The sequence below is a fragment of the Pristis pectinata genome, chromosome 29, assembly GCF_009764475.1.
Source record: "Pristis pectinata isolate sPriPec2 chromosome 29, sPriPec2.1.pri, whole genome shotgun sequence".
Lineage (NCBI taxonomy): Eukaryota > Metazoa > Chordata > Chondrichthyes > Rhinopristiformes > Pristidae > Pristis > Pristis pectinata.
In genome coordinates, this window is record NC_067433.1 from 2,049,201 (window position 1) to 2,120,503 (window position 71,303).

The following is a 71,303-nucleotide window of genomic DNA, read 5'->3' on the forward strand; positions in this document are numbered from 1 at the left end:
AAGGCAGATGTGGCCGAACTCTCGACCATTCCCATTACTACTTCCAGTTCCCCCTCCAACATCCGCTTCTGACTGTGTACAAATGCTCCGTGATGTTTTTCACAGCAAAGGTTGGAGCCTTGAGGCCATGCAAAGTGCAGCGCCAATGCAAGACCTTGTTGCTGCTCCCTATATCTTCATGCCTAATGTAGCCGCACATTGATCCACAATTCCACCAATCTACAAATCTTTCACCATTTACCCTGGGGTGCTGGCCATGGGATATTTTGTACAGTCCGGTATAGCAAACTCTTATGCCTCTGTACAGCACAATGAGCAGTAGCCCTCCAGCAAACACTGTGAACGAGGATCCGATGGTGCCCCACCACATGTCCTGGCTCACGACACGGCAGCTGTGACTTGGTTTCTGTATTTCTCCAGAATCTATAATCCGTCTTGTGACAGGATCTAACGCTTGCCCATCGAACTTTAACTTCAATGCAGTAAAAAATAAATTCCCCATTATAGATGCTCCTCTCGGTCCTTCTATCAATACTGGGCTCGTTGGGTCACCCTCCAGCCAATGACGTAAGCCCACCCAGCATTGTGAGTCACCCTCCAGCCAATGATGTAAGCCCACCCAGCATTGTGTGTCACCCTCTGTCCAATGATGTAAGCCCACCCAGCATTGTGTGTCACCCTCTGTCCAATGACGTAAGCCCACCCAGCATTGTGTGTCACCCTCTGTCCAATGACGTAAGCCCACCCAGCATTGTGAGTCACCCTCCAGCCAATGATTTAAGCCCACCCAGCATTGTGTGTCTCCCTCTGTCCATTGATGCAGGTTCATTGCCCCTTGTGTCAGTCTTCCAGCCATTGATGGAGGCTCGTGCCCCCACTGTGTCACTCTCCAATCCGTGGATGCAGGGTCACCCTATCCCCAGCCAGAACCAGCACACCCACACTGTGAGTCCATTCATGCACTCACCTTCCCCTGCAAATCACCCTTCACCCTCATTGTCCTTATTCAGAAAACCAAGCGTCCCACACACCTTCTCAACTTGGCCTGTCACCTTCAAGGATATGTGAACTATCCAAACCTACGCTCTCTGCCCTTGTACATGCCATAAAGCCTCCCCCCCTCAGAATACATACCCCGATGACATCATTTCCCCCTCACATGCTTTAAGTTACATGTGATTGGTCTGTCCATTTCACCAGCTCTCTATTCATATCTCCCTCATTTTCTGATACATCAACCACTAATTTGAAAACTGTCCCTGTACCCATCAGGGTCATTCATATAGAAAGTACAAAAAAAGAAAAACAGGTCCACTCATCACACCTGGGAGAAACCTCTCGTGTACGAGGTTGGGGAAACACTCACTGACCATAACTCCTGGCCTCGATCTCCCCCGGTCAACCATGCATCCAATACCACCATCTGTCAACATCATCTTCCAATTTCAGAATGGACTTTTATCGAAAACAGAAAATGCTGGAAACAGCAGGTCAGGCTGCATCTGTGAAAAGAGAAACAGAGTTAACTTTTCACATCAAAACGAGATTTAAATGATACACAACTTCCACTAAAAGAACTCTCTGCTTCACCAAAGAGATCAATCCCCAGAGTCAGACTTGACTGGTCTTTAAGTAATCCGTACTGTCTGTCTTTTCTTTATGTTATCATTGATCCCTTTCAGAGCCAGACCCAACTTTCACTGAGGCGCATTCAATGGGCCAGAACCTGCTGTTGAACTGTCTCTAACAGTTCTCTAACTGTCTGAACTCAGCGCTGAGAAATTAAACAAATAATTTGTGTCTGTCTTCGCAGTACAAGAAAACCTTCTTGGAAATAGTGGAGAACAACAGTTCCAGATTGAAGAGCCAAAAGTAATTGACGTTCATTGTAAAAAGTGTATTAAAGAAATTCATGAGACGGAGAGCTGATAAATCCCCAGGAACTGGTGACCAGCATCCACTTCAGTCACTGATTTCCTCCAGCAGTTTGTTGCTCCAGGTTCCAGCATATGCATTCTCCTGTGTTTTCATCTCAGTGACGGTGGATACGCCCAGCCTTATCTTCCAAAATGAGCCTGAAGACCCACACTCAATGATTGAGGAGCAGCTTCTTCCCCTCCGCCATCAGATCTCTGAACAGTCCGTGAACCCGTGAACACTACCTCGTTATCCCCTTTTGTTGCACTATTTATTTATGTTTGCAATGTACGTCGCTGCACTGTGCTGCTGCCACAAAACAACATGTTTCACGACAAATAGGTCAGTGATGATAAATGTGATGCTGATAATGTGGAACAGCTCCCACAGATTGGAAGCTGACTGCACTACTTCAGAAAGGTGTAGAGAGGACAGGAAGTAACAAACCAGTTATTCGGACATCAGTCGCAGGGAAAACGTCATGATCTATCATGAAGGAAATGGCAACATGACACCCAGAAGACAGAGCAGAGGCGGTGCAGATTGATGATAGGAACTCATGGGTGACAAGTTGGCTCGAGTCTCCGAGACTGTAACCAAAGGAAAAGGGCAAGCGGTGCATGTGGTGTGTGGATTCTCGGGAGTGCTACACAAGAGGTTATTAAACAAGCTTAGAGCAGATGGCAAGGGGGTAACACCCTGCATGGATCGAAGCCTTAGGTGTTCAGAGGGGTCTGGGTGACCTTGCACACAATTCAGTGAAGCTTAACAACAAACAATCTGCTGCAGGAACTCAGCAGGTTGAGCAGCATCTGTGGCGAGTGGGGAGTGGAGGGGGGAGAAAATGTGGATGTTTTGGGTTGAAACCCTGCATCAGGACTGAGGGTGAATAGAGGAGATGGCCGGTATAAGGAGCAGGAGGGGTGAGAAAGGAGCCAGTGGGTGATTGGTGGATCGCGGAGAAGTGAAGGATGACAGTCAGCTTGTGCCAGGTAGGGGAGGGGGAAGGGGAGGGGCAGGGTGACGGTGGACAGAGATTAGCGGGGACACAAAGTGCTGGAATCTGATAGGTAAGGAAGGTGATAAGAGGAGCCATCTGGGAGAGGCGTAGGGCGGGTGGAACCTGAAGCCGATGGGGAGACGTGGAGGAGTCAGTGAGTGAAGCACGTTGGTCGTATGTGGATGGAAGCAGGACGGGGATGGAGACAAAAATGGGTGCTGGTGGTGCTGGAGGGGGGTATGGGAGAGGGGGCAAAGATGGGAGGAACGGAGGTGGATCAGAAGGTGGGGGGGTGGAAATAGACACCTCAGGTGGGGGTTACCTATTCATAACCATTGGGTTGTAGACTACCCACTACCCAGGCAGGACATGAGGGGCTGTTCCTCTGGTTTGTGTTGGACCTCACCCTGGCAGTGGAGAAGGCCAATGTGGGAGTGGGAAGGGGACCTGAAATGGTATAAAACCAGGAGCTTGGAACGGCCATTGAACGATCCATATAGGTTCACCAAGCCATTAAGAAGGCACACAATCCTTGGTTTTATTGCAAGATTATTTGAGTACAGGAGTAATGTCTTACTGCATTACATAGGATCCTGGTGACACTGCATCGGGAATGTTGTGGACAGGTCTGGTCTCTCTAACTAAGGGTGCAGCAAAGGTTCAACGATTGATTCCTGGGATGATAGGTTGTCCTCTCAGGAAGGATGACCAACACTGCCTAGAGACTGAAAGAGATCTCACTGAAATGTACAAAGTTCTAATGAAGCTTGACAGGGGTGTCTAGAACCAAAACTCAAAGTCTTAAAATTCAGGACAGAAATGTCTTTCCTCAAAGGATGATGAAACTTTGGAATTCTCCAGCAGGATGGTTGAGCAGGCTCAGGTCACGAAGTATATTCAAGATAAACATCACACCACGGCCAAGAAAGCTCACCAGCGCCTCTACTTTTTCAGGAGGCTAAAGAAATTTGGTATGTTGCCTTTGACACTCACCAACTTTTATCGATGCGCCATAGAAAGCATCCTACCTTGATGCATCACAGCTTGGTATGCGAACTGCTCTGCCCGTGACCGCAAGAAACTGCAGAGAGTTCTGGACACAGCTCAGCACATCACAGAAACCAGCCTCCCCTCCATGGACTCTGTCTACACTTCTCACTGCCTCAGTAAAGCAGCCAATATAATCAAAGACCCCTCCCACCCCGGACATTCTCTCTTCTCCCATTGGGCTGAAGATACAAAAGCCTGAAAGCACGTACCACTAGGCTCAAAGACAGCTTCTATTCCCGCTGTTATAAGACAATGGAACAGTTCCCTAGTACGATAAGATGGACTCTTGACCTCACAATCTACCTTTTTATGACCTTGCACCTTATTGTCAGCCTGCACTGCACTTTCTCTGCAGCTGTTACACTTTATTCTGCATTCTGTTATTGTTTTCCCTTGTACTACCTCGATGCACTGTGTATTGAATTGATCTGTATGAACAGTATGCAAGACAAGTTTTTCACTGTACAAGTGACAATAATAAACCAATTCCAATTCCAATGTTTCGATACAAAGGGAATCAAAGATCAGTGCAGGGGAACAGGGCTGTAGTAAAAGATCAACCTTGAACTTGTTGAATGGTGTAGCAGACACAAGGGGCCAAATGTCCTCCTCCTGCTCCTATTTTTCATTTCCTTGCCCTCTGCAGGTAGACTCAAAGGAGCGCATTTGGGGAATTGCCAACAAGGAAGGCAGCCAGTACATTTTGGGGCCTGCACATTTTCTTGAGAATCCTGAAGTTGCTGATAACTCCAGTAGGTTCTGGCCAGTTGTGTTGTGCTTCACTGTGTTCTCTCTTTTGACAACTTTCTGCCTCACAGCTAAGTCTCGGTCCTACACTGAAAGCTCAGAATTAAATAGATACTTGACTGGGAGGTGAACGTCAAAGCCACCTGGATTCCATCAGCAGAGGGACTTGGATAGAGAGCCCACTGGACAATGCAGCCTGAAGCAGGAGCCTCAAGGAATTCCAGGTCAATCTCCAGGAGTACGAGCAAATATTGGGATTAAAGTTTTGAAAAAGGTGGATTTTTTCCCCATTTCTTTTCAAGAATTTTGATTTGAAAAGAATTGGAGAAGACGAATAAAGATTGTCCATTGATTTATCCAAATGGGTTAGAGAGCCACTGGATTTTTGACCGGTGTCTGCCTCAGCTGAGAGATGGCTCCGGGAAATGGGAAGTGGAGCAAGTTTTCCAGGGTCTTCTTGTCAACCTTTATTGTCAGAGGGTGGTGTACAGCAGGGGCAGCTGGGCACAGGACCTTTATTTGGTGGATGTTGAGTGCAAAACCTGTCCTCTCCTGTGCTTTGGTGAGTCAATGTCGTGGAGATCAGGCCCTCAACCTGTCCGTGTACAGCAGCTCGACCAGTGAAGGTGGGGTGACCTTGGTCTAGAGTGGGGGTGACGTGGGTTGAACATTAGTCTTGTAGCTTAGCTTCTCTGAGTTGTTGGCAGTGAAGTGAGCACAGCACAAACTACTACAACCCATCAGACACTCCTACTCTGTCTCCATCAGAGGCAGCGGGTCCCATGTTGACCAAAGCAGAGTAGAAGCAAGTCACTGTCAATGCCAAGGGACAGCCTGTGAAAGGCAGGGAGGTGACCACCGGGTGGGGGCAGGTCTTGCAGCCAATGTACCAAACCTGTGATGGCAGCTCGGTCACGCTGGCTGTGGACAGTGGGTGGAGGGAGACATCTCACAGCACACACACAGGAAATGCTTTCATTAATAAAGTCAGGAGCCCGACCAATCCAACCACGTGTGGCCACTACATCAGCCTCGTGATTAGTTATTAACTGGAGTCGGAGGGGGATGGGGTCAAAGTGCGGAACCCAAGCGCCTGGAATCCAGCTGCTCGTTGTGTGAGAGACCACAGCTGCGCTTCCACTGCGGAGGTTTGTACTGGGCTTGGATTTGTGCTGTGAGTCCATTTGCTGTCAGGGATCGGTCTGTACACGACTTGTCTTTCTTCGATAGCTGCAGTCACTGGAAATCCCACAGTGAGGAGTTTGGGAAGTGCAGTCACTGCCGTCCTTTGGGAAGTGCGACCGCCAATGTGTGCACAGCAAGCTCCCACAAACAGCAATGTGACACTGGCCCGATTACTTGCCCCAGTAGTGTTGAATGAGGGATGAACATTGACCCCAGGACACTGGAGAGAACTCCCAGTTCTCCTTCCAAACATGGTCTTGGAACCTCTGTCACCTACCAGAGACAGTAGCCGGGGTCAAGGCTGAATGCCTCGTGGATGGACGGCGGTGAGTGTGTGAGTGGCTCCTCTTGCACACGTCATTGACTGCACAGGGCTTTCCTCCATTCTGAGGCTGCTCCCCCCCCTCCCCCCCGAGGCTGTTCCCCCCCTCCACTCCCCCTGAGACTGGTCCCCACTCCACCCCCCAAGGCTGTTCCCCCCCCACACCCCGAGGCTGTCCCCCCCCAACCCCCCCACCGAGGCCATTTCCCCCCGTCCCCCCCAAGGCTGTTCTCCCCCTCCACTCCCCCTGAGACTGGTCCCCACTCCACCCCCCAAGGCTGTTCCCCCCTCCCCACACCCCAAGGCCATTCCCCCCTCCAACCCCCCCCAAGGCTGTTCTCCCCTCCAACCCACCCGAGGCTGTTCCCCCCTCCCCACACCTTGAGGCCGTTTCCCCCCTCCAACCCCCCCCCCCCAACCCTGAGCCCTACAACGGGCCTGACCTGCCAGTACAAGAGCAATCAGTGGTCGTTCTAATGACAAGGCCATGTCCCCATGGGCTGAGGCCTGTCACGCTCCTTGAGGTCTTGTTTTGTGTGGGACGTATATCTAATGGTGCCCAGGGTAGGCACCGCCCTCTCCCTCCTCAATGAGAAGGATGAGAAAAGCCCTCAGTCCTACCCCAACAGGAGCAGAAAACGTTGGGTCCAAGTGACCACCATGTGGAGCCCCCAGTACGGAGAGTCCCCCTCACCCTGCCCAGCGAGGTACAGCTGAGGGGAAGGAGTGACATGAGGCTTGGGGTTCAGAACCCACACCCCCGGCGTTGCTCGACCCAAACACCTTCTCCAGCTGTTTGCCTGTGCCTTGCAGGGGCCGAAGGAGCAGCACCAGCAGGGAGGCTGCCATGGCTGGAGAGGGGAAGCCCCGGAGAATTGGGATCATCGGCTTCGGACACTTAGGTAGGTTGAAGGAGAGAGGAGGCATTTCTCTGGAATGTCCTACACCTTGAGGGCGTGTTCTGAAGTGCAGTCACAGTTGTAATGGAGGAAACACAGCAGACATTTTGTGCACAGCATTGTGAGGGGGGAATATTGGTCCCAGTGCACCGGGTGGAAGTGAGTGAGGTGGGGGTCGGGGTGGAGATGAAGGCGAGGGAGCTCCCGTTTCGTTTCAAATATTACAAGACCAGGAGAAAGCAACCTGGTCCTCACATACAGACCTCCTCTGAGCCCTCGGTACTGGAGTGTTGTCAATGGGCCCCAAGGCTGCGGCTGCAGATCAGGAGGTGAAGATCAGTGCTAAACATACAACAGAGCAGTGGCCGTTTGTGGACCACTTGGTCCGGAGAGCAAGAACGCTCCGACTGTGATGTGTGATTAGTGGGGAAGGTTCCCGCTCAGGTGACGTGCCCAAGATATGATGACCCATAGGATTACATATAACACCTCATGAAGTAACACATCAAAATACACACTTTACTCAGGGTATTTATCATGTTTATCATTGTGTAAAGAATTATTGGATTATTTACACTATAAAAGATTTAGTTCATTGTATATAGGATTATTTACACTTTATAAGGATTAGTGCATTGTATATTGAGTTATTTATACTGTATAGGTTGAGGGCATTGTATGTGGGGTTATTTGCACTATGTCTAATGCATTGTGTGCAGGGTCACACACTGTGTATTCAGGGTTATTTACACTGTATATCACACTATGTACTACTGTCCTTTCCCGAGGGGCTACTGTGCTGAGGCTCACGTGTCTCCCTGTCCTCGTCTGCAGGCAGGTACCTGACCAGGAAGGTCCAGGTGGAAGGGCAGCTGCACGGCCTGCAACTGGCCTTCGTGTGGAACAGCAACCAGGAAAAGATGGAAGGGAAGGTCCAAAAGGAGCTTCAGCTGGAATCTCTCAGCGAGTTGGCACAGAGGTGACGGTCTCACCTGGATGCGGAAGGGCTGTGGCAGACTGGGGAGGGTGAAGAGGTGGTGTTCAGGGGGTGTGGAAGTGGCAAAGGGGCAGAAGGATGAGACCCAGAGGCCAGTGGGTGCTCAGGGGATGACGATGGGAAAGTGGAGAGAGGTAAAGATATTCTGTTGGTTGGGAGCAGAGGGTAAACAGGGGAAAGGGCGAAAAGAGGGTCAGAGGTCAGCCAGCAGCTGACCAGATCTTCTGATTCTGCATAGCAGAAGTGGCGGATAAAATGTAACAGGGAAGTGTGCTGATACACTTGGCAGAGGAAGGAGAGAGCAAATACACAGATCGGAGGGTGTGCGGGAGTAGACACAAGCAGCCTGGAGAGTGGAGGAGATATTGAGAGTGGGGAGCGCTGTGGTTCAGAGAGCCGGTGTGTTCAGCCATTAAACCTGCACAGGACACTGTTTGACCACGTGGGGTACAGTAAACTTCCAACGATCCGCTATCGGATGGTTCAGAAATCTGGCTCACCGGCTGTTGTTCCCCGCACTCCCTTTAGATTTACCGGGTTCATTGGAAAATTTATTACATTACTTCATTACATCCAAAGGCGAATGAAAAGTTTGTTGGTGTATTAACAGGAGGAACATCCGAAGTCCAGAGGGAATTCACAGTGTCATGGTCACCGTACTGCAGGAAAGTGGTGGTTGTCTTGCAAAGGCTGCAGAAATATTTCTTGCACTGGTTGCAGGGGCTGGGACTTCAGCTGCAGGCTGGAGAAGCTTGGCCATCCTCCTTGGAGCAAAGGTTGAGGGAAGGTTCGGTAGAGGTGGGCCAGGTCACAACGGATGCAACTGATCTCGTCTTAGCTAACGGAGTCTAGTATAATTACAATGGTGAGCCCAGACACGATGGGCCGAAGGGCTCATTTCTGGCTCTACAACACTACGACACAATGGTTCAGGGACCAGGGAACACTGAGCTAATATTCTGGACAAAGGTACACGTGCAGTGTGAGGAACTGTTTTACTGACAGAGTGTGGTCTGGATCTGGAAGGACGGAAACAGAACGAGCGTACACCTTCGAAAGGGAATAGGTCAGGCACACAAGATGGGCCTAGGTCAGACTAAATGGGCTGAACAGTCTCCTCCAATGCCATAGAACCATAGAACAATACAGCACAATACAGGCCCTTCAGCCCACCATGTTGTGCCTACCTTTAAACCACGCCTAAGACTATCTAACCCCTTCCTCCCACATATCCCCCTATTTTAAATTCCTCCATATGCTTATCTAACAATCTCTTGAACTTGACCAACGTATCAGCCTCCACCACCACCCCAGGCAGCACATTCCATGCCCCAACCACTCTCTGGGTGAAAAAACTCCCTCTGATATCTCCCTTGAACTTCCCACCCACTATTTTAAAGCCATGTCCTCTTGTATTGAGCATTGGTGCCCTGGGAAAGAGGGAAAGAGCCATAGTAATGTTATGATCCTAGGGGGTGAAGGACGGATCCCTGCAGGGTCAGTGTGGTCACCAGTACCTGTTTCTTCCTCCTCCTCCTACCTCAATGGGCCTTGTCAGCCTCGGGATCCAGACTCAGGCAGCAGCCAGGGGTGGTAACGGAATAGCAGAGGGTGTTGGCTGCTGGATGAACCTCAGCAGTTGTCCAGACCAGCTTCCCATCGGCTCTTTTTTTCTTCCAGACGCGCGGACCTGGTTGTAGAAGTGGCCCATCCTCAGATAGCAAAGGAGTACGGGGAAGAGATTCTCAAACACGCCGATTTCATGGTAAGATTGAGGTTGTTCAGTGGAACACAACAAGAGCTCTGGGTTGGGGGGAGGTTACTGGTGAAGGACCGTGGTCTCTCTTTGACCCCACTGACAATAGAGTATCCATCGCTGGAGGATGCCCCGTGTGTGACACCTCCGGCGCCCCATCACTGGGGAATGCCCCAAGGAGCTTCTCCAAGGAGGAGAGGAGGGCAGAGGCCAACAGTAGGGCCACTGAGGTGGGCATGAGGGAGGCAAAAGCAGCAGTGGAGCCCAATCGCATGAAGATATGTTGAAAGAAGTTAAAACCCCATTCAACCTCGGACAATCTGAACCCACCCTGACCACGGCCAATCCAAACCCACCCTGACCACGGCCAATCCAAACCCAGCCTGACCGCGGCCAATCCAAACCCACCCTGACCACGGCCAATCCAAACCCACCCTGACCGCAGCCAACCCAAACCCACCCTGACTGCGGCCAATCCAAACCCAGCCTGACCGCGGCCAACCCAAACCCACCCTGACCACAGCCAATCCAAACCCACCCTGACTGCGGCCAATCCAAACCCAGCCTGACCGCGGCCAATCCAAACCCACCCTGACCACGGCCAACCCAAACCCACCCTGACTGCAGCCAATCCAAACCCAGCCTGACCGCGGCCAATCCAAACCCAGCCTGACCGCGGCCAATCCAAACCTGACCTGACTGCGGCCAATCCAAATCTGATCCAACCCGAGTGCAGCCAGTCCAAACCCAAGCTGAGTACACACCAAAACTGAACATCACCCCCCCCCCCACCCTCCCACGCACACGTCAGGTGTCATTGGGTTCAGGTCAGGTGGCCGGTCTCTGGGACAGAGTGCCCGAGAGCCCGCAGTGTCTGAGAGTGCTTGACCACCAGCCTGGCCACATGGGCAACGTTCAAATCACAGCCCTGGGGGCAACAGGTCGAAGGCAGGGCCCGTTCTGGGGAGGGTATTCCCCGTGACTGTGAGCTGCTAGTGAGTGGAGGCCAGAGGAGTGAGCGGTGAAGTTGGTGCTCCCGACCGAAGGGTTGTCAGGGACAGCGAGGCAGGGACTGAACGGGAGCAGCTGAAAGGTTTAGAGAAAAGGTACAAGAACGGGTAGAGGATCAAGAGACTGGACGAGCTTCCTCTGTATCACTGCTTCCATGAATCAAAGAGGGCAGAGGTCTGAGGTAAGAGGAAGGAGTTTTAAAGGGGACCGAAGGGATAAGTTTTATTTACACAGAGGGTGGTTGACGTCTGGAACTTGCTGCCAGAGGAGGTGGTGGGATCAGATACATTTAAGAGGCATTCAGACAGACACTTGAATAGACAAGGTGTAGAGGGATACGGACCTAATGCGGGCAACTGGGACTGGTGTAGATGGGCAGAAAGGCCAACATGGATACGATGGGTCGAAGGGCCTGTTTCCGTGCCATATGACTCCATGACCAAGGATGTGTGCCTTTCACACCCCGAGACCACGCGCGGACACAAACCTCCAGCGGTGCCAACACAAGAGGCTGGGGGTGGGGAAACCACTCAGGGAGGTCGGAGTTCAGTGAGTTTGGCTGTGATTGCCGTTTCCCCCAGGTCGGATCTCCCACCGCGTTTGCCGAGCAGGGAGTTGATGCCAAGTGCCGAGAGGCAGCGAGGAGGCATGGACACACCCTCTACGTACCCAGCGGAGCGCTCTGGGGGGCAGAGGACATCCAGAAGATGGCCGATAGAGGAACCCTGAAGGTGAGGAATGGGCAGAGTGCATGGGGAGAGGGGAGGGGAGGGGAGGGGTGAGGAACCGCCATTGAAACGATCCTAGCCGGACACATAGACTCATTGAGGGCACAAGGTGCACTGCCCCTCCCACAGAAAGAACAGAAATGACAGAGAGCGGGAACGAACCATAGTGGGGATGGAGTGAGGGAGGGCAAGGCTGTGTGGCCATGGTGGGTGTGGGGTTAGGGGTGGGGTGCTGATGACCCGCTTCTGATTTGGAGAAACTGTGAACCGGATGTGTGGTCAAGGGGCTGGGTGAGAAGGAAGGTGAAAAGACCCACCTGGTTTAACCTCGTTCCACCCCTGACCCTCCACCCCCAACATCAACTCAAAAACTCACCCCAGACCCCGCACCACCATTTCTTCCCTCTGACCCCTGACCTTTGCCCTTTCACACAGGCTCTGAAGGTCACGATGAGCAAGCACCCAGACAGCTTCAAGCTGGAGGGCTACCTCCAGGAGCTGAAGGAGAGGCGGAGGGGGGAGCGGACGGTGCTGTACGAGGGCCCAGTCAGGAGCCTGTGTCCGCTGGCACCCAACAATGTCAACACCATGGCTGCCGCAGCCGTGGCCGCTCACAGCCTGGGCTTCGATCGGGTGCAGTGCTGCCTAGTAGCTGATCCCAGGTGAGTACGTTCGACAGCGAGGACACGGGCAGCACTGTGGCACAGCGGGTACAGCCACTGCCTCACAGCTCCGGAGACCTGGGTTCAATCCCGACCTCCGGTGCTGTTTGTGTGGAGTTTGCACATTCTCCATTTCCCCCGGGTGCTCCGGTTTCCTCCCACATCTCAAAGGCGTGCGGGTTGGTGGGTTAGTTGGCCGCTGTAAACTGCCCCCAGTGTGTGGGTCAGTGGTGGAATTTTGGGGGAGTTGATGGGAAGGTGGGGAGAATGGGCTGGATAGAATTGGTATAAAGTGGGTGCTCGATTGGCGGTGTGGACTTGGTGAGCTGAAGACCCGTTTCTGTGCTATGTTGATGATCCCATAACATTGACCAACAAAATGGGTCAGCTGGTGTCAAATGACACTTAATAAGAACTGTGGAATGATGCATTCTGTGAGAAGGAACACAGACAGTCAATGTGGTGTGAGGGGATCACACTGAGAGGGTGTTCAGGACCAGAGGGATCAGGTTAGGACTTGTGAAGATGGTTAGATATGTGGAGAGGGTCCATGAGATCCTGGACTTCATGAAGTGAAGCACAGACTGCATTACCCAGATCTGGCCACAAATGGGGTATTGCTTCCAACGCTGGTCACGTCCCCAGAAAGCCCAGAAAGGTTGTCGAAAAGATTTACCAGAATGTTCCAAGGGTGAAGGATTTCCAAGGTTGGAGTGGAGAGGGTGGGCTTGTTCTCCAGGGGGCTCTGCAGGTCGAGAGATTTGATAGTGGACAAGATCACAACTGGATTGGACAGGGTCCAGAGAGGGGAGAAGGGTCAGGTCCAGGACACACAGGTTTATGGGTAAAACTACAGAAAGAATGTGTCAATGCGCAGAGAGCAGTGGTGAGTCGCAGCTCGCTGCCCGTACCTGGTGCAGACACACAGTGAGAGTTTCAAAAGGAAACCAGATAAACACTGGAAAGAAAATTTGCAGGACTGGGGGTAAGAATGGGACCTAGCAGGCTTGGGGTACAGGGACTAACATGGAATTGTTGCTGTACTGATTCTATGAGACACTGGGACAGACAACTATTACAGAGACACAAGAGACTCTGCTGATGCTGGAATCTGGAGCAACACACACAAGCTGCTGGAGGAACTCAGCAGGTCAGGCAGCATCTATGGAGGGAAATAAACAGTCGACGTTTCGGGCCGAGACCCTTCATCAGGACTGGAAAGGAAGAGGGCAGAAGCCAGAATATAAAAGGTCAGGGGAGGGGGAGGAGCACAGGCTGGCAGGTGACAGGTGAGTCCAGGTGAGAGAGGGAAGGTAGGTGGGTGGGGGAGGGGATGAAAGGGAGTGATGCAAGAAGCTGGGAGGTGATGCGTAGAAGAGGTGAAGGGCTAGAGAAGGAATCCGGTAGGAATAGAGGTGTGAAATAGGAGGGAGGTAGCGGGCAGGTCATGAGGGCGGGGTAGGGGAAAGATAAGGGGTGAGGGGGCCACAGGAATGAGAGAAGACAAGGGGGAGATGTGGGGGTAACAGGGGGGAGGGGTTCCCAGCAGCTAGGGAAATCCATGTTGATGTCGTCAGGTTGGAGACGACCAAGACAGAATATGAGGTGTTGTTCCTCCAGCCTGCGTCTGGCCTCAGTGTGGCAGTAGAGGAGGCCGTGGGCAGACATGTCAGTGTGGGAGTGGGATGTGGAATTTAAGTGGGCGGCCACCGGGAGGTCCTGGCTGTTGCGGCGGATGGAGCGAAGGTGCTCAGCGAAGCGGTCACCCGATCTGCGTCGGGTCTCTCTGATGTAGAGGAGGCTGCAGCGGGAGCACCGGATGCAATAAATGACACCCTGGGGTCCACAGGTGAAGCGGTGCCTCACCTGGAAGGACTGTCTGGGGCCTGAATGGTGGTGAGGGAGACAACTATTAGCTCACCCAAAGGGACTAATTTCAAGGAGTGACTTAAGCAGAGACAGGGAAGTGAAAAGGTTCAGGGAGGGAGTTCCAGAGCTCGGCGCCAGGAAGCTGAAGCTCCACCTGTGTTGGAGCGATTAAACTCGGCGAGAGGTCAGAGATCTCAGACGGCAGTGGAGCCAGAGGAGGTTACAGAGATCCAAAGGGCGGGAATTTAAAACTCAAGCAGTGCTTAAGCTGCAGCCAGTGTGGACCAGCGAGCAGGGTGTGTGGTGGTTCAGTGAGACAGGCAGCAGACTCTTGGAGGAGCTCATGGAGGGTGGAGCAGGAGAAATCATCGCAGTTAATGCTTTTCCCTCCCCTCTTCTACCCTCCTGCACAAAGGTGGAGCTTGTACTGAAGTCCTTCACCCTTGGAACAATTCTGGTGTGTCTTTTCTGGACCCTCTCTTGGCCTTCCTGGGGAGACGTCAACAGGACACACCATCAAAAGTGGCAGATAGCCAGGGTTGCTTTTGGTGATCCAGACCGGGATGGGAGAGGTTTCACAACCCCTCCGAAACTAGTATTTTGCTCTTCGATCCCACAGTTTATTGGACTGGCATGTGGTGGACATTGAGGTGAGTGGTCCAGTTGACGAAGCTTCAGGCCACCAGTTCACAGTGAAGAGCACACGGAGGAACCCCTCCACCCCGGGGGCAGTGACAGGGGCAGCCACCTACGCCTCGTTCTGGAGCAGCGTGCTGAGTAAGTGCCAGTCTCTACCTCACCCTCACTAGGCCAAGGCTCAACAGTCCAGACCGCTGGTCAAACCTGCCGAGCAGCACGATGTTCACATTACATCCTTGTGCACTGGAACCACACAAGCTAAAGTAAGAACTAGGTTTATGTGGTACTCAATCACACCTCTGAAACACAGTGAAATGTTTCATATCAACAGAAATGGTCCCAGTACATGTGATACAACAACTACATGGCCCTATAGTGCACGGTCAGGCACTCACTGACACTACCTTGCACTTGGATTCCAGACACTGATGAGCCACTTGTGTTGGAAGGGAATAATTTGCAGTGCTCTGAGGAAAGAGCTGGGTGTTGGAGGATCAATTAACAAGCTGATTCAAGAAGGCAGAGGGTGAAGCAGCCTCCCTGGACATTGTGACATAATTCGGATAGGGGATTTGCAGAGCATTATCAAAAAAATAATTGACATCAGGTCACTTAAAACAAGCTAAAGTTTTCCACCCAAAGACCTCACCTTGGGCATCGCTGCTGCCTGACCCACTGAGTTGCTCCAGCATTTTGTGTGTGGCTCCAGGTTTCCAGCATCCACAGTCTCTCTGTGTCCTGACCTCACCTTGGGTACTTCTAACAACCCTGACTCCCACCATCGTCACGTTCCTAAATCAAAGCAGGAAATGCTGGAAACACTCAGCAGGTCAGGCAGCATCTGTAGAAAGAGTAACAGAGCTAACAGAGAACAGTTCTGACTGTTCAAGGGTCCCAGACCTGAAACATTAATTCTGTTTCTCACTCCACAGATGCTGCCTGACCTGCTGAGTGTTTCCAGCAATTTCTGTATCCATGGAGACCTCCCAGGATCCGAGTTCTACTCCCCATTCCTGCTGTGTCATCAGTCCTGTCCCTTCAGCAGCAGAATTCCCACTCCACTGGAAAACAAGTAAAACTGCAGACGATGGAATCTGAAACAGAAATGCTGGAAACACTCAGCCGGACAGGCAGCATCTGTGGAGAGAGAGAGAAACCAGTTAACGTTTGGAAATGGGGGGGCAGTGGAGGGTGTCCCTTTTCAAAGAAGAGTTGTGGGGTGCAAGACAAGAGACCACACGGAGGAAGGCTGAGCGGCTCAGGTGATAGGGAGCGTGAGTGCTGACTGTGTGTGGGGCATTTGGAGGAACGGTTGAGGGAGGCAGGATAATGGGGACTGATGAGATTACCTGCAGTTGGAGAACAGTTGACCTGCTCTCCAGCAGTTCCTCCCGGCCCTCTCCCGCAATAACACAGCTTCCCCCGCATATCCCCAATAGGAACATAAGACAAGGGCAGCAACAGGCCACTCAGCCCCTCAAACCTGCCCTACCATTCACCATAGCAGATCTATGCCGAGCTCCTGCGCCAGTTCCCCAGAGCCCTCAGTTCCTCAATCTGCCAAATATTTATCTGTTTCCACCTTAAGTATTCCCCGGGGCGCTGCCTCTGTGGGTTTTACCCAGAGTCTCCCCTCACTGGCTCTGGGACCCAGGTGAGTCCCCAGCCCCGACCCCACCCTGGTCCCAGGCCTCTCCTCACTAGGACCCGGAGCCTGGCCTGGCCTGACCCGCCCCGCCCCACAAGGGGTCCCGGCCACTCGGACCCTCCTGTCCCTGCAGGGCAGATGCCGGCTGCTGTGTTAGTGACCTAACCCGCCCCTCAGCGCGGCCATGAATGGAAACATGAGCCCACCTCACACCTGAACGGTCCCGTGAAATTAAACAGTAAAAGAAACATTTTCTAACAGATTCTAATTTCAATGAGATCCGCCCTCAACCTACTAAACTCCAGTGAGTACAGGCCCAGAGCCATCAAATGCTCCTCATACCCTCTCATTCCCGGGATCATTCTTGTAAACCTCCTCTGGACCCTCTCCAACGCCAGCACATCATTCCTTAGAAATGGGGCCCAAAACTGCTCACAGTACTCCAGATGTCTGACCAACACCTTATAAAACCTCAGCATTATATCCTTGCTTTTATATTCTAGTCCTCTTGAAGTGAATGCTATCATTGTATTTGCCTTCCTTACTACCGACTCAACCTGCAAGTTAACCTTTAGGGAATCCTGCACTGGGACTCCCAAGTCCCTTTGTACCTCCGATTTCTGAATACGATCCCCATTTAGAAAATGGTCTACAGCTTTATTCCTTCTACCAAAGTGCATGACCGTACACTTCCCGACGCTGTATTCCATCTGCCACTTCTTTGCCCATTCTCTCAATCTGTCCAAGTCCTTCTGCAGACTCCCTGCTTCCTCAGCACTACCTGCCCCTCCACCTATCTTTGTATCATCTGCAAACTTGGCCACAAAGCCATCAATTCCGTCATCCAGATCATTAACATATAACATGAAAAATAGCCAACCCAACAACAACCCCTGGGGAACACCACTAGTCATCGGCAGCCAACCAGAAAAGGCCCCCTTTATTCCCACTCTTTGCCTCTGCCAGTCAGCCAATCTTCTATCCACGCTGGTACCTTTCCTGTAATACCATGGGCTCTGATCTTGTTTAGCAGCCTCATGTGCGGCATGATGTGAAAGGCCTTCTGAAATCCAAGTAAATAACATCCACTGACTCTCCTTTGTCTATCCTGCCTGTTACTTCCTCAAAGAATTCCAACAGGTTTGTCAGGCAAAATTTCCCCTTAAGGAAACCATGCTGACTTCAGCCTATTTTATCATGTGCTTCCAAGTAGCCTGAAATCTCATCCTTAATAATGGGCTGTAACATCTCACCAACCACTGAGGTCAGGCCAACCGGCCTATAAGTTCCTGTCTTTTGCCTCCCTCCCTTCTTGAAGAGCGGACTGACAATTTTGGAGGATTTTCCAGTCCTCCGGAACCATTCCCGACTCTAGTGATTCTTGAAAGATCACTACTAACGCCTCCACAATCTCTTCAGAACCCTGGGGTGTGGTCCATCCAGTCCAGGTGACTAGTCCACCTTCAGACCTTTCAGTTTCCCAAGCACCTTCTCCTTAGTAATAGCGACGGCACTCACTTCTGCCCCCTGACTCTCTCAAATTTCTGGCATGTTGTTGGTGTCTCCCACAGTGAAGGCTGACCTTGCAACTTACTGTCTACCTGCAATGCACTTCCCTGTAGCTGTTTCACTTTACTCTGTATTCTGTTATTGTTTTTAACCTGTACTACCTCAATGCACTGTGTAATGAATTGATCTGTATGTACGGTATGAAAGACAAGTTTCCACTGCTCCTCGGTACAAGTGACAATAATAAACCAATACCAATACCAAAGTATTTATTCAGTTCGTCCGCCATTTCTTTGTTCCCCATTACTGCCTCTCCAGCATCATTTTCCAGTGGTCCCATGTCCAGCTGTGCCTCTTTTTCACTCTTTAAATATCTGAAGAAACTTTTGGTATCCTCTTTTATGTTATCGGCTAGCTTACCTTCATATTTCATCTTTTCTCACCTTTATTGTTTTTTAGTTGCCTTCTGTTGGTTTTTAAAAGCTTCCCAATCCTCTAGCTTCCCACTAATTTTTGCAATATTGTATGCCCTCTTTTCTGCTTTTATGCTGTCTGTGACTTCCCTCGTCAGCCTCATCCTCCCTGGACGGTCTCATCAAGCAGGGAAGTCCCAGTAAATTTCAATTCCTTTCAACTCATGCAACTATTTAATTGCTAACACATCCTTTTTCATTTTTCTTCCCCAGACTGCAAAGGTCACGGAGGGAAACTCTTTCTGTGCTGATGAACCGTCCTGACAGCACATTATGGAAGACTGCGTCAGCATTTAGAACTTAAGAGGAGATAGAACATTGCGGGAAATGCAGCATTTGTGACGCAAACAGTAAAGCACGATCTCCAGTATTTGTGTCTCTTTCTGGGTGTGGGCAGCGATCGCCTCAGGGAACCAAGGATCATAGGGCACTGAATTAGAATTGGTTTAGAATCGGGTCACTAGTTCACCTCCACAAAAAACTCAGCCACAGGTGAGGTCACAGAGGACTGGAGAATGGCCAGTGCCACTCTGCTTTTTATGAAGGGCAACAGAGACAAACCAGGAAATTACAGGCAGGTGAACCTTACATCAGTGGTAGGGAAATGATTGTTAGGGAAATGATTGTTAGGGATCGGATCTACTCAAGTCTGGAAAAGAATAAGCTTATTAGGGACAGTCAGCATGGCTTTGTGCGGGGGAGGTCCAGTTTTACAAACTTGGTTGAGTTTCTTTGAGGTGGTGACGAAGATGATTGACGTGGGTAGGGCAGTGGATGTTGTCTACATAGACTTTGGTAAAGCTTTCGACAAGGTCCCTCGTGGTAGGCTGGTCCAGAAGTTTAAGGCATATGGCATCCATGGAGACTTGGTAGATTGGATTCAAAGTTGGCTTGTCCATAAAAGAGTGTAGTGGTGGGAGGGTGTTTCTCTGACTGGAGGTCTGTTCCACAGGGACCTGTCCTGGGACCTCTGTTGTTTAAGATTTTTATGTGATTTGGATGAAAGTGTAGCTGGTCTGATCAGTAAGTCTTCAGACGACACAGAAATTGGCAGAGCTGTGGATCGTGAGGAAGGCTGTCAAAGGAGCCAGCAGGATACAGATCAGTTGAAAATGTGGGCAGAGAAATGGCAGATGGAGTTTAATCCTGACGAGTGTGAGGTGTTGCACTTTGGGAGGTCAAATGTAAGAGGAAAGTGGACAGTGAATGGTAGGGTACGGAGGGGTCTTGGGCCCATAGCTCCCAGAAGGTACAGCATAAGTAGACACAGTGGTAAAGAAGGTGTACAGGGTGGTCGGGGTGTTGGGTTGGGATGTCCTATTGCAGCTGTATAAAACTTCAGTTAGGTAACGTGTGGAGTAGTGTGTGCACTAACATTATGCGGCATAGATAGGGTAGGCAGTCAGAGTCAAATAGTAGAGGTTTAAGGTGAGGGGGGAAAGTTTGAAGGAGGTTTACGAGGCGATGTTTCACACAGAGAGCGGTGGGTGCGTGGGACGGGCTGCCAGGGGAGGTGGTGGAGGGAGATACGACAGTGGTGTTTAGACAGACACATGAACAGGCAAGAAGTGGAGTGGTTCAGGCCACGTTCAGGTGGATGTGCAGTTTAAATTGGCATGGTGGTTAGCACAGACATTGTGGGCTGAAGGGCCTGGTCCTGCGCTGTACTATGTAATGTTCTAACCTGTATCCTCCGGCCACGGTCTGTAAAAACCGGTACAGGCCCACCGCATGGTGTGAATGTTTCGCGCACAGTTAGTGCACGGAGCTCGGTGACCATGTGCAGGCATTGTCCAAACCAACGACCCAGGCATTGAAACAGGGCAAGGCCCACGCGTCGGGTGAGGGTGTGAGGAGTGTGCGAGGAATCGCGGCACTGAACTTGGGAATTGGAAACGGTGCTGAAGGGAGAATAAAGAGGTTGCTCGGCTGCGGTTGCACGGAAACACCAGCAGGGTGTGCCCTTGGCCACGGCTCTGATCCAGGCGCTGACCATGGGACATCATTCAGGGTAAAGTCCCCCCGCCAAATTGTTCCTGTTCTGGTGCGTGGGTGGGTGGAGATAGATCCCTCGACCCCCCTCTCCCCCTACCCCACACACGGCGTCAAATCATCTCCCCCCCTGTCTACACGAGTGTCAGGGAGAACTCGGTCTCAGCTGGTTATTATGACGCTCTGTACCTGTCATGTTGCTGCGAGTTTTTCACTGTACTTGCGCGCACACACGCACCTGTGCACACACGCACCTGCGCGCACACACGTACCTGTGCACACACGCACCTGCGCGCACACACGCACCTGTGCACACACGCACCTGCGCGCACACACGTACCTGTGCACACACGTACCTGCGCGCACACACGTACCTGTGCACACACGCACCTGCGCGCACACACGTACCTGTGCACACACGCACCTGTGCACACACGCACCTGCGCGCACACACGTACCTGTGCACACACGCACCTGCGCGCACACACGCACCTGTGCACACACACACCTGCGCGCACACACGTACCTGTGCACACACGCACCTGTGCACACACGCACCTGCGCGCACACACGCACCTGTGCGCACACGCACCTGCGCGCACACACGCACCTGTGCACACACGCACCTGCGCGCACACACGTACCTGTGCACACACGCACCTGTGCACACACGCACCTGCGCGCACACACGTACCTGTGCACACACGCACCTGCGCGCACACACGCACCTGTGCACACACGCACCTGCGCGCACACACGTACCTGTGCACACACGCACCTGCGCGCACACACGTACCTGTGCACACACGCACCTGCGCGCACACACGCACCTGCGCGCACACACGTACCTGTGCACACACGCACCTGCGCGCACACATGTACCTGTGCACACACGCACCTGCGACAGTAAACTCGGAGACATCTCGACCCGAAACGTCGACTGTCCATCTCCCTGCACAGACGCTGCCCGACCCGCTGAGTTCCTCCAGCAGATTGTGTGCGTAAACTCGACTTTGACTTATCAGTGTTGCTGGCACCTGGTGGTCAAGCTCTTCCCTCCCTGAACCACCATGGACTTGGCTCTGATTTTGTGACGTCTCTGCCGTTGTGTGTTGTCTGTACCCGCACCTCACCGTCCTCAATAAACTCGACTTGACTGCCTCGGTGTCCCCAGCCAGGCAGGAGGAGCTCCGGTACTATCGGAGGTATCTAACTGATCTGAGTGTAGCGTCGCCGACACTCCTTCACCGACCTGCCGTCTCCCAGAATAAACCTTCGTGTCCCAATCCCAGGGACAGCGCGCCGCGGGCAGATAGAGCGGTTTCGGCAGCCCAGAGGATTGTGGGTGTCATGGTCGCCATTATCAAGAGGACCATTGCGCCACGCAAAAGCGAAGGGGAGTAAATATGGATCAAAACGGTCAACCAGAGATATCAGATCAATCTCAAGAGCTGGCTAAACTATGGGCACAGATCACTAAAATATAGTTTACCGGGATAACAAGAAATGAACCAAGGTCTGGTGGAATGTTGGTCCTTTATCACCCAAGAGCAAGAATACAAACCAAACGTTGCGGTTCATTTAGTCACAGTAAATAAACGCCTCTTTCAGAGGTGATACAGACACCAGTTGTGCTTCAATACTCCAGATCTTGATAGAGACACCTCTGCTCACTCACCCGAGGGAGAGAGAGAGACAGTAAATACGACGCACTGCACCGTTCACGGTCTCAGAATGTTCTACAGGCAATGAGATAGTCCAGAGGTGTGCTCCACGTTAGAACCTGGTTAACGCGACCTGCTGATTTCGGCACAGCAAGATCCCTCTTACAGCAGATGTCAATGACGAGATGGTGTTTTATGCCGTTAATCCGAGGGGGAGGGGTCAATGCGACAGGAGATACCGATTAAACTGACTGAAAAGCAAACCGAGCCGAGGTGGACCGGCGTCTTGCGGTTCCCGACTTCCAGATGTTTGACCATCAATACAGCTGTGTGCGCGCATGCGTTAAATGAGTTGTGTCTTCTTTTGTGCGGGAAACAAGTTTAGGAGCAGGTGACCGGCCCCCGTTCACACAGCCGGAATTTTCCCTCAGCTCCTCCCTGCACGAACCCACGTCCCTCGATTCACTTTAAGGCCCAAAACTCGGAGCATGGTGAATGCCAAAGGTTCGCTCTCTCGGGGGGAAGAAATCTCTTCTGTCCTGAAGGACTAACCCCTTGGTTTAAGAGTCTGACCTGGGACCCCAGCCGGGACAACCGTCATCTCTGCGCCTGACCCAGCGAGCCCGGCAGAATGAGAGACCACAAGGCAACACATTATGGACCAAATCTCATTCCCTCCCCCCGAACCCATTCCCCCAACCTTCCTTGGGAAGGGAGACCGCGGGATCCGGACGTGGTCACACCAGGGCGCTATATAAATTCCGTAAGACGTTTTAACTCTTGATTTCGAATCCTCTTCCAATAAAGACCAACACACGCATTCTCTAGGGCCCCGCGTCCCTTCTGAACACCAAGACTTCTCCATCTCTCACCGGTCAGACTTCGCCTCTCGGCTTTGCTTCCCCCCCGGAGCAGAAAAAAGTCCACGTTTGGTCAACAGTTCATCGTCTTCTCCTGGGGATGGGGAGGCGCCAACTCCCTCCTGGGCGACCACCACGTCCTGGGGAAGGTCCTGCCTGCAGAGGCCGAGCCCCCGCGTTTGCTTCAACTATTTACACAGAAGATGGATCCGGGCCGCTTCCGTAAGACCACCGCGTTCCTTCTGCTCGACCCGGGCCATTGACCAAGCGAGAGCCATGGGAGCGAGGCGGCCTGTGAGGTCGGGTCCACACACTCCCTGGATCCGGGCCAGAGGGAAGGGCCCAGCTCGGTGCTATAGCTGGGGTCGGACGTGGAAGGCGGGGAGGTACGGAGCGGGGCAGCAGGCGGCCAGCGGATAGAGTCTGTGCCGGAGGAAGTTCTCGTAGGAGGAGCCGGCGGCCAGATGTTTGTAGAGGTCGAGGGGATGCCCCGGAGCCCCAACACCGTCCCCGGGCACGGCGGGCACCATGAAGGAGTTGAGGGCCAGCGAGGGGATGAGGGAGGAGTAGAGGGTCTGCTCCTTGACCGGGAGCAGGTAGCTGGCCGGGAAGCGGTCGCTCAGGGCGGGGTTCGGGGCGCTGGGCGCCGCCAGCAGCCAGGCGGGCACGGGGGGCAGAGGGGGCTTCAAGCCCTTGCCCTCCCCCTCCACCTCCCCCCTGTCCTTCCCCAGGTGGAGGGGCGAGACGACGCGGAGCTTCCTGCCGGAGGGAGCCTCGCCCTCCCTCGGCCGGCCGTCCGGCCCCGGCCGCGGGTGACCCACGCCCCCGTCCACCTTGGGCCGCTTGGCCGGCACCTTCCGCGGCAGGGCCACGCTGAGCGGGGGCACCCAGCACGCCTTGGGGTGGGGGGTCTCCAGGGAGGGGGCGGCCGACGGCCCCATCCTCGGCGCCTCGCCCTTGCAGTCGGGGGTCCAGGGCGCCTGTCCGGCGGCCCGGGGCAGGCGGAGGTCGGCGCCGCGCTCCCCCGCCCTGCTGAGGCGTCTCGCCCCCTTGTCCGGGGGGAGGCCGAAGCCCCCCGGGTCCCTGAAGCCCCGGCAGCAGGAGTAGGGGCTACCCTTGGCGGGGAGGTGCAGGAGGGGCTTCACCACGTTCTGGAGGCCGGTGAGGCAGCGAGGGGCGGGCGGCAGGTCGCAGCCCCGGCTCCGGACCTCTCCGGCAGCTGCCGCCTCCTCCTCCCGGCCCGCGTAGAGGTGGGGCGGGGGGGCGGAGGGCGCCGGCCGGATGACCGACGGTCTGGCCGGGCTGGGGGCCGCCTCGGCCACGAACCTCTTCTTCTTGGCCAGGGGCGATATGATGTCCTGCTCCCTCCTGGAGGCGGGGAGAGGCCGGCCCTCCTCCCCCAGGCCGCCCGCTCCCCACCCCTCCTCACCGGCTCGGCCCGGCGACCTGCCCCCGCCCTTCTCCGCCGGCGGCGCTCCATCCGCGCCCGGGCACTTGCGCTCTTCGGGGAGCTCCCGGGGCGCTCCCTCGCTCTGCCCCCTCCCCGCATCTTCGGCGTCCGCTGGGGGGGATACCTGGGGGGGGGGGAAAGACAAGAGTGGAACTCAGACAGAGCACAGGAGCAACCACATACCAGCAAAGGATGGTCGGAGATAGCAGCACCCTCGATGGGCCGAATAGAACGCAAGGAAATAGGAGCACGAGAGGGCCAATCGGCCCCTCCAGCCTGTCCTACGACCACTGCCCCAGGCCCACAGCCCTCACCTCACTGATCCATGCCCCTCCTGTTACCTTACAATGCACAAAAAGGCCATTTGGCCCATCAGGTCTATGCCAGTCCCAGGAGAAATCCCATCAGTTCCACCCGCAATTACTTCCCTCCCCACAATCCCATCACCCCCACCCCCCAGACCCTACCCCCCACCCACACACTAATTGGCGGCTGTAAATTGCCCCCAATTAACCCTCCAACCCGCACGTCTCTGGGACATGGGAGGGAACCGGAGCCCCCGGGGGAAACCCCCGCGGTCACAGGGGGAACGTGCAAACTCCACACGGAGAGCGGCGGAGGTGGGGATTGAACCCAGGGCAGCGGAACTGGCCGCTGTGTCCGCCAGCCCCCCTCAGTGGCCCGGAATGAGTGGGTTACTGTACCCCGTGGCTCCTGCCGCCTCGCTGCACGCCGTCCCTCGCTGCCTTCCGCTTACTGCTCTGTTCTTTCACCTCGGCACCAGCTCCCCTCCCGTCCTTGGCCTTGATCACCTTGTACTGTTTCCGAGGCTGGCAGACCGGCAGCGGTTTGTCGTCCTCCCCCTTGAGGTGACGCTCGTAAGGCAACACTAGCCTGTGGGGCAAGGAGAGAGATCAGAACACAGGGGAACCTGTAGTCACCTCGGGTCTCCCTCCCCCTCCCACACAGGGCCGGGGGGGGGGGGGGGCGGGGGGAGGGGTGGAAGAGTGAGTCCTGGCCTGTCCGGCCGTGCAGGGAGATCCTGATGTACGAGACAGCAATCGCCCCCTCGCCAGGAGCAGGGAACACAAGGGCGGCCCTGCCTGCATTCTGACATCTTACTGTGCACAGAAACAGTAGCTGGGTGGTGGGACAGTGCAGAGGGACCTTCCCCCTGGATCCATCCCATACTGTCCTTGCCCTGGGAGTGTGTGGTGGGACTGAGAGCGTGTGTGAGCATTCAGGGGAACTGCTGCTCGCAGCTTCTGTGCAGATGCTGGGTGACCTGTCAGCTTGGCACTGTGCTAACCGTGAGCTGCTTCTTGTGAAGTTGGCAGAAAATGAAGGGCAAAGATAACAAGGATTGGAGAGGCAGAGGAAAGCTCCCCCTGCACACTGTCCCCCCCCCCCGCACACTGTCCCCCCCGCACACTCCCAGGGATGGGATAACAGGGATCAGATATGGAGTAAAGCTCCCTCCACATTTCTCAGTTCTAGACTGCAGATATTTTCACTGAGAGAATGTAGGAGCCCAGGTGTTCCATGGGTGAACCCTAACCCGTTACACCTTCCGTGTATATCGTCCCTCAGTGTAGTGGAATATAAAGATACTTGGCAAGAGTGTTGTCCATCAGAACTGGACACGGGTCCAGACGTGGGGTCGGGGAGATTGCAGAATTGGGGGTGGGGGTGGGGTGATGGGGGGGTGGTAAGAGATCACAGAGTGACAGTCATACAGCATGGAAACAGGCCCTTCAGCCCAACTCATTCATGTCGACCAAGGTGTCCACCAAGATGTGCCCAGATCCCTCCAAACCCCTCCTATCTAAATGTCTTTTGAATGTTGTTGAGGTACCTGCCTCACGAAGACACGAGAGAGACTGCAGGCACCGGAGATCTGCAGCCACGCAGAGTGCTGCAGGAACTGACCCACTGAGTCCCTCCAGCTTTCTGTCCAGTGCTCAGGGTACCTGCCTCAAATTCTCGATCTGCAGCTCATTCCATATAGGCATCACCCTCTGCATGAAGAGTCGGCGCTGGGGGAGGTGACAGATGTGGAGTTGGGGGGGGGGGGGAGGTGACAGATGGGAGTCGGGGGGGGGGGGGGGGGGGGAAGGTGACAGATGTGGAGTTGTAATCCGTGCCGTTGTTCAGCAGAGAGCTGTCGTGGGTCAGGGGCGTCAGGCACTGGATGACCGAGTTGGGATTTGGACACCAGGGTTTTGGATGACCTCCACACTTCCAGTGATGGATCTGTGGGAGGACAGTTAGGATGGTGGTGGGGTAGTCCAGCCTGGAGATACCAAAGGCATGGACAAGGGTGTCAGCTGCAGGAAGCTGAGGCTGGGAGGGTTGGGGGTGAGGGGGGTGCTCAGGGACAGAGGATGTCACTGAGCTGGAAGCTGATGCCATTGATGGCAGCTCAGCTCAGAGCCAAGGTTTGCAAACAGTTGGAATGCAGGGTCCTGGACCGGGAACATTCAGTACGTCACCAAAGTCTCTTACAAATTTCTACAGATGTACAGTGGAGAGCATTCTGACTGGCTGCATCACCGCCTGGTATGGAGGCTCCAATGCTCAGGATTGAAAGAGGCTGCAGAGGGTTATAGACTCAGCCAGCTCCATCACAGGCACAACCCTCCCCGCCACTGAGGACATCTTCAAGAGGTGTTGCCTCAAGGTGGCGGCATCCATCACTGAGGACCCTCACCACCCGGGACATGTCCTCTTCTCGTTACTACCATCGGGGAGGAGGTACAGGAGCCTGAAGATCCACACTCAATGATTCAGGAACAGCTTCTTCCCCTCCGCCATCAGATTCCTGAACGATCCATGAACCCATGAACACCACCTCATTATTCCTGGGTTTTTTTGCACTATTTATTTCATGATTTTTGGTAATGTTATGTCCTTGCACTGCACTGCTGCCACAAAACAAATTTCATGACATACAATTCAGTGATAATAAACCTGATTCTGAACTGCTTTCCCCTGCACAGATGCTGCCTGACCTGCTGAGTGTTTCCAGCACTTTCTGTTTTTATTTGCAAACAGTCTGCTCGAGTCTTGGGCAGTTCCCAGGGGCAGGGATGGAGTTGTTGTAACAGGGGCCCATGATGAAGTTCAAAGTTGAGGGGACTCAATCTTCCCAATATTTAGGAGGATGAAGTTTTTGTTCATCCAGTACTGGGTATTGGACAAGCAATCTGAGAAGGCAGGGAAAGTTGGGGTCAGGAGAGAACCGGATCTCACTCTGGGATGTGATTGGTGGTTGAAGGCAGATTAGCTGACCATTCGAAATAGTTTGGGTGACGGGGTGTGATCTCTCCCAGGCTGCAGACGGAGAGGTGGCAGGGACTTGGCAACTGCAGACTGACACCAGCAGAGGGGGGGTGTGTGTGCCACCTACCTCTCGTAGTGCCGTCGGGTACAGGTGGCAGCGCTGGTGCTGCCAGGGTTGCCCCCCAGCTCGTCGTAGATATTCTTCCAGAGGCGACTTGTTGTGACCTGCAGGGGCAGAGACCAAACAGGTGTCAGGTGAGCACTGGTGATACCTGGGGGCAGGTGTGCACCTCCACACTCCACCCCACCACAGGCACCCACTGTTCCCTCTGTCCTCCCCTCCCTCCCACACAACACCCGTCCAATCTCTAACCCTTCCCTGTTTTGACGAAGGGAGATATTGTTCTCGGGGGTAGAGGGACCAAGGATGCAGGGAGAGAGCTAGAACAGGGCACTGAGAATGGATGACCACCTGTGGTCACATCGAGCAGGCTGACTGGTTGGGCTCCTGTTTTCTGTACTTCCAGAACTTAACCATTTGTGTTTGATTCTCTACAGGTGCTGCCTGACCTGTTGAGTATTTCCAGAATTTTATTATCCCACTTGTGCCCATTAACTCAAACCTCAACCGACATGCCCTGCTCCATGGGTTTCAGACCCACAGAGAAGTCTGAGCACAGCATCCTGCCCAACACTCCCGAGGCAGCACCACCTTGTGGAACAGCAGCACTGAGGGAGTGCTGCCCGGTCATCAGATACACCACAGCCTAGCTGTCAGCCCGCACTCCTGGGGGGAGCTAATGTCAGGTTCAGTTTGAACTGGGACAGAAGAGGCCAGCATAGATGGTGGGGCAGGTTTGAGGGGCCGAGTGGCCTACACCTGCTCCTATTTTCTTGTGAGTGTGTACTCTGATAAGACATTCAGGGTCAACTTATGCCTTACCCAGGTCAGCGTGACTTGCTTTAAAAGGAACTTTCAGAAAGTTGACTTGGAGGTGTATTAGTTTGATGCTGCAATCTCACACAGATCTCTCGCACATTTGATATCGTTGCTCTTCCAGTAATGGTTGGGTTTGAAGAAGATTACAAGTTCTCTGAAATAGTTCAGACTGGCCGCAGTCAGGTCCGACTGAGGGAAATGATCTCAGAGTTGTTGCTTGTGATATTACTGGCAGTAGGTTGGTCTGTCAGTGAGGTATCTATCTGTCCAGTAACTCAGCAGGGGTTTGAAGCAGTGTATTTTTATCAATTCTCATTACATGCACACTTCCTGACACAGTGAGATGCAGTCAGTATTTCTCAGTAAAACTTTAATTCCCATGTCTGCAGTCAATAGTGTGAAGGGGTTTTCCCCATTTTGTCCAGCAGTGGGTGAGTACTTGAGCTGTAACCAGTAGATGGAGTTGTCTCTGCACCTCCTCCCACCCCACACCTCCTGCAGTATGGAGTCCCACTGACCCCAGCCCCACAGCCAACCTGTCCCTTCCTTCCACATCACCCATTCCCCGGTGGCTCTCCGTTTAGCAACCTCCCGTTATAGACTTCCATCTGATGCTCTCCCCCGTCACTTATCTGAAATACCCGTCTTCACCAAGGGGTCCTGAGCAATGCGGTAAGCACACTTACACAGGGTCCCATGGTCAATTTGGGAATAGTGTTTCTCCCGGCTGCATGTTCAGAGCAGAGGTCACAGATTCAACCATTCCAAACAGAGGCAGGAAGCAATGTCTTCACCCGGAGAATTGTGAATCTTTGGAATTCTCTGATTGTATCAAAGGGTGAGATTTTTAGATATTAAGGGAACTGAGGGATAAGGGGATTAGTGCAGGGGAGTGGTGCTAAGGTGAAAGATCAGTCCTGATCCTACTGAAATAGTCGGAGTAGTATTGTTCTGTTCAAAGTAGTTTATTAAATGTGATCAATTTTGTGGTCACACTGGAGGGCATGATGGAGAGCTGTGCGGAAGAGGAGGTGATTTCTGTCAGTAAAGGTGGACTCTTGACCTCACAATCTACCTCATCGTGGCCTTGCACCTTATCGTCTGCCTGCACTGCACTTTCTCTGTAGCTGTGACACTTTATTCTGCATTCTGTTTTTTTTCCTTTTGTACTACCTCAATGTACTTGTGTACGGAATGACCTGTCTGCATGGCACCAATCAAAAGCTTTTCACTGTATCTCGGTACATGTGACAATAATAAACCAATCATGTATTTAGCTCTGGGAGACTCTCTCCAGAGCACCGCGAGATACTCTGGCTTCCCCATGCAATAAAGGACATTTGGCTGCTTCGGGAAAGTACAGAGAACAACTCCACAATCAATCCAGATATTGAGGGAAGCAGAAAGGAAACATGGGAGACAGTGAGAAGAAAGCAAGAGAGGAGCTGCAGGAGGGAGTGTGAGCCAGGCACCATCTCTAACATGCTGTCATCAGCAGGTTCCTATTTTAATCCCTTGCTCCAGATAATGCAGCTGCCAGGAATTGTGCTTGTGCTGTGGATTTTGGAGCAATGGGCTGCTGTTGCATCATCCCCAGCTGCCAACTAAAAGCTCAGGAGAGACTGAATCTGCAACTCAGTTGCTGCTCCGCATCACGTGAGAACCCAGGGAAGATAAAGGACTTCCTGAACTGGGACGCTGGCCCGTCAGCCACAGCAGGCTCAGTCCAGGCAACGTTTGAGTGGCCCAGCGGGTAGAGCCGCTGCCTCACAGTGCCAGAGACCCCGGTTCGATCCTGACCTCCGGCGCTGTCTGTGCGGAGTCTGCACGCTCTCCCTGTGAACGCGTGGGTTTCCCCCGGGTGCTCCGGTTCCCTCCCACATCCCAAAGATGTGCGGGGTTGGTGGGTTAATCAGTTGCTGTAAATTCCCCCACAGTGTGTGGGTGAGGGGTGGGATCTGGGGGGGAAATTGAGGGGAATGTGAGGAGAATAAAATGGGATTAAAGTCGATTAGTGTAAATGGGTGGTTGGTGGTCAGCACAGATTGTGTGGGCCAAAGGGCCTGTTTCTGCACTGTATGTCCCTGTACACCCAAGGGTGGGGTGCCCAGGGATTAGAATAAGGTCAGAAATCAGGGGTCCCTGCTCTAGCGAGCAGCCTTGGAGCTCCCTGAAGATGCCAGCACAGGCCCATCCCAAACAAGGAGGCCTCGCCCTCCCCAGGACACAGGACACCCGTCAGATCACCAGGGTTCATCTCATTGCCAAGCTAAATGCTTACACTGAAGGAGAAATTTGATTGATGTCAGATTTCGTGGATGGTTTCCAACTCCTCCAGCCAATTCCCAACTGAGGATTCCTGGGAACCAAAGTCTGGAGAAGTACCCATGACCAGAAGGTGAAAGGTCAGCACTCTGCCTCTCCTCAGAAGGCAGAAATGTTGATATTTGTTTTGGGGCTGGTCTCAAAGCTAAGCCCGAGGTTAGAATTCAATGGACTGGACGCCAACCAATCAGATCCATCCAATGGGAGAGGAGCCAGTCCCAGTAGGTCAAAGGAAGTACCAGACAGCCCTTCAAAAGCAAAATACTGCCGATGCTGGAGATCCAAAATAAAGATCGGGAATGCTAGAGACAGCAGAGCAGGCAGCATCCATGGAGAGAGGAAGCAGCTAATGTATCGGGTCGATGATCTTTCACCAGATCTGGGAAAAGTTGGAAATTAAATTTGTTTTAACTTGTAGAGGAAGTGAGGAGGAACGAGAGGGGCATGCAGGGAAGGTCGGGAGAGCATCAGAGACTGGTGGTGGTGCCGGCTGAAGGTGGGGGGGGGGCAGGGTCTGTGGGAGGTGGAGAGAGAAGCCCAACATCACACTGAAGTTGTGAGAGCAAGAGCAGAGGTTGAGCAATTCAGTGTTGAGTCTAGAAGGCCATAATATGTCAGGTTGGAAGATGAGCTTCATCGGAACAATTCAGTCCAATGACAGGGGGGTGGGTTGACAGTGGGTGGGAGGTTATTCAGGCTTTAAGCTCAATCCTGAACCTTCATTAGGATCTCAGCTGTGGCTCTAATCACAAAGAGACTTCATTGTAAGATATCCTTCCCCACTAGTCACCTAATGCTCAGGCCCCACTCTCCTAATTGGTTGCATGATATGTCCATCATTCCAATGACCCACCTTCTACCCCCACTACCCACGGAAAAGGGAGGACACTCCAAAGGGATTATCCAAAGAAGCAACTTCTGACTGAGGATCGTTTTTTTTTCCACTAACCAGGGAGACCATCCAGAGATTCCTGGGGCTCAGTGTCCTGGAGTCCGCAGTGGACAGACTCTCCAGTAGATGGCTCTGAAATGACTTTCCCACTGCAGTTTTATAAATAGGCAAACTCACTGACAAAACTGAAAGGCAGAAAAAGACTAGCCTGCCAATCAAAGCCAGGCTGACTGACGGTGGCTGGAACCCCATACAGCCAATGTTTAAAAAGCTGGCTACATCATCGGTGGTCTCGCCTGTGAAAGAGGGAAGGAAGGAATGGTGCTAATTAGAGATTACTCACCGCTTCATAACCACCCAGCTTCTCGACTGCCTTGTAGAGTGTGGCGAGGTTCACTGGGGAGAGAACGAGTTCACGGCATCAGCAACAGTGGAAACTTCCATCGATATTCCGTCATGCACGGGGAGAGGGAAGGGCACTGCTGTTCAAGGTGACTGGAGCCTGTCCCTTCCTCCTGTCCTTCTGTGTCCATGGACACTCCCACTGCACCCACACATGGCCAGTTGTGAATCGGTAGCTGTGAACACCGCAGCTTGGGGATCAGCAGCCGACTGGTACCCCTGGGTCAGTCACGCCACAGGGTTGGTAGTGAGGGAGCGCCTCAGGGTCTGAAGGAGCACCCCACTATCTTAGAGGGTGCAGCACCAAGGGAGAACTGTGCGGGGGCAGGTCCAGAGCGGTGGAATCATTGTGCTGTCTGGGGAGAGGGGTGTGGTCGGCGGTGAGGGAGCACCACAGTGGGGGCAGGGATCTGTTCTGCACTGTGGAAGAGGGAGTTTTTTTTGGATGAGACTGACATTGAGCACAGAAGCTGGGATGTTACATTGCAGTTGTACAAGATGTTGGTGAGGTTGCATTTGGAACGTTGTGTTCAGTTTTGGTCGCCCTGTTGTAGGGAAGATGCCATTAAACTGGAGAGAGTGCAGAGGAGGTTTACGTGGATGTTGGTGGAACTCGAGGGACAGCTATAAGCAGGGGTTGAGCAGACAGGGATTTTATTTCCTGGAGCGCAGGAGACTGAGGAGTGACCTTATACAGGTGGATAAAATCCTGAGGGGCAGAGACAGGGTGAACACACTCAGTCTTTCTCCCAGGGTTGGAGAATCAAGAACCAGAGGATATGGGTTTAAGGTGAGAGGGGAGAGATTTAAAAGGGACCTGAGGGGCAACTTCTTCACGCAGAGGGTGGTGAGTATATGGAACGAGCTGCCAGAGGAAGTGGGTGAGGCAGGTACATTAACAACATTTAAAAGGCATTTGGACAGGTACATGGATAGGAAAGGTTTAGAGGGATATGGGTCAAACATGGGCAAATGGGATTGGCTTAGATGGGAACCTTAGTTGGCACGGACTGGTTGGGCCGAAGGGCCTGTTTCCATGCTGTACGACTTTAAACTGAAGCTCTGGCCTCATCAGAACCAATCCCACAAGGCGACCACAAGGTGAGAGCTCGTCCAGTCACAGGGCCGATTCTTCATCCTTCAACAAGACAGATGTTCTACTCTTTCGCACTTACACGTGGGATCTTGCTGTGCTTCTGCTTTAGTGATACTTCATTGGCTGCGGAACGTTTTGGGGAGACGCTGCTCTGTGAATGCCTTCACCGCAACACCCCGTCTGTGTTGGCGAGAGAACCACACGTGTAGCGTCTGCCCAACTGGTCGCCCTTTGCCGCAGAGTGGGGGCACAGGGAGCTCGAATCCACCCCCCCCACCCCCCCGGCCCCATCTCCCCCAAACCCCCCGCCTCTCCTGGTGGGGTGGGTGCGCCTCACCTTGCTTGAATCCCAGGTGTGGGATCCTCTCGATGGGTGTGCCCCGGTCCTTCATGAACTTGTACAGGTTGACCAGGAAGGTCTGCTGGCTCACGTCACTGGCCTCCGTGTCCTTCACCACCCCCCGCTCCTCCGCCATTCCCGGCTCTCTGTCAGCACCGCAGCAGCTCCCGGCAACTCACATCACACCTGCAAGGAAGGGGGCAGCGACAAGTTGAGTGCCGCGTATTCTCCGCCAACTGAGGGACTCGAGGGTCCGTCCTGGACCACCCAAAGTACAGACTGAGACCGGGCGGGGAGTGTACCCACCAGTTCCAGGGTCACCACCTCAATCCCCAGTGAGGGTCACAAAGACATCGGTTCCTTCACATGTCACCAGAGGCCTTACAGCCCATCAAGCCGGTGCTAGCTCTCAGGGCATTCCCATTCCCCATGTTTCCCAGTAACCTACCCCCCTCTCCAATTCCCACACACCCCAGGGGTAATTTAAAGCGGCCCATTAACCCACCGACCTGGGATGTGGGAAGAAACTGGAGTACCCGGGGCAAACCCACACAGTCACAGGGCGAGTGTGCAAACTCCACACAGACAGTGCCGGATGTGGGGATCGAACCCAGGTGTGTGGAGCTGTGAGGAAGCGGCACCTCCCACCGCGGTGCCCGAGCGAATGGCCACGGGGGGAAGGGAAAGGGAGACCACAGCTGGCATGGCCCAGGTGTGAACTTCCACCCAACGTTCTCTGTGGCAGTGCCCAGTCTGGCAGTGCCACGAGGCAGAGGGTAGGTTGGTGGGGGTGTCCTGTTCCTGCCTTGTGGTTGGTTGGAAGGCTTGTGCCATTCAGGAGATGGCAGCTGTCCTTTTGTCAGGCTCACAGGGAGCTGGTGTCGGCCTGAAGCCTCCATTAGCAAAATACAAGGTTTGACAAACTCATTATCGAAACAGCATCAAATATTACCTCCGACTGCGGCGACCACTAAAACCACCCTGGTCTTTCACATCACACCTTCTCGTGTTCTGAAAAACGCAGCTCGTGGTGAAAGACAAACATCTCCAGCATACACACGCACAGTGAGGGCAGCTGACACACACCGGGCACCTCTGGGTGCTGAGTGATGCAAGGTAGCAGTGAGGGAATTGAAGGGCTCCCACCCATCACCTGTCCCAATCCCCACCATCTCCCCATCCTTCTCGGAGATGCCTGTTCCATTCCCGAACATCAGCCAGTCAGATTATTGCATCAGTTCTTGTTGCCACACTATAGGAAGGATGTGGAAGGCATGGAGAGGGTTCAGAGAAACCCTTACCAGGACCCTGCCTGGATCAGAGGGTGTGATCTTTAAAGAGAGGTTGGACAAACTTGGGTTGTTTTCTCTGGAGGCTGAGGGGAGGCCTGATAGACGTTTATAAATTATGAGAGGCACAGATAGAGTAGACAGGTCAGAATCTTTCTCCCAGGGTGGAAATGTCAAATACTGGAGGACGTGCATTTAAGCTGAGAGGGGGAAAGTTTAAAGGAGATGTGCGGGGCAAGTATTTTTACACAGAGGGTGGTGGGTGCCTGAAATACGCTGCCAAGGGTAGGGGTGGAAGCAGATACGACAGCAACGTTTAAGAGGCAATTAGACTGGGTTGTGAACGGGCAGGGAGTGGAGGGATACGGACCACATGCAGGCAGATGGGATTAGGTTCAATTGGTATCATGGTCGGCACAGACATGGTGGGCCGAAGGGCCTGTTCCTGTGCTGTGCTGTTCTGTGTTCTATGTTCTAATCCCCCCAACAAGCAAACAGATCACGAACAAAATAATGGTAACCCCAAAATAATCCCACTGTCTCCACAGCCCTGGTACCAATCCCAAACTAATCCCATCGTCCTGTTCTCTCGCCACACACTTTATCCATCGGGAACTAACCCAATCATCACTATAGTGTATCGTCTTTTGCACAAGCTTACAGCCACACTTTTAATTCTTTGCAGGTTTCTCTCAGTAACTGCAGTGGCTCGTGTCGAGGTTCCTCAAGCCAAGATGTCCCACATTACCACAACACCCTCCAGTCACGTCCCATGGGCCCACATTCCTATTCGTGTCAATCTTAAATCACCAACTTTTAGTCATTCTCTAAGCTTCAGTGAGCTAACCTTCAAACACAGAGCTGAGAATATCCACTATCCTCACTCCAGATTAGCCTCCTCACATCAATACGACCCTGCCTGTGTTCTGAGTGTTGCCATCTGGCAGCGTGCCAGAAATTGCTTGTGTTGGAGGCTGGCACTCGGCTTTTCAACCAGACATTGGTCAGTGTTGAGAAACTAAAAGCCATTTCACCCTGGGACTCTCTGCAAGGTAAACAAGCCCAGATCCATTGCCGCACACACACACAGAGAAAAACATACACGCACACAGATACGCAGAGAGAAAGGGATGTCCAATAAAGACGCAAACACAGAACACGGAGGCACATACTGACAGAGAAACGGACTCACCCATAGCCAACCATGACAGAGAAACCTACAACAATGACATACACACACGTCCACACACAACACACAGGCACAAATGTACATGTATACATGCAAAACATGTGCACACACAACCGACACACATGCAACATGTGTACACACATAACCCACAACACACACACAGAACATGCACACACAAACCAGCATCATCACCACATTCCATCACTGTTCACAACAAATGATTATCTGATGTTTCATCATTGAACACATTGTAGAATTTCCTTTTATTACTCATTTCCTCTTTGGAAAAAGAGAGACGAAACCCAAACAGAAACACAACACCTCTAGTGACGAACTCTGATCTGCTGCTTACTATAGAAATTGCTCCGTTATTTAAGGTCAATATAACCGTCTTTAAATAAGCTTTCAAAATCACAACTGTCACAGAGGTGGTCTGGCCCTCTCGAGAAGGCAACTCATTGATCGGAAACAGCAGCTTTCCAGCCTCTGAGCCGATTTCTGCCTGATAAGAGCGTGTAAGCACCGAGAGCCACAGCACGACAGCACCAACAGCTCCACAACACGGCACCCAGTGTCTCCAGCTGCCTATTCAGCAGTCCCTGGGCACTCTGGTCTGCTTTACATCTGTTGGTGATTAATGATTCTGCCTACCTAACTGCTGAGCACCAGTTTGTGAAGGTCACTCAGACTTCCTCACAGAGTACTACTGAAGGTCACAGTCGTAGGGAAACAGGCCGTTCAGTCCATCACATCTGTGCTGACCATCAACCATTCACCTACATTAATCTCCAACAACTCTGCAATAGATTCATAGAGCTGTACAGCACAGAAACAGGCCCTTCAGCCCAACTCGCCCATGCCGACCAAGATGCCCATCTCAGCTAGTCCCATTTGCCCACATTTGGCCCATATCCTCTAAACCTTTCCTGTCCATTACATGTACCTGTCCGAGTGTCTTTTAATTTCCCCTACCTCCCATCTACACTGGGAACAATTTACAGTAGACAGCTAATTGACCAACCAACCAGTCCTTTGGGTTGTGGGAGGAAACCAGAGGAACCCAGGTGGTCACAGGGAGAACGTGCAAACTCCACACAGACAGCTCCCGAGGTTGGGATCGAACCCGGGTCACTGGAGCTGCGAGGCAGCAGTGTTACTCACTGTGTTACCCAACCTACACACGCTCCTCCAGCAGCCCCTCCACCAATCACATCAAAGCAGCTGCCAACAAATCAGCCCTTCAGCCTTGCCCTCCTTTTAATATTCATGGTTGATCCCAAGGTTGGAACACAGAACAGCGCAGGAAGAGGCCCTTCAGCCCACCATGTCTGTGCCAAACACCATGCCAAATTAAACTAATCCCTTCTGCCTGTATGTGATCCATATCCCTCCATTCCCTGAAAATTCATTTTCTATCTAAAAGCCTCATAAACATCACTATCGTATCTGACTCCATCATCTCCTCTGGCAGCCTGTTCCAGGCACCCACCACTCTGAGTACAAAAACATGCCCCACACATCTCCTTTAAACTTTCCCCCTCTTACCTTCAATGCAAGTCTTCTAGTATTTGATCATCTACCCTATCTATGCCTCTCATAATTTTATAAACCTCTGTCAGGTCTCCCCTCAGCCTCTGACACTCCAGAGAAAACAACCCAAGTTTGTCCAACTTCTCCTTATACCTCATACCCTCCAATCCAGACAGCCTCTTGGTGAACCCCATATGCACCCAGGTTCACTTCAATGTTCTCACTCAATCCCAAGCAGCAGGAGGACTCTGCTCCCGGTCTGAAGAAAGATCTCTGACCTGAAACATTCTCTCTACAGCCGCTGCCTGACCTGCTGAGTATCTGCAACATTTTCTGTAGTAATCCCAGATTTTCAGCATCTGCATTTTTTTTTGTTTGTCGATCTGTTTTCAGCACCAGTGAGGCCACAGTTTGAGAACTGCGTGCAGTTCTGGTCACTACGTTACAGGAAAGATGTGACTGGAGGCCTCAGAGAGATTCACGAGGATGTTGCCAGGACTGCAAGGTCTCAGCCTCGAGGAAGGATTGGATCACCTTGGTCATTTCTAAAATTATGAGGGGCTTCTTTAGAGTAAATAGAAAGGCCCTGTTTCCCTTCAGAGTGGACAAAACCAGGAAGCAGACATTTAAAGTAACTGGTGGAAGGACTGGAGGGAGAGGAGGGAAGACATTTTAACCCAGAGCTTGGGACCAAAGGGCACCCTGTGTCTGTATTACCTCGATCCTCCTATCCCCCAATTCCCTTAATGGTTTCGAATGTTCTCAAAGCCTGGGCTCCCACACGCCTCTGGGGCAATGAACTGTACAGAGGCTCCAGCGACACAGGCTCGATCCCGACCTCCGGTGCTGCCTGTGTGGAGTTTGCATGTTCTCGCTGTGACCGCTGGGTGCTCCAGTTTCCTCCCACATCCCAAAGCCATTCTGGAGCTTAAGTGGCAGCTGTGACTTGCCCCTGGTGTCTAGGTGTGGAACGTGGGGAGAATGAGATGGGATTAGAGTTGGACAGTGTAAGTGGGCAGTTACCGGTCAGCACCAACTCAGTGGACCGAATGGTCTGTTTCTGTGATGCACGATTCCACAAAGTAACTTCTTAACACCTTTGTCCTGAACTGCCAACTCCGGATCCCATTTCCCTGAATTCAGATTCTTCAGCCAGGATCCACTGCTCATCCCTCCTGGATTCCACTGAACGAGATCACCTCTCATTCAGCAGCGTTGTCCGGTCGCAGCCAGTCTCTCCGGGTTGGACAGCTCCTCACCAGGAATCCATCTGCACTCACTCCAAAGCTGGGGTATGGAGACCAAACCTGCCCCTAGTGAGGTGTTGTCAGAGCTCTGTACAGGGCTGCCACTACAGGCCAGGCTTTCCCAGCCCCTGGGCATGTTGCTTTCAGAGTCAGAGTGGCACAGCACAGACACAGGCCCTTCGGCCCACACGTCCATGCTGACCTTTTTGCCCATCTACACTGATCCCATTTGCCCTCTTTGGGTCCATATCCTTCTATGCCTTGCGTTTTCACACATAACATAGAATAGTACAGAACAGGCCCTTCAGCCCACAATGTTGTGCCGACATAGCTAATCCCTCCGACCTACAGAATACCCACATCCCTCTATTTTCCTCTCATTCATGTGCCCATCCAAGCCCCCCTTAAAAGCCCCCAATGAGTTTGCCTCCACCACCCTATCAGGCAACGCATTCCAGGCATCCACATCTTTATAAATGCCTCCTGAACACAGTGACTGTATCTGACTCCACCACCTCCTCTGGCAGCAAGTTCCAGATACCATCCCCTCTGTGTAAACAAAAATCTTTCCCCTCCGATCCCCTTTAAAGCTCCTCCCTCTCGCGCTAACCCCGTGCTCTCCCATTTTGGATACCCCTACCATGGGAAAAAGATTCTGATAGCTACCATGTCTTTGCCTCTCATAACCTTATACACTTCCCGATTACATCACAAGCCTCTTCTTTTTAATCTGATCTTCAATATCTTTGGTTCACCATATGGAGTTTTTCCTGTTTCAAAAGGACATTGCAACTTAGAATGTACAGCAGAACAAGTCAGGCCAATTGATGATTTTTCTTCACTGAAACTTGCTCCTGCCCCTCGCCATCTCACCCAGTCCTTCTCCTGCTCCCTTTCCCTTGGTCCTGCACTATTCCTCCATCCCACCATTGAAATATTTATCCAGTTCCTATTAGGAGAACTCCCATCCAATCTGCTCCCACTGACTTTTCAGGTGGTGCCTTCCCATCACATCCCGCTGCATAAAATGCTCACCTCCCCCACCGTGGATTTACCATCCAGGCTGCACCATCTTCTCACAGTTCCCATCGGGCAGGAGGTACAGAAGCCTGAAGTCCCACACCACCAGGTTCAGGAACAGCTACTTCCCTTCAACCATTCAGTTCTCAAACCAACCAGCACAACCCTAATCACTACAGTTTAGCAACACTATGTCCACTTTGACCACTCTGCACTATAATGGACTTCTTTTTGTTCTACTTGTGTCCTTTCTTGTAAAAAAAAATGCATATAATTTAGGTTTATTTTGTGTTTTACTTGTGACTGCTGCTTATCTGATGCTCTGTGCCTGTGATGCTGCTGCAGGTTAAGTTTTTCATTGCACCTGTGCACACATGGACTTGTGCAGATGACAGTAAACTTGACTTGGACTTTGGTCACTGATCCTCCCTTCCCGGAAACAGTTCTTACTTACTCTGTCAAAGCCCCTGCTGATATAAAACACCTCCATTAAATCTCCCCATAACCGTCTCTGCTATAAACCAGCCACCTCGGTTTTTCCAGAATCCACTCAGAACCGAAGCCTGTCATCGCCGAGGCAGTCTCCTCTGCACCCCCACCTTCTCCCCAAAGGAGCGGTGCCAGAACTGGGCTCAGTCCTCCAGCTGGGGCCCAGCCAGTGACATGCCAACCCCAGGGGTAATTTGCTTCAATCCATCTCTCCCCGACACCTGGCCCAATGTTAAGATTACGCTAACAATAATTTCCCTCCATCAACAACCTTATGATATCCACAACACCTCAACCACATCATCCCCGCCCCACCCCATCTTCCAAACGAGTGAAAAGCCTTTGTATTTAACCCTTTCAGCTCCTGTACCCTTCTGGAGCACCGAGACACGTCCCCTGCGAGACCGACCAAGGCAGAATGCAGTGATCTTACGGGGGTTCTAACTGCAGCACCTTTTGTTCCTTGAGAGGACAGCATTGCTCCCTGTGACTTTATCTGGTCAACTCACCAGGGGCTAATTCATGGGTGAAAGGGTAATTCCCATGTATCTAAACCTGAGGCCACACTGAGACCAAAACTGAAAGCTACAACATCTCGTTAGCCACAGACCAAGCCCGGCCAAACAGCCAGCACACTTTGCATATGCTTGTCATCCTTGAAAGAAAGCTTCTGCCCCCTCAGGTGAATGTAAAGATCTCATGGCGATCTTTGGAAGAGCAGCGATCTCTCCCCAGAGTTCTGAGCCCACCTTCAGCTTTCAACCCAAGCCATTAGCACACTTCATCCTGTCACTCGGCACCATTATTTGTGGGATCTTCCTCTGCGTAAATTGGCTGCCAAGTTCCCAATATTACTTCTGCAGGCCATGGTCTCACACGCCAGGAGGAGCTGTCGGTTTGTGAGTGTTTCCTGTTTGCCTGGAGCCTGCCAGCTGCTCACCTTCCTCAGACAGTCTGCCTTCCTCCACAAAGGACATCGGAGCAGGTGTAGGCCACTCGGCCCTTCAAGCCTGCCCCATGGCTGATCTGCCTCAGGCCTCCTCTCCTGTGACAGTCCCTGACACTTTGGGTCAAAAGCCTGCATCAGGACTGAGAGTGCAGAGGGGAGACAGCCAGTTCCCCCCACCCCCCACACATGCTGCTCGACCCGCTGAGTTCCTCCAGGATATTGTTTGTGGCTCCCTTAAGGTCGAGAAGATCATCCCTCATTCTTCTAAACTCCAAAGAATACAGATACAACTTCTTCAGCTGTTTGAGACAGGACAACCCTCTCAGCCCAAGAGTTAGCCTGTGAACCTTCTGTTCTGCCTGCAACGTTAATATATCTTTACTTAGTTAAGGTGACACAAATTGTACAGAGCAATTCAAGTACGAGTCACTCACACTCTCCGTACCAACTCCCCTGCAGGAGGTGAAGGATTGTTGAATATCAGTCCTCTTCCTGACACAGCAGATCTAAAAATAAGGAGAACAACAAAGCTGTCACTTCACTGACTTTCCCTGTGCCTGGTTACTGAGCTGATTCTGCTGTTTGAGCTCTCTGCCGTCAGCCCAGTTTTGCAGATCAGCAAACGCAGCACGGTGCATGGAAAGCTGAGGCAAGGCTTCACATCAGAGCAAGGACATGGTTACAGCCCCAGCATCCAACAGCAAGGTCAGGGAGAGCTCCTAGAAGGCACCCCTAGACCAATGACTCTTCCATTCAGCCCCTCAAGCCTGTTCCACCATTCAACCGGGTCACAACTGTCCCTGTTCATCCACGTTGGCTTCACATCCCTCAAAACCCTCTCGAGCAAACACTTTTACCAACTACCTCAAAGCTTCAGTGGTTGCTCTGGGGTCCACATGCCTTGGTGGGGGGCGGGGGAGCGAGTGTGAGGGAGTGTGGGCTCTCGCTTCCCTGACGTGGCATCAGGGTGTCACGGAGCCCATGTCTCGAGTGAGGGGTCTGCCCGCTGCAAGGGCCACAGGGAGTCCTTCCCGCTGCCAACTCTGCTCGGTTATCCTTCTCACGTTTGCGGGATCCTGCTGTGCACATATTCCCCCATAATACCACAGTGGGCCACTTGGGGAGTGGCCTGCTGGGTACAATGCATCTGGGGTTGCCTGGGGAAGGGGAGGGTAGCCGGTGATGGGGGGAGGAGAGCCGGTGGGAGCTCGGTGACGGGGGAGAGGAGCCGGTGGGAGCTCGGTGACGTGGGGAAGCGACTGCACAGAGGGTCGACCCAGCTGGAGAGACGGGGAGACACGAGCAGGGGATTCACACACTCCGTCCTTGGAGCGTCAGATGCAGAGAGGAGACCTGATGGAAGGTTTTAAAATTGAGAGACACAGATAGAGTAGACTTTCTCCCAGGGTGGAATGTCAAATAGTGAAGGGCAGAGCTTTAAGGTGAGAGGGAGAAAGTTTAAAGGAGATGTGCGGGGCAAGTTCTTTTCCCCAGGGGAGGGGGTGGAGGCAGATACAACTGCAATGTTTAAGAGGCAGTTAGACAGGGCCGTGAACAGGCCAGGAACGGAGGGATACGGACCACATGCAGGGAGATAAGATTAGTCTAAATTGGCATTCTGGTCAGCACAGCTGTCGTGGACCGAATGGCCTATTCCTGTGCTGTACTGTTCTACATTCATACAACACAGAAAGAGGCCCTTCGGCCCACCAAATCCATGTTGGCGATCAAACTTCCATCTATACTGATTATTTTTCCCAATTCTCCTGTTTCTCACCTTCATGAGGAGCAACTCACTGCGGCCGATTAACCCACCGACCCGCACGTCGTTGGGATGTGGGAGGGAACCGGAGCACCCAGGGGAAACCCACACGTTCACAGGGAGAACATGCAAACTCCACACAGACAGCACCGGAGGTCAGGATCAAACCTGGGTCTCAGGTGCTGTGAGGTTTTTTGATGTTTCCATGAACCAAGAGCTGGACCTTCTTCCGAAATGTGAAGTCCACTGTCGGCAGGTGTGAAGTGGGCCAAACAGACTCCTCCCCTCTGGTCCCTGAGGTTCTCTGAGCCTCAGATCTCACAACACAGCCTGATACTGCAGCAAGTTATTTGGGCCAAAGTGAGACCAGATTCATGCAAAATTGCTCAGTCCTGTCCCTTTTTTTTTAATAATAAACGTTTATTCACTAAAAGCACTACAAAAGACAACCAGAGTCAATACACTACATCTAATACAGAAAAGAAGAAACTACGCAATGACATACTACGGTAGAGAATGCAAACTAATACTAACGAAACACACACGTGACGCTACACCCGTTAACTCGACACTTCAAATAAGAATCGCGTTCGTACCGTCCACGACACACGCGATCCCCCGAGGGGCCCACCGAGCGTGGAATTCAGCCAGGGTGCCCGCGGAAACCGCGTGCTCCCTCAGTCCCGCCCCTCCCACAGTGTGACCCTCCCTCATTACCGCCCCTCCCACAGTACTTGTTGAACATCTGATCAATAACAACAGTGTGGGTTATCGCTTAGAGCTCACACTGTGTGTGTGTGTGTGTGTGTGTGTGTGTGTGTGTGTGTGTGTCTGGTGGGGGGGTGGGGGTCAGCTTCTCTCAACCCCAGCAACAGCTCATTTCACTAACAATAATGATGAGCATTTGTATAGCACCCGTAAAGTAAATAATCCAATTGTGTCCTAGAAGCATGAAAGGTTTAATATTGGGCCACCTGAGCAGATAGACTGATCAGTGATCCGCTGCCCTGTCAAGGAGCTGGAAGCTTCATTAAGGAGGATAGAGAAGCCAGGAGAGGTTCAGGGATGGAATTCTGGAGACTGGGACCTCGGGAGCTGGAGGTGTGGCTGCCAGTGATCCAACGTCTAAAACCAGTGATGATCAGGAGCACAAAACGGGAGGAGGGCGGACATCTCAGAAGGTCTGGTGGAGATTACACGACTGGGGTAGAGACGAAATGGCGGTGCAGGAGGTCAGTGGGCATGGTCAGGAGGTCAGTGGGCAGGTCAGTGGGCAGCGTGCCATCAAGCTGCTCAGAGTGGGACAAACCCAGGTCTGGAGACTGGTGGATGAACCAGCACAGTAACCCAGAGGTGAGGTAGGGTAGGAGTGAACAACAAAGAGAATGCCCCTCAAAGACCACCCCCTCAGGTGTCCATGTGATGTCCACACGGTCAAACATCCCGTCCAAGATGTTCTGTATTCCCCCCGAACCCCCCTCCAGTGACAACTGGAAACCAAGCAGATAGGCCAAAGAATCCCAGGGAGATGTATCACTCACTGTCGGTTCTAATTCACTCATAATCAGAAAGTCAGTACTTTCCCTGAATGAAACAGATCATTCTCAAGTATCACAACGGGTGGTTTTAATCTCCTCCTTTGTTCTGCTGCATGTAAACATTAAACAGCTTGCTTTTCAATTGACATCATTACAGCAAAATGACCACATTTTCTATAAAAACACATGTTTGTTGCAATAAAAATTCCCCTGTGGGTACTGAGTCACCCACTGGACCAGCACTGCTTCCGGTATGTGACTCTCGACCTGTGCTGATGCAGTCCAATCCAGTTCACAGAAACATCGGCCTGTTACACAGGGAGACCACGGTCCGCATGCTCCCTGTAGCCCCCGACTGCCCACCCCATTTCCCTTCAACAACTGACAGAGCTGGATATCACTGCTACCGGTCCCACTGCTTCTCAAAGTTCTGCCTCAGTGTCCCCCGTCCTTTAACGGGAGAGCCTCCCAGACTAACCGCTTCCCATTGCCGCCATCAAACCTCCTGGCAACTGCTCACTCCAAGCAAAACAACTCCAGTGTCTCCAGCCCAACCCTGCCCCAGACCCTGCTGTCCACTCAGTCCATGCCAGTGAATCTCTGCACCACCGTCTGGGACCTTCACATCCTTAAACCAGACACAATTCCTTGAAATCACTGGAAGTTTCCATACTTATTCAAGACATGGGGTGAGGCCATTTAGCCCATCATCTGTACTGGCTCACAGAGCAATCCTATCCCAAACCAATTTTGCCTGTAACCTACTGTCCCCACGTTCCCCTTCCATCCAGTCACTCCCAGCTGGCACACTGTGTGATTAGGAAGCAGCTGGGTCTGGAACTCAAGACTCAGGGTGATCCCCCTCCTCACAGCAGCTGAAACGAGGACTTGTCGACTAACTCCCTGAGTGGGCGCAGTAGGGGTAGGAGCACTGAGTAACTCCCAGTCGAAGGCTGCACACTGCTCGCTCCAACAGGGAGCCCACTGCCCTCGCCCACCTCCATACAGTTCGTGAAACCTCTGGCCAGCACACTGGCACCAGCTCCCCAAGAGCCTCACTGCTCTGGGAATCGTGGACACACACACAGCCCCTTCGGCAGCACAAGTTGCCCCAGCAGGTCAGGGGTCGAACGCATCAGAGGGAGTGCAGACAAAACAGAGTGCAGGTGTTGGAATCAGGAACAGGGTGCTGGAAGAGGTCAGCAGGTCGAGCAGCATCTGTGAAGGCAAAAAGTGCAAGTCTGTCCAGTCTCAGCCTCTCGACACCAGAGGTTGACTTACAGCATCTGGCCTCGACAGATGCTGCTCGGACCACAGAGTTCCTCCAGCTGTTCTGGTCTCTTAACATCGCAGGGGCTGCCAAGAGCTGAGGATCAACCAGAGACGGCAACATGTCTCCGGCAGAGCCCATCCGCTGGCAGAGCTCCCAGCGTGCGCACACGCACACACACACAGTGCCCTCACGCACACACACACAGTGCCCTCACGCACACACACACAGTGCCCTCATGCACAGAGTGCCCTCACGCACACACAGCGTCCTCACACACAGTGCCCTCTCGCAGTGTCCTCTTGCACACACACACAGTGCCCTCATGCACGCACGCAGTGTCCTCACGCAGTGTCCTCACATGCAGTGTCCTCACCCGCACAGTGTCCTCACACACACACACAGTCCTCACACGCACACACAGTGTCCTCACACGCACACAGTGTCCTCACACACACACACAGTGTCCTCACACACACACACACAGTGTCCTCACACACACACACAGTGTCCTCACACGCACACAGTGTCCTCACACACACACACAGTGTCCTCACACACACACACACAGTGTCTCTCACACACACACACACAGTGTCTCACACACACGCACAGTGTCTCTCACACACACACACACACAGTGTCCTCACACACACACACAGTGTCCTCACACACACACACAGTGTCCTCACACACACACTCCACTTCTCTGCGACTTTAACTCCAGTGGGAACAGCCCCACGGTTACTCCGTTTACCCACCCTCACTCCCCCCTGCCCTCACTTACTTGACAAGTTCCCCGGCAGTGCCCACATCAGAGGTCCCCCACGCACGGTCCCTGCAGCCGCCGGTCCCTCAGCCGGAGCGCTGGCGCCACTCTGCCCCGCACAGCACCCTGTCCCGAAAGCCCCGCCCCTCCTCCACCCATTGGTCAGACCCCCAGCATGACCTCACAGTGCTGCCACCCCATTGGTCGGCTGCAGACTCCGTCGTTTTCGGTCGCATCTCGCCGACTTTCAAAGCAACTTGGGCAAAATTGCAACATCGCGGATGAAATGTTGTCTGTTCCGTGAATCGGGCAAAGTAAACCCACAGCATACTGGAAATGCCGGAGGGACAGTCAACGCCTCAGCTTGAGGATCAGACACCGCATTGCCCTGATGAGAGTTGTAATTCTGAAATTGGTGCATCGGTAAATTAGTTTATTATTGTCACATGTACCGAGGTGCAGTCAAAAACTTGTCTTGTGTACCGTCCATACAGACCATTTCACCGTGCATTGAGGTAGTACAATGTAAAACAACAACAGAATGCAGAGTAAAGTGTTCCCATTACAGAGAAAGTGCAGGCAGACAATAAGGTGCAAGGTGGTAACCAGGTAGATTGTGAGGTCAAGAGTCATTCTGGTTCTGTGGTCCAAACATCAGCCTGAGGTAGGTCCAGTCCCAGTGACGGGCCAGCTCCACCTGGGGTGGTGGGACAGAGGGTACAGGGTGTGTGAGTGCTCCTCAGTGTTGACTCCAGACCTCATGGCATCAGATCAAACATTGGCAGAGAGAGACACAGGAGACGGCAGAGGCTGGAATCTGGAGCAACGCACAACCTGCTGGAGGAACTCAGTTGGCCAAGCAGCGCCCGTGGGGGGAGCAGAATTGTCAATGTTTCTGGTTGAGACCCTGCAAAGAGATCCTGAGTCCACACGCACGATCCCCTGAGCTTCCAGTTACCTGTGTTTCAATCCCCTGTCTGACCCCTCTGTCTTCCAATACCACTGCAAGCTTGTAAGATAAGATATTTATTTATTAGTCACATGTACATCGAAACACACAGTGAAATGCATCTTCTTGCATTACTGAGAATATGCTGGGGGCAGCCCACAAGTGTTGCTACTCTTCTGGTCCCAACATAGCATGCCCACAGCTCCTAACCTGTACATCTTTGGAATGTGGGAGGAAACCAGAGCACCCAGAGGAAACCCATGCAGACACGGGGAGAACGTACAAACTCCTTACAGACAGCGGCGAGAATTGAACCCGGGTCACTGGTGCTATAATAGCGTTACGCTAACCAGAACCTCGTCGTCTGACCTGGGGCTACACCCTTCAGGTGTCAAAAATTTCAGATATTTCATTCTCACACCTCACATCAGTGGACTGCAGGGCTTGTAGTCTCCAGAGAGGTTGGATAGGCTGGGTCTGTTTTCCCTGGAGTGAAGGAGGCCGAGAGATGGCATGTACATACAATGGCAGAGATAGTGTAGAGAGCTGGAGTCTATGCCCCATGCCAGGGGTGTCTGAAACCAGAGGGCACAGGTTTAAGGTGGGAGGGAGGACGTTTAAAGGGGACCTGGGGGGTAGATTTTTCACACAGGTATGTGGAACGAGCTGCCCGGGAGGAGGTGGAGGCAGGAACAGAGACAACATTTAAGAGGCACCTGAACAGGACCTTGAATGAGCAGAACAGAGGGAGATGGAGTTAATGCAGGAAGGTGGGGTGATGGTCAGCATTGACACAGTGGGCCGAAGGGCCTGTTTCTATGCTGTACCACTCTATGACTCAATATTTCCTGAATTCAGACTTTTCCTGGTATTTCAGATCTCATCAATCTCTTTTGACACACAGAACATGGAACATGGAACAGTACAGCACAGGAACAGGCCCTTCAGCCCACCATGTGGTGCTGAACATTGTAATTAAAAGCTTACTAAGCTGGTCCCCTCTGCCTACACGATGTCCACACCCCTCCATTCTCTGCACATTCAAGTGCCTTCAGAGGACACCTCCTCTGGATGTTCGCTGCTCTCAGCCACGTTCTGTCAGCAGGAGCCCACCACTCCTTCTGTCTCCCTGGTCTCCGAGCTATCACACACACACACACGCACACACACACACGCGCGCGCACACACACGCATGCACACACACGCACACGCACGCGCACACACATGCATGCACACACGCATGCACACACGCACGCACGCGCACACACACGCACGCGCACACGCACGCACGCGCACACACGCGCACGCGCACACCCCCCCCTTGTTCCCCTTTCCCTTTCCTCTTTCTCTGCAACTTAAAACTTGCTTTATTTCCAGCTGTTCTCAATCCTGATGAAAGGCCATCCACCTGAATCATGAGCTTTTTTGTCTCTTCACACTCTCTGTCTGACCTCTTGAGTATTTCCAGACTTTTCCATTTTTAGTTCAGATCTCCAGCATCTGTAGTACTTTGCCTTTGGGCAGAGAACCCTCCCCCGATTATCACTCACAGACAATGTCACTGGGTCCAAATCCTGGAACTCCCTCCCCACCAGCACTGTGGGAGCACCTTCACCAGAAGCCTGCGGTGGTTCAAGGAGCTATTCACCACCACCTCTCAAGGGCAGTTACTGATGGGCATTAAATGGAAGTCAGCTGAACAAGCACCAGTCCTCACTGAGGGATCAGCGGTGGGAAGGGTGAGCAGCTTCACGTTCCTGGGTGTCAATATCTTGGAGGACCTATACTGGGCCCAGCACATAGATGCAACCATGAAGAAAGTGAACCAACGTCTCTCTTTCTTAGACTCTGACAAACTTCTACTGATGTACAGTGGACAGCATTCTGGCTGGTTGCATCAGGGCCTGGAACTCCAATGCACAGGAACGCAAGGGGCTACAGAGAGTGGTGGAGTCAGTCAGTCTCATCACAGGTACAGCTCTCCCCACCATCGAGGACACCTACTTAAGGAGATATCTCAGGAAGGCGACATCCATCATCAGGGACCCCCACCATCCGGGCCGTGCCCTCTTCTCGATGCTGCCATCAGGCAGGAGGTACAGGAGCCTGAAGACCCACACCTCAAGGTTCAACAACAGCTTCTTCCCCACTGCCGTCAGGTTCTTGAACCCACCTGAAATCCCCAACACTGCCTCGGACTGTGTTCCCTCAACTTGCACTGATGTCATTATGTTTAGTTTTGTTTATTCTGTCCTGTAAGTTGTGTATAACTTATGTTAATTTAAGTTTATGTAATTTATGTTTGTAACGTGCTGTGCTGCTGCACAAAGCCCATGGCAATAAACTTGAACTTGAACTGAATGCTGGCTCAGCCGGTGACTCCCAGACGCTCAAGAAAATAATGAACATAAATATAACTGAAGGTAGGAGTGAAGGTGTTGTACCCCTGGTGCTAAAGCGTGGCAAAACTAAAGCAAACTAATGTCAAAATAAAGCCCTGTGACTAGAAAGTCTGGCTGTAGAGATTGGAGGTATGGACACAGACTGAGGCTGCAGGATCAAACCTTCAGAACAAACATGGCTTACAATGTGTAGATGAAGTGATAGGTCGACTCAGAGATGAGGACAGATAGCAGATAGATGACTGAATACAATCACTGGCTGAATAAAATGTAACCTTGGCTGTGAGCGAGTTATTGGAATTCATACCAAGGAAAAGTGTAAACCTTCGTTTCGAAAAGCACAGGGATAGTCGGTGAAGATTTGTTAAAGTAACTTACAATCATACAAAATAGGAGTGAGATTAGATCGCACAGCCCTTCGAGCTTGTTCTGTCACTTAACAAGATCAAGGCTGATCTAACTGTAATCTCAACTCCACACTCTACCCACAGTAACCTTTCACCCCCCCCCCCCCTTGTTTGTCAAGAATCTATCTTCCTCTGCATTAAAAATATTCAAAGACTTTGTTTCCACCGTAATTTGAGGAAGAGAGTTCCAAAAACCCAAGGGAAAGAATTCCACCATCTCCATCTTAAATGGGCGAGCCCTTATTTTTAAACAGTGGCCTCTGTTTCTAGATTCTCCCACAAGATAGAACGTCCTCTCCACATCCACCCAGTCAAGGTCCTCTCAAGACCATAGACATTTCACATCTCACTCTCCTACCTGAGGAAATGATTAAATTCTTTGAGCTAATAAGGAGCTTTAAGCTAATAAGGAAGTTATGGGCCTGCTATGTTGGCGCCAGAAGCCTGGCGACACTTGCGGGCTGCCCCACACGCTACGTAAAAGACATATTTCACTGTGTGTTTCGATGTACAAGTGACTAATGAAGATATCTATCTATCTATCTTCGATAAGGGCTTTGCATTTGATGTCGTCTACATAGATTTTTGCAAGGTCCTGCAAGCTGGGGTAGTCCTGATACCAGACACCGACTATAGCATGGAGTATGCTGGCAGTGCTTCCAAGGTCGATACTCAATCCAGAAATTCCACATGGACTCAGAGAATCGTACAACACACAGGTCCTTCAGCCCACCAAGTCCACACAAACCATCAAGTATCTATCTGCACCAATCCCATTTACTAGCACTCTGTCTGCAGCCTTCTGTGCCTCGATGATTCAAGTGCTCATCTAAGTACTTTCTAAATGTTGTGTGAGTCTCTGCCTCCACCACCCCCTCAGGCAGTGTGCTCCACATTCCAGCTGTTCTTCCTCAGATTCCCTCTAACCTGCTTCCCGAGACCTATGCCCTCTAGTTTTAGACAGCTCTGCCATGGAGAAATCTACCTCCACCCTTCATAATTTGTATATCTCAGGTCCCCCTCAGCCTCCCCATCTCCAAACAAAACAAACCCAGCCTGCCAGGTCTCTCCACAGACCTGAAGCCTCCATCCCAGGCAATGTCCTGAACAATCTCTCCTGTCCTCTCATCCTTCCTATAGTGTGGTGATACATACTGCTCCAGATGTGGCCTAGCCAATATTTTATGAAGGTGTGTCATGACCTCCCTTCTTTAATACTCTTTGCCCTGGCTAATGAAGGCAAGTATCCCATGTTTGAGGTGCCACAGAAGGCCAACATCACACTCCTTGCTCAATCACCACATATCTTGGAGCAGGGATCCATCGTTACAGGCACATCCAACCTGGAGCAGGATGAGGACTGGAGAAGAAGAGCAGCAACTCAATAGCTGCGAGTATCTGAGGCTTGATGCTAACCAGCTCCCTGCTCTGCATCGAGAATCCAAAAGAATCAGAAACTCCAAGGGCTTGATCAGTATTGGGATTGGTTTATTATTGTCACTTGTACCGAGGTACAGTGAAAAGCTTGTCTTGCACACCGATCGTACAGATCAATTCATTACACAGTGAAATGAGGTTGTACAGGGTAAAACAATAACAGAGTACAGAGTAAGGTGTCACAGCTACAGCAAAGTGCATGGAAGTACAGGGAAGTGGGGGAAATCATTAAGGTAAATGTCCAGCTTCTGGTCAAAGTAATCACGGTCCTGGAGGCAGCAAGTACCCTTCAACTGGCCGATATCAGAGGGGAGAATTACCAGATATAATCCGAAATCGGGGGGGAGATCACTGAATATAATCTGCTATCAGGAGGATCACTGAGTATAATCCAATATCGGGGGGGGGGGGAAATCGCTGAATATAATCTGATATCAGGGGTGGGGGATCATTGAATATAATCCGATATCAGGGGAGATCACGGAATATAATCTGATATCGGAGGAGGGGGAGGAATCACTGAATATAATCCGCTATCAGGGTGGGTTCTGAATATAATTCGATATCGGGGGGATCACTGAATATAATCTGATATCGGGGGGCGGGGGAGATCACTGAATATAATCCAATATCGGGGGGAGGGGGGAGATCACTGAATATAATCTGATATTGGGGGGATCACAATATAATCCAATATCAGAGGGGGAGGTCATTGAATATAATCTGATATTGGAGGATAGGAATATTTAAAAATTATGTCAAATTTTACCAGTAAAGTCTGTAACCTGTTGCAGGTGGGTGTGTGAGGGAAGGGAGATGGATTGAATACAGATGACCAGGTTGAGCCTGATATTGTGTGTCTGCTGCCTGGGTTAAATTGATGCCGAGAGGGCAGGAAATCACACTGTCAATAGTTTGCTGACAACGTCCCACTTCAAGTGCTCTGACTCATGTCTGAACTCAAAATTCTACAGAATGGGGAATGGAAGGCATCATTTCCACCTGAGAAATATTCTGAAGTTGCTGTAAAGCTAACAGCTATTTTTGAAAACAGGAACTATTTCAATTCAGTTCCTTATCATTTGGCTGATTTCTATTTAGCAAAAAATTCTCAGTGATGTATTGTTCTCTGTGTATTTGCCCGATGATAATAATCAGAGCATTGTAAAAGGTGTTATTTGTTATTTCACTGCTGCTCTGTGTATTAGTGGTCATTCTCACAATGAGATATCGCTTCGCTTGAATGTAGAGTGAGAAATATTTTCCAATATAGCGCTGGGAGGAAAAATTCACTCTCAGAGGAGAGAGAGGGGTCAGAGAGAGAGAGAGAGAGAGAGAGAGAGAGACGCGCTTTTACTTCACAGTGCATCACGTTGCTAGGCGTTACATTACTGGAACGGATCATATCACAAATATCTCTCCCTCTATCTCTCTCTTTCTTTCTCTCTCTCCATCCCTCTCTCTCTTTCCCTCCCTCTCGCTATCTCTCTCTTTCTCTCTCTCCCTTTCTCTCCCTCCCTCTCTCTATCTCTCTCTTTCTCCCACTTCCTGCTTCATTCTGTATCTCTCCCTGATGAGGAAGAATATTGGATCCGGCAGAGGGATCAGACAAGTGCACTGCAATTGTCTTCATGGAAGGAGACATGGAAGACCTCACAAGTACTGGTGTAAGTTAGAAACTCAGACACAAGTGCTGGAGAAGTTAGTTGGAGTGACGGCTGGAAACCCCTAGGACCCAATGGCTGGCAAACTTGCAATGTTTAAGAAGTGCAGTGGAGAATGCACTGTAATTATCCAAATCTCCAGAGATTCTATAACAGATTGCAAAATAGTGAATGAAATTTCACTGTTTAAGATAGAGGGGGAGAAAGTGGGAAACCTTGGCTTTATTAGTGTGTAAAATACTAGAATCTATTATTTAGTGGGAAGGGGGGAAATGGAAAATTACAATACAATACTGACTAATGAATGGGAGCCACACAGCACGGAAACAGACCCTTCAGTCCATCAAATCAGTGCTGACCAGCAACCACCCATTTACACCAATCCCACACTAATCCCATTTTATGCTCTGCACACTCCCATCAACTCCCCCCAGATTCTACCCCTCACCCACACACTGGAGGCAATTTACAGTGGCCAATTAACTCACTGACCTGCACATCTTTGGGATGTGGGAGGAAACCGGAGCACCCAGGGGAAACCCCCGTGGTCACAGGGATAATGTGCAAACTCCACACAGACAGCGCCCGAGCTCAGATTGAACCCGAGTCACTGGAGCTGTTAGGTTGGAACTTGCGGAATAAACAAGGGAGAACCAGTTAACAAGAAGGACTTGAATAAGGTGCCAGACAAGAAATTATTAAATGGGAGTAATATACTGACATGTACTGAGAATTGGTTGATGGACAGAAAGCAGAGAGTCAGAATAAACAGGTCAGTTTTGGGTTCAGAGGCTGTGATCAGTGGGTGCTGCAGAATCTGTGTCAATAACTGGGTGAGAGAGTCAAGCAAGATAGACCCAGGTTTGCAGTTGTTACAAAGCCAACTAGTAATTTCTTTGGGGAGATTGCGAAGAGGCTTCATCAGGATAGGGACAGGCACAGTGAGTGGGCAAGGAGGCAGCAGATGGTATAATGTGGAGAAATGTAAGAGAAAAAATAGAAAGATGGGGTATTTTGTAAATGGTGAGAGATTAAAAGTGTTGAAAGGGGCCTGGCTACTTTTGTACACGTCATTGCTCATCAGCCCATGAACACTACCTCTTTTGCACTATTTTTTTACTTTTGTAACTTATACAGTAGTAAGTTTGATGCCTTGCACTGTACTGCTGCCGCAAAACAACACATTTTGCAGCATATGTCAGTGATAATAAACCTGATTCTGATTCTGAGTCTGATTGAAAGACAATATCCAGGTTCAGCAAGGACTTAAAAAGGCAAACGTTTTGTTGGCCTTTGTTGCAAGAGGATTTGAATACAAGGCTGGAGATGTCTTGTTCCATTTATGGAGAACACTGGTGTGACCACATCTGGAATTTTGTGTCTCGGTGTGATCACCTTAAATAAACATGGATTTGTAATGGAGGGAGTGTGCCAAAGATTCACGGGATTGATTCCTGGAAGGGCAGATGAGATGATTAAGCAAATTGAGCCCAGGTTCACTTGAGTTTATAAGTGTGAGAGGTGATCTAACGATAAGGTACAGAATTCTGAAGGGGCTTGGGGGAATGGTGTCCCTGCGGCTGGGATACATAGAACCAATGGTCAGTCCCCAAATCCGAGGTGAGCAAGCATTTCCTCACTCAAGGCGAATATTTGTGAATGTTTGGAACTCTCTACTGTTGTTCACTGAGTGTATCCAAAACAGGTCAACATTTGTGGATACCAAGGGAATCAGGGGATATGGAGTGAGTGCAAGAGCCTGGTCCTGTGGTAACAGATCAGCCACAATCTTAATGAATGGCGGAACAGGCATGAAGGGCCGAATGGCCTACTCCTGCTTCTTTTTCTGATGTTCTCTTTTCATCCACAGTCTCTCCCCACCTCTTCTCTTTCCCCACGGTCCACATTTGTTCCCCGTCCCCTGCACCTCCCATATTTCCATTGCCCCCCCCCTCTCTCTCGCTCACCTTTTCTCTTCCACCTCTGGCTGACCCTCACTCTCCCCACCCTTCATCAGGAACCCCTTCTCCCTCTCTCTCTCTATCTCTGAATGATATTTGCCTGTTGTCAGTACTGGGGTGGGGGATTTCCCCCCAGCGTGCACTAAGAACTGATATACTACATGGTTGAGAGTGAAAGTACTCATCAAGCTATTCCACACTCCACTGTCAGCACTAGACTAACCTCGAACTTCCTGAATCTACCACTCGCCACAAATTACCATCAGCCAACCAGCATTTCCAGCCTCCCTGGAGAGTGCCTAAAGCCCCAGCTATTGTGGGACAGCTTTTTCAGGCATCACCAGCGCCAACTGCCCTGCCAAGATCAACGGCGAGTGGGACCACCTGCCCGAGACAAGGAGCAGGGGCTCGTGCTGGGATCTTCACAGTGGTAGCTCCATGCAGAACTTTATCAGAGGGGCAGTACTGAGGGAGTGCTGCACCGCCCCTCCCACAGTGACCCTCCCTCAGTACTGCCCCTCCCTCAGTGTGACCCTCCCTCAGTACTGCCCCTCCCACAGTGACCCTCCCTCAGTACTGCCCCTCCCTCAGTGTGATCCTCCCTCAGTACTGCCCCTCCCACAGTGCGACACTCCCTCAATACCACCCACAGATGGACTATGACCTCACGATCTACCTTGTTGTGACCTTACACCTTATTACACTGCACTTTCTCTGTAGCTGTGACGCTTTACTCTGTACTGTTATTATTTTTACCTGTACTACATCAATGCACTCTGTCCTAACCCAATGTAACTGCACTGTGTAATGAATTGACCTGTACGATCAGTATGCAAGACAAGTTTTTCACTGTTTTTCACCTTGGTACAAGTGTCAATAATAAACCAATACCAATACCAATACACTCACTGGGACACTCCCTCAGTACCGCTCCTCCCTCACTGGGACACTCCCTCAGTACTGCCCCTCCCTCACTGGGACATTCCCTCAGCTGGTGGGGAACCAAACATGGGAGGAGAGGGGCTGCTGGAGACCCCGTCCTCAGCCGGTGAGTGCCAGGGACAAGGCTGAATCTTCACCACCATGTCCAGGGTGATCCATCTCAGCTTCCCCTGAGATACCGTCAGCAGGCAGCAGCCAATTCCCTTCCTGTAATATCAGGACACGACTGAGAGTGTGATTTAGGGAGGTTAGGGGATAAGACATTGCCACCTCTGTTGTCAGCCTGTGTTCCCCAACCACCTCCAGCACAGCTGTTCCAGTAGTTCACAAATCCAGCCTGGCAACTTCCCAGCCCATCAACCCTCAGTCATTCAGAATATCAGGGGAAGGTTGCCAACAGTGATCAAGCTGCACCTCTCACCTGCTCCCCAACCCCCAGTTTGACTCCAGCCAGAGGGTGAGCTCCCCACTGACTTCAGGCTAACCAGGTATCTCCACACCACTCAGTTAACTGCCTGCCCAGATGTCAGCGGCAGTCATTCCCCTCACCTCTGGAATCCACGTTTGGAACAGTCTCGCCCACAGATAACGAGACCCGGACAACAGTCGGGTACGGGATGATAAGTGGTACGTGGCATTCACAGCACACACGCGCCAGGCAATGACCACCAACCATAGAGCTTTGACATTCAGTGGCATCACCACCACCAAGCCCCCACCATCGACATCCTGGGGGAACTATTGATCAGAAAACAAAATGGACCTGCCACATAAATCCTCTGGCTCAGGGACTGGGTGTCCTCTGGCAGGACTCACCCCTTGACACCCCAAGGCTTTTATACCATCTACAAGGCTCAAGTCAGGAGCTGGATGGAAGTCTCCATCTGCTTGGACAAGTACAACTCCAAAAACACACACCATCCTGAATAATGCAGCGCGCTTGATGCACCACCCTAAACTTTCCTTCCCTTTAACACTGGCACACAGTGGGTGCCGTTACCCACCCAGGCCATTCTGACAGCCCCTCCCCAACCCCTGACCTTTTACTATCTGGGACAAGAGGAGCAAGTTCAAGGGAACACCACCACCTGAACATCGCCCTCCAAATCACACACCATCAGACGTGGAAACATCCCACCACTTGGGCCTAAATCCTGGCCACCCAACAGCACCGTCAGCACAAACATACTGCCAGGAGGTTCACCAACGTCTATTCACCTGTAATGAGGGACTCCCATGTCCCGTGAATAAATAAAGAGAAACTCTGTGTTCTATGCTTTTTGTGGGTTTGATGTCCTTCCTACAATGAGAGTGGAGCAGTTGCCCACGTAGAGTCCTGTATCGACTTCTCCTTCCTCCTGCACGTTATTGAGTTTGGGGAAGTGCTGTGATGAGGATCAGTTCCTCGATCATGGTGACAGGACCATTGAGCTTGGATTGGGAAGGGGCCAGGACCCTGAAGATGAGATGGGTACATGTGTCAAACTCCAGCCACACTAAAACTACCCAGGGTCAGCTGGGCCACACCATACACTTGCACAGGTTGGGTTTATTGTTCACAGGTCACTGCTCCCCACCTCCTTTGAACCAGGTGTTATTCTGGTCTGTTTCTTTACTTCCCCTCAAGTGTGTTTAATTGCTTCCACACAGAAGAAGCTGCTAAAGAAACATTCAGGACCCATGTGGCATTGGCAAGATTTCAACAACACCCCATGAAGTCACTTCCCCGTTGCTGCCCCAGTCTCAATCTCCCAGTTTGGCATGGCTGGCCATCACCTAACACTCCCCTTCCTCAGCCCACCTGCACCTCAGACCCACTTCCTGCCTCTGGTACTGGCAGAGGCAGCCGTTCCGATGGTCTCCTCAACAACCCTCTGTGCTAGACCAGAGGTCACCAGAAACCCCACTGCCCATGTCTGAGTCACTCACCAACAGCCCACCACACTCACTGACCCAGACCAGCTTCCATTCCCATTGTCCACCTGCTCCGGCTCTCACTTGTAACCTCCGTACCCTCCTCACCCACTGGAGCCGCGGGCAGCAGAGCTGAGGAGGTGCAGAGCTGCTGATCTACTGGCTTGTCTGCAGCAGAGTGTCCTCAGCATTCTGTAGCGATGATGAATGTACCCACAGCAGCCCAGCTGCTTCCCCTGCCTGAAATAGATCTGCCTGGTTTGGGACTTGTCTTCAGACAACAGGAGTGGAACATTGTTCATTTTATAAACAGGATGCCAGCTTCCTAGAAACAGCTCTCGGAGGCAAAACGCCAGCGCACTTCTGTGAACAGACTCCATCCAACTGTGGGGGTGGATTGCACAGGGAACGTTGATCTGCTCCTTGGGCAGTGGGACCTGAGCTTCTGTCTCAGAGATGAGAGTGTGACCCGTTGAGCCAGACCTCTCCTTTATGTGACTTGAGGTATTAAATCCGTTAGTAAAGGGGGAATCTCCTCAATACCCCCATCAGGGTCCAGAACTTCAGCTTCACCTTGAGAGAGTTGCTCAGAAGTCCACGTGGATAGACTGGACTCTCACAACTGACCCATCCCTCTCAACCGTGGCGAATCCTTTCCTCAAGGAGACATGCAGCATGGAAAGAGGCCCTTCAGCCCAACCAATCCACACTACCATTAACCACCCATTTAGACACATCCCATTTCATTCTCCTAAATTGTCCCCATATCCCCATCCATAATATCCCACATTCCCATCAACTCCCCCCAGATTCCCCCTCACCCGCACACTGGGGGCAATTTATTGCGGCCAATTAACCCACCAACCCCCATGTCTTTGGATGTGGGAGGAAGCTGGAGCACCCAGGGGAAACCCACACGGTCACAGACAGCACTGGAGGTCAGGATCGAACCGGGTTCCCTGGAGCTGTGAGGGAGCAGCTGTGCTAACTGTTCACATGCCTCCAATCAAGCTAAAGTTCTGCAAAGTCGAGCGAGGGTCCAATGGGAAAGGGCCCTGGTGAGATGTGGGTAGGACTGGGAGCTCTTTCCCAATGCTCCCCCACCTCCCCTATTCCAGGTCAGGTTGGGGGCGGGGGGAGTCTGAGCCCAGTCCTGTCCTGACATCTGTCCCACTAACATCTGGTCAGAACAGCTGTACAGGGGGATGATGACCTTGATCTTGATCCAATGGCTGAGGTCCCACCTGCCCCTCACCAACTTTATAGGGATCTCCTTCTCCACAAAAACCTCTTAAATTGTCCCCATATCGCCATCCATATCCCCATCCATAATAAGATAAGATAAGATTTCTTTATTAGTCACATGTACATTGAAACACACAGTGAAATGCATCTTTTGTGTAGAGTGTTCTGGGGGCAGCCCGCAAGTGTCGCCACGCTTCCGGCGCCAACATAGCATGCCCACAGCTTCCTAACCCGTACGTCTTTGGAATGTGGGAGGAAACCGGAGCACCCGGAGGAAACCCACACAGACACGGGGAGAACGTACAAACTCCTTACAGACAGCGGCCGGAATTGAACCTGCGTTGCTGGCGCTGTAATAGAGTTACGCTAACCGCTAGTACCCCAGCCATATCCCCATCCATATCCCCAGCCATCATCCATCAGGAGAGGCAAATAACAGGATCCCACCACACGTACAGCAGGATGAAGAAACAGGGTCATAGAATGGATGGCATGAAAGGACATTTGGCCCATTGTCTCCATGCCAGTCAAGAGCAGTCAGTCTACTTCCCAATTCTTGCTCCATGCCCTCCTCTGCCAAGTTCCTATCTGACTACTTTTTAAATATGGGGTGGGATTTTCTGTCTCCACCAGCCTCTCAGCCAATGAGTACCGGATCCCAGTGGCTTCCACAGCACCTGTTTAATCTTTCTACTAACTGACTTATATTTGGGTCTCTTAATTATTGTCTTCATTTCTGAGAGAATTCTGTCCCTTCTGTTAAGCCTGCCTGGCCATTCTCTCCTCAGACTAGAACTCACCAGTCCTGGTAACATCCCAATAGATGCCTTCACCCTCCCTGGAGCAGCCGCATCCTTCCTGTCGTGTGGTGACTGGAACTGTATAAAGTAGCCTAAAGCGATGGCCTATCTAGCATTATACAACAGTTCAGACACATCCCCCTCCCTGTCAGAGGATTCTCATTTTGCTTCCCTCCAGCTTTTGTCTCCTGTGGCCTCCAAACTCATTCAGAAAACCCCAACTCCCACAGACAGTTGTCTCCCTCCCTTCTGAAGGTTCCGTCCGGTGCCTCAGCCGCTGCTGAGCTGGTTGAAATACTCCCAGTGAACTAGCTGTGGTACAATCCATCCAGTTTGCACAGGTTCCCCCACTCCCCTGACCAGTCCAAAGCCCCAGGAACCGAAACCCCCCCCTCTTGCACCACCCTCTCAGCCACGTGCATTTCTTACCCATTCCCCTGTTGCTCTGCTCCCTGCCCCTGGCACTGGGAGTAATCCAGACCCTATTACCTTTGAGGTCTTGCTCTTTAACCACCTTCCTTCTCCCCGTAGACTATGCCACTTCACCCTTCTTTCTCCCCATGCCAGTGGTACCAATACAGACCGCAATCCCCAGCTGCCCACCCTCGCCACATCAGGGTTTTCTGCAGGCTCTCCACCCTGGACCGAAACACCATCCTCACACTACATTTAGAGCAACACACATTCCTAAATGTCCCATCTAATTACTCCCCCCAACAATCCAATCACCTGTCAGCGTAACTCCTGTTCTTTCTAATCCATGGTACCATGATTGGAACTCCATTGAGTGACGATGATGTTCTCCATCACTAAAAAGTGATTATGGGTTAGAGAGAGTAAAGCACTCAGAGGTCTCCTGCATTACGTGGTCCTCCTTGTCCAGTGGTTATTCCCTCTCAGCCTGTGACTCCTTCCTTCCTCCCTCCCTCCCTCTCTTCCATTCCTTCCTCCCTCCCTCCCTCCCTCCCTCCCTTCCTTCCTCCCTCCCTCCCTCCCTTCCTTCCTCCCTCCCTCCCTCCCTTCCTTCCTCTCTCCCTCCCTCCCTCCCCCTCTGGAACATACAGTAAAAGAGTCATAAACACACAGGGTTAGACAGCATGGAAACAGGCTCTTCGGCCCAACTCACCTATGCTGACCAAAGTGTCTTCCTGAGCTAGTCCCATTTGCCTGTGTTTGGCCCATATCCCTTAAAACCTTCCCTATCCATGTACCTGTCCAAGTGTCTTTAAAATGTTGAATTGTACCCCCCCTACCACTTCCTCTGGCAGCTCGTTCCACACATCCACCACCATCTGTGTGAAGAAGTTGCCCCTCAGGTCCCCTATAAAACTTTCCCCTCTCACCTTAAACCTAAGGCCCCTAGTTTTAGATTCCCCTACCCTGGGGGAAAAGACAGTGACCATTCACCTTATCTATGCCCTTATGATCTTATAAACCTCTATGAGGTTACCCCTCAGCCTCCTTCACTCCAGGGAGAACAGTCCCGGCCTGTCCAGTCTCTCCTTATAACTCCAGCTCTCCAGTCCCGACAACATCCTGGTGAATTTTTTCTGCCCCCTCTCCAGCTTACTGACATCCTTCCTACAGCTAGAACTTCACACAGTGCTCCAAGTGTGGTCTCACCAACGTCTTGTACTGACATTCCAACTCCTGTACTCAATGCCCCGTCCAATGAAGGCAAGTGTGCAATATGCCTTCTTCACCACATTGTCTATCTGTGTCACCACTTATAGCACACTTTGTCCTTGTATCCCTAGGTCTCTCAATTCTACAACACTTCCCAGGGCCCTGCCATTCACTGTCTATATGTCCTGCCCGGTTTAACTCCCCAAAATGCAACACTTCCCACTTGTCTGAGTTAAATTCCATCTGCTATTGCTTGGCCCATTTTTCCAGTTGATCTAGATCCTGTTGTAACCTTAGACAACCTTCTTCACCGTCCATTGTCCAACCTACCATGTGGGACCTTGTCAAAATCCTTGCTGAAGTCAATGAAGTAGACAAAGTCTACCATCCTGCCCTCATCAGTCAACTTGGTGAGACACGATTTGCCACGCACAAAGCCATGCTGACTATCCCTAATCAGCCCTTGCCTTTCCAAATGCAGGTAGATCCTGTCCCTCAGAATCCCCTCCACTGATGTTACTCTCACTGCTAGTCTTCAACATTCCAATTTTCCAGTACCTCACCCATAGCTAAGGAAGACACAAAAATCTCTTCCAGGGCCCCAGTGATTTCTTCCCTGACTTCTCCCAATGTTGTAGGACACACTTGTTCAGGGCCCATGGATTTATCCACCTTTACACACCTCAACACCACCAGCACCTCCTCTTTCATAGTAGAAAAATATTTTAGGACATCCCTGTTCTCTTTCCCAAATTTCCCAGCTTGCACGACCTTCTCCACGGTAACCACAGATGAGAAGTATTCATTTAAGGCCTTGCCCATCTCTCGTGGCTCCACACACAGACAACCTTAAAGGGACCTATTCTCTCCCTAGCTACCCTTTTGCTCTTAGTGTACCTATAGACTCTCCTAGGATTCTCCCTCACCTTATCGTCAAGGATATCTCATGTCCCCTTTTTGCCCTCCTGATTTCCTTCTTAAGTGTACACCTACATCCCAAATACTCCTTCAGGTATTCATTTGATCCCACCTGCCTACACCTGACCCATGCCTCCTTGTTTTTCCTGACCAGAGCCTCAATATCTCTCGTCAGTCAGGATTCCCTGATGCTGTCAGCCGTGCCCTTCACTCAAACACGAACGTGCGGTCCCTGAGCTCTCCCTGTCTCACTTCTAAAAGCCTCCCACTTTCCAGACACCCCTTTACCTGCAATAGCCTCTCCCAGTCAACCTTTGCAAGTCCCTGTCTAAGGCCATCAGGATTAGCCTTGCCCCAGTTTAGACATTCTATCCTTTTCCATAACTATAGTATAATCCCAGCAAAGTGATCACCCACTTCTTATTTCTAACTTCCGCCCATGTAGCCTCCCTGGACAATCCCCAAGGAATATCCTCTCTAAATACCACCGTGATGTTCTCCCTAATCAAAAACCCAACTCCTCCTCCTCTCTTACCCCCATCTCTATCACGCCTGGAGCATCTGTAGTCTGGAACATTGAGCTGCCAGTCCTGCCCCTCTGTCAACCATGTTCCTGTAATAGCTGCCATATCCCAGTCCCATGTCCATGCCCCAAGGACCTCTGCCTAAGCCTAAGGCTTCTTGCATTAAGATAAATGCAGTTTAGTCCAGCTCCTTGGTCCCTGTCCTGCCTACTGGGACTTGCTTGAGTTAACTTCTATATTTGCCTCAACCTGTTATCCAGGTAACCCTCAACAAAGTGAATGCGCTGTAGTGACGTAAGTTGTGACTCAAGGTCCAAGATCCAGATCTTGATCTCCTCAAGTTAACGACTCCACTGACGTATGTGGTTACCTCAGGTGCTGGTTGCCTCATGGACTTACCAGCTGTGTACAGGATGTGGGACGTACGGGGCCGGATGAGCTCTCACATGCCCCTCTTCTCTGGAATAAGAATTAAGATCCAGTTACTCTCTCAGACCAACACTAAATTAACCAGCAATCTTACTGGTCTTATTGATTGCACACTAATTGTTTTGTTCTCAAGTTGTACAGTGGTGCAGCGGGTAGTGCATGAGTCCTGGGTTGGATACTGGCCTCAGGTGCTGTCTGTGTGGAGTTTGCATGTTTTCTCTGCCTCCAGTTTCCTTCCACATCCTTAAGACAGGTGGGTTGGTTAATTGTCCTTTGTAAAGGTGGAAGAGTCAGAGGGTAGCAGGTGAGAGATATGGGTAGCAGGGATATAAGTGGAGGAATGAGACTGAATAGAAAGCTCTCTGAACTAGCACAGACCCGATGGGCTGAACGGCCTACAATGCCTTGAGAAAACATGAGAAATCTGACTTAATTTTATCATACTATTTATTCATGTTAAGCAGCATCATTCCATGCTCAACAAATTGCTGACCTTTGCAGACTTTGAAGGTCACACTCGGGTAAAGCGCCACCAATGCACCATCTGTCCACAACTTCACGTCCCCCGTAAGTTCCCCAAGTTCTGATGCTCCTGACAATAACTACCCACTATTCAATTAATCAGAGCTGACCATCCAATCAACCACTCACAAGCACTTGTTTTACAAATGACTAGGACGATAAAACAAATTAGAATTCCATTTTTAAATCCACGTAAGTTAAAGGCTAAGTCAAAGGAAAACTTAAAATCTAATTGCAGCAAAAAACTGCAGATGCTTGCAAACCGAGACGTCATCAGAAAGACTCTGCAGGTCAGGCAGCACCGTAGAGAGGGAAACTGAGCCAGTGTTTGAGGTCGGTGGAGAGTCTATTGAAAATCAAGAGTTAAATTCCAAATGTAAAACCCAATTAAATTTGAGAAAGAGATCAGAACATCACAAGTTCCCGTGTTTACCGAACTCTATAGAGATTTCAGAACAGTAATGGGGAAAGGTTGTGGGAGAACTGGGGCAAGCAGAAGGGGTGAAGATGAAGGCGCTGACATCCTGAACTGTTCCATGTCATGGACACCATGTGATTTGTATCTGGACCATGCTTCTGAGGATTCGGGATTCGGGATATAAATCACAGCACATTAAACCTCCTGAAGCAATGACCAGGCGCTGATGGCAGTGACTTTTGCACAAGCCATGGTATTCTTGCAGCAGTATTCTTGAACCAACCTGCACAACCCTACCCCTGCCTCAGCAACGGAACACTACACACCACCTCTTGCACTACATGGACTTGTCTTCAACTGTGTCTTTGTTTTCTCTTTGCACTGCTTTGGCACAGTCTGTTTTTTACTGTATGGTATAATTTTATGTACAATTTCTATTCTGTGTGTTGTCTGTACCTCTGTGCCTGCGATGCTGCTGCAAGTTTTTCATTGTGCCTGTACCTCACTGTACTTGTGCACACGGCAATAAACTCGACTTGATTTGAGTATCTCTCCATTTTAACTCAGAGCCAAGGCAGCTTTTATTGAGTTACATCTCCCTCAATTTAAGAAATAGGTTTGCCTTTATCCCCAATGAATTATTTAAATCTTCCACAAAACTGTTAAATTTAGAGGCTCTATGTAATGTTTGCTTCTGGAGGCTTCTAACCCATTCCCTCTGCCTGACTCACACTGTCTTAACCTCTGTGCTACCAACAGCAGGTAGTGATACTGACCCAATAGACCATAAGACCACGAGACCATAAGATATAGGACCAGAATTAGGTCATTCGGCCCATCGAGTCTGTTCCACCATTCAATCATGGCTGATTTTTTTTTCAACCCCTTTCTCCCACCTTCTCCCCGTAACTCTTAACCCCCCCCCCCCCCCCTCACCAATCCAGAACCTATCAGTCTCTGCCTTAAACACACCCAAAGACTTGGCCTCCACAGCCGTCTGTGGCAATGAATTCCACAGATTCACTGCCCGCTGGCTGAAGGAATTCCGCCTCATCTCCATTCTAAAGGGGCATCCCTTTATTCTGAGGCTGTGCTCTCAGATCACAGACTCTCCCACTGATGGAAACATCCTCTCCACATCCACTCTATCCAGCCCTTCCAGTATCCAGTAGGCTTCAATGAGATTCCCGCCCCGCCCCCCACTCATCCTTCAGAACTCCATTGAATACAGGCCCAGAGACATCAAATGCTCTTCATTCCCGCCCCGCCCCCCACTCTTCATTCCCGCCCCGCCCCCCACTCTTCATTCCCGCCCCGCCCCCCACTCATCCTTCAGAACTCCATTGAATACAGGCCCAGAGACATCAAATGCTCTTCATTCTTATGAACCTCCTCTGGACCCTCTCCAGTGCCAGCATGTCTTACCTTAGATACAGGGCCCAAAATTTCTCACAATATTCCACATGTGGTCTGACCAATGCCTTATAAAGCCTCAGCATTACATCCTTGCTTTTATATTCTAGTCCTCTCGAAATGAATGCTAACATTGTATTTTCCTTCCTTACTACTGACTCAACCTGCAAGTTAACCTTCAGGAAATCCTGCACTAGAGGTCCCTTTGTACCTCTGATTTCTGAATTCTTTCCCCATTTAGAAAATAGTCTACACATTTATTCTTCCTACCAAAGAGCATAACCCCACACTTCCCTACGCCATATTCCATCTGCCACTACTTTGCCCACTCTCCCAACTCTCCCAATCCTTCTGCAGACTCCCTGTCTCCAAGATATGACTTGTCCCTCCACCTATCTTGGTATTGTCTGCTAAGTTGGCCACAATGCCATCAGTTCCTTCCTTAATAGCTCTTCAATTACCCACAAACTCTACTACTTTAGAAGATTTAATCTTGGGTGATTATGCCTAACATCCTGATGAGCAGTCACCAGTGGATCAGAGAGTTACTGTAGATACCTTGGCCAAAACAGAACTACTCAGAGTTCCAATAGTCTGCAGATATGAAACCTTGGCATTGAACTGAATTTAAGTTTCAAAGTCTCGACACAGTTCTGCCTCGACATAAAGTGAGACTTCTGGTTTTCACTTTCGATTATATTCTCCCCTCTCAGTCTGAGGAAAGTTGTTGAGATTTTTGTTCAACATATTATTTGGAGAAAAGGCTTCACTTGCCACTCCTGGAAACTTGAGCCTCTCACAGTCCTTCCCAAACATAATTAGTACATCCGATTCTAATGTCATAATCCGATAATTCGAGCTGAGTTCTCAGTGCACGGCAGGGGATACATCCGAGCTGGAATACTGAGAGACACACTGAGGAAGAGTGACAGGGTCAGGGGAACTACTGAGGGAGCGCTGCACTGTGGGAGGGGTGGTACTGAGGGAGGGTAACACTGTGGGAGGGGCGGTACTGTGGCCGGTCGCCCTGCCTGCCCGTCTTCCGTGCTTACGTGCACTTGCGGGTGTCTTTGGAGAGGGAGCACGCGGTCTCCGCGGGCACCCTGGCTGAGTTCCACGCTCGGAGGGCCCCTCAGGGGATCGAGTGTGTCGTGGACGACACCAATACGATTTTGATATGAAGTACTGAGTGTTGCGGTAGCGCGCGTAATGACGTATGTGTGTTTTCACGGGTGTTAGTTTATGGTACTCTCTGAAGTTCTGTCGTTGACTAGCTGGTCCTTTCTGTATTGGATGCATATATTTGGTATTTGTAGTCTTCTGTAGTGCTTTTAGCTAATAAATGTTTTATACAAAAAAAAAGGTGCGATACTGAGGGAGGGTCACACTGTGGGGGAGGTGGTACTGAGGGAGGGTCACACTGTGGGGGAAGTGGTACTGAGGGAGTGTCACACTGTGGGGGAAGTGGTACTGAGGGAGTGTCACACTGTGGGAGGGGTAGTACTGAGCCGGCCGCCTGTCACTTCTGCGGCAGGGAGGAGACGGTGTACCACGCGTACGCGGAGTGCGAGAGGTTGCAGCCCCTCTTCGAGTATCTGCGGGGGCTGCTGCTGAAGTTCTGGTTGCACTTCAGCCCGGCGCTGTTGGTCTACGGGCACCCGGTGCGGCGCGGGGAGGGGCGCGCGGCGGATCTCCTGGTGGGTCTCCTGCTGGGCCTGGCCAAGCTGGCCATCCACGGGACGCGTCGGCGGGCGGCCGAGGGTCCCGGCAGGTCGGCCTGCCTGCCCGTCTTCCGCGCTTACGTGTGCGTCTAGAGAGGGAGCACGCGGTTTCCGCGGGCACCCTAGCCGAGTTCTGCGCTCGGTGGGCCCTTCAGGGGATCGCGTGTGTTGTGGACGGTACAGATGCGATTCTTATTTGAAGTGTCGAGTTAACGGGTGTAGCGTCGCGTGTGTGTTTCGTTAGTATTAGTTTGCATTCTCTACCGTAGTATGTCGTTGCGTAGTTTCTTCTTTTCTGTATCAGATGTCGTGTATTGACACTGGTTGTCTTTTGTAGTGCTTTTAGTGAAAAAATTTTAAAAAAGGGTCAAGAAAAGGGACGGTAGTGAGGGAGGGTCACACTGTAGGAGGGGCAGTACTCAGGGAGCAACATTCAGATCTTAAACAAAGACCTGAGTGGGGTCTGTACTGAAGGGGCATCCACCACCTGTGTATGCAGGAGGGTCAGGAGCCGATGTCACTGCACAGCCAGAATCACTGAAATTAACTTGTTGTTCACCCCCTGCTGCCAGTGGTGACCTTGTGTGTGAAGGCAGGTGCTTGTTGTCCCCGGAGTTTATACTCTGGGGCAGGGGAGCTGGGGTAACTTGACTGGGGCAGGAGAGTCAGGAGTTTCGGTACTGGGCTCTGCCTGGTGCAGGGACAAAGGTAAATGCCAGGTCCCGAACGAAATGTGAAAGTTACCGGGGAATTTCTCTCACGGTCATAACTGCACAAGTTCACAACAACACACATCTCGGAGAGTGGTTGCAGGATGATTCGAATAAAATTCCACCTCGTTCAGATTCGAGTCGCTCTGAGTGTTTTCCACCACGAAAGAGTTAACAGTGAAACCACAATAACTGCCCCATTAACCCTGTCAGTGGCAGTTGGGCTGTTCTCCTGGTGGGGGGGGGGGGGGGTGGTGGTTTGTCTGTCTGGGACCTGCAGCTCCCGCTGGGACCCTGCAACCGCTCGGCACCCCTCGCGGAAGCCTCTGCTCCAGGACTTTCTGCTCCCCAATGTCTGACCACAGGTGGGACGGGGCAACATGTGGCTTGTGAGGGGCAGCAGATCCCGAAACCTCTGCACTCAGACATCCGCCTGCCGCCTCCTTGCTGGTGTCACCTCCTCACCCCCTCACTGAACTCCCCACTGGTCACACAGTACTTTCAAATTTGGGAATGTTGTACTGAGGGAGGGTCCCACTGTGGGACCGGCAGTACTGCCCGTCTTCCGCGCTTACGTGCGCGCGCGGGTGTGTTTAGAGAGGGAGCACGCGGTTTCCGCGGGCACCCTGGCCGAGTTCCGCACTCGGTGGGCCCCTCAGGGGATCGCGTGTGTTGTGGACGGTACGAACGCGATTCTTATTTGAAGTGTCACGTGTCGCGTTAACGGGTGTAGCGTCGCGTGTGTGTTTCGTTAGTATTAGTTTGCATTCTCTACCGTAGTATGTTGTTCTTTAGTTTCTTCTTTTCTGTATTAGATGTAGTGTATTGACACTGGTTGTCTTTTGTAGTGCTTTTAATGAATAAACGTTTATATAAACAAAAAGGGGCAGTACTGAGGGAGTGCTGCACTGTGGGAGGGGCAGTACTGAGGGAGGGTCACACTGTGGGAGGGGCAGTACTGAGGGAGTGCTGCACTGTTGAAGATCCCTCATTCTGGGTGAGACTCGATACCCAGATCCCTCTCCTTGGGGAATGTAAGACATCCAGTGGTGCTATTTGAATGAAGGGCAGGCAGATCCATCCAGTGCCTTGATTTAACCTCTAATCCAGTGACTGTGAATCTAGATATCCGGTCATTACCGTATGGAACTTGTGGAGTCTTGCTGTGCACAAATTGGTATGATTGGCTTCACAACAATGACAGGTCTATGGTTGACTCCCACCCCGGGGACGCCAGTCATGTGATTTTGCTGATGAACCCACTTCCTCCAACCACAACTTGTTTCCAACAGCAAGGTTGAGGTAGGCAGGGAGTTGGGGGTATAGACCGTGCGCAGGCAGGTGGGATTAGTGTGGATTGGCACCGTGGTCAGCACAGACATGCTGGGCCGAAGGGCCTGTTCCTGTGCTGAACTGTTCTGTGTTCAATTGCCAACCTTCACCCTCTCCTCCTCACGGACCCTGTGTCTCCCTGTACTGGATCTGCGCTGGCACTCCTTGACCTCTGACCCTTCACCCGGCCTCGCTCCAATCAGCCCTGCTCTAACCTGCTGTAACGTCCAGCCTCGGCTCCGACTGCACGTTCATCGAGAATGTGATTGAAAATGAATCTTGTTCCAGATCTGTGTCAGAGGTTATTCCACCTCAGCCCCCAGGAAAGGGTTAAAAAACCCAGACCACAACCACCGCCCCACCAGTCATTGTGTGGAGCTCTCAGTCCCCCCACACTGGATGCGATCAGCTCGGTGCACAGCTGGCTCGAGGGATGGTTCACATCTATACTTGATGTGAAACCTGGTCCTGTGGAAAGTACCTGTCTGGCAGGCGGCAGAGACAACAAACATCAGCCAACGCACATCTCTCGGAGCTGGTAGCTCACAAGGTACACACTGACGAGTACTTCACTCCACATAAACCCCAACCCTCCACTCAGTCCCTCCACTACTCCAGCCCGTAACTCATATCCCCATCTCCGTTATTCTGCGGAACACTCCCCGAAGCCTTTAATTAAGTTTTGCCTGTAATACATGCCAAGGTATTTGCTATTCTATATATAAACATCCCATGAAGTCCTTGGATCAATTCCAGCCTCCCAATATTCTTTATATAAATCCCCAACCTTCTCAATTAAAGTTCAATCCATAATGCACACCCATCTATTTCTTATGTAATCTATAAACTCCCCAAACCCTTTAATTTCTGCCTGTAATTCATTCCCAGATATTTGTTACTCATTGTACCCCAGGACCCCATACCCCACCCCATCAGTTTCCTGCCTGTAATTCTCTCCCAGGTATCCGTGATTTCCTATATAAACCCCTGAAATCCTTGTTTCAAGCTTTTACCTCACTCCTATGTCCCTGTAATTCTAAATCTCCTGATCTCCTTGATTTGATTCCTATCTGTAACTCTTTCCTGGGCATCAGTCATTCTAAACACCCTGAATCCGCTAGTTAGATTCCAACCTGTCACTCCCGGGTATCTGCTAGTTTATATATTAACCACTGGATCTGCCCACACTCCCACAGCTTAGCCGCAAACCCCTGTTACAGCTGCAGTCCTTCTGGCAAAGGTGCTCCAGTACTCTGTTGGGA

At 51.5% G+C, this 71,303-nt stretch overlaps 2 protein-coding genes across 4 annotated transcripts; one reads left to right on the forward strand and one right to left on the reverse strand.

Annotated features, from left to right (window-relative positions):
• The first annotated feature begins 5,728 nt into the window (after positions 1–5,728).
• aspdh (aspartate dehydrogenase domain containing) lies at positions 5,729–18,773 on the forward strand. Of its 2 annotated transcripts, none has more exons than XM_052041011.1 (8): positions 5,729–5,862; positions 7,035–7,123; positions 7,955–8,099; positions 9,798–9,882; positions 11,466–11,615; positions 12,048–12,274; positions 14,763–14,920; positions 18,626–18,773. In XM_052041011.1, the coding sequence occupies exons 2-8, from the start codon at positions 7,069–7,071 to the stop codon at positions 18,661–18,663; spliced, it is 858 nt and encodes a 285-aa protein (XP_051896971.1). In that variant the 5' UTR covers positions 5,729–5,862; positions 7,035–7,068; the 3' UTR covers positions 18,664–18,773. The 2 variants fall into 2 exon arrangements, with proteins under 2 accessions (XP_051896971.1, XP_051896972.1); XM_052041012.1 differs by having other exon boundaries at positions 5,845–5,888.
• A 3,093-nt stretch (positions 18,774–21,866) lies between these two features.
• Positions 21,867–46,825, reverse strand: LOC127584299 (AT-rich interactive domain-containing protein 5A-like). Of its 2 annotated transcripts, XM_052040978.1 has the most exons (7): positions 46,726–46,823; positions 41,803–41,874; positions 33,653–33,841; positions 32,161–32,213; positions 27,788–27,885; positions 25,083–25,272; positions 21,867–24,502 (listed from the first exon to the last, which is right to left on the reverse strand). In XM_052040978.1, exons 3-7 carry the CDS (start codon positions 33,789–33,791, stop codon positions 23,282–23,284), a joined length of 1,701 nt encoding a protein of 566 aa, XP_051896938.1. In that variant the 5' UTR covers positions 33,792–33,841; positions 41,803–41,874; positions 46,726–46,823; the 3' UTR covers positions 21,867–23,281. The 2 variants fall into 2 exon arrangements, with proteins under 2 accessions (XP_051896938.1, XP_051896939.1); XM_052040979.1 differs by lacking the exon at positions 41,803–41,874 and having other exon boundaries at positions 46,726–46,825.
• Between the last annotated feature and the right edge of the window lie 24,478 nt (positions 46,826–71,303).

Coding starts and splice junctions, on each gene's coding strand:
- aspdh (XM_052041011.1), top strand. CDS start 7,069: ATGGCTGGAGAGGGGAAGCCCCGGAGAATTGGGATCATCGGCTTCGGA. Junction 7,124..7,954: donor CATCGGCTTCGGACACTTAG/GTAGGTTGAAGG, acceptor CCTCGTCTGCAG/GCAGGTACCTGACCAGGAAG. Junction 8,100..9,797: donor CTCAGCGAGTTGGCACAGAG/GTGACGGTCTCA, acceptor TTTTTCTTCCAG/ACGCGCGGACCTGGTTGTAG.
- LOC127584299 (XM_052040979.1), bottom strand. CDS start 33,791: ATGGCGGAGGAGCGGGGGGTGGTGAAGGACACGGAGGCCAGTGACGTG. Junction 25,273..27,787: donor ACCCGACGGCACTACGAGAG/GTAGGTGGCACA, acceptor CTTGCCCCACAG/GCTAGTGTTGCCTTACGAGC. Junction 24,503..25,082: donor GAGGCGGCAGGAGCCACGGG/GTACAGTAACCC, acceptor CCCCCCCCCCAG/GTATCCCCCCCAGCGGACGC.